At 35.8% G+C, this 72089-nt stretch overlaps 2 protein-coding genes across 2 annotated transcripts; one reads left to right on the top strand and one right to left on the bottom strand.

Annotated features, from left to right (window-relative positions):
• Positions 1-26009: 26009 nt before the first annotated feature.
• Positions 26010-27603, top strand: LOC131607835 (dof zinc finger protein DOF5.3-like). Its single transcript, XM_058879795.1, has one exon. It carries the CDS (start codon positions 26229-26231, stop codon positions 27276-27278), a length of 1050 nt encoding a protein of 349 aa, XP_058735778.1. The 5' UTR covers positions 26010-26228; the 3' UTR covers positions 27279-27603.
• A 21295-nt stretch (positions 27604-48898) lies between these two features.
• LOC131607825 (L-ascorbate oxidase homolog) lies at positions 48899-53113 on the bottom strand. The gene is made up of 9 exons (XM_058879784.1): positions 53015-53113; positions 52718-52883; positions 52531-52640; positions 51004-51274; positions 50688-50787; positions 50176-50521; positions 49717-50085; positions 49527-49605; positions 48899-49425 (listed from the first exon to the last, which is right to left on the bottom strand). The coding sequence occupies exons 2-9, from the start codon at positions 52859-52861 to the stop codon at positions 49219-49221; spliced, it is 1626 nt and encodes a 541-aa protein (XP_058735767.1). The 5' UTR covers positions 52862-52883; positions 53015-53113; the 3' UTR covers positions 48899-49218.
• Between the last annotated feature and the right edge of the window lie 18976 nt (positions 53114-72089).

The raw sequence follows: 72089 nt of genomic DNA, 5'->3' as shown, positions 1-72089 counted from the left end.
CCTAAAATGAAGAAAAATCCATATACCTCTGCTAGGTCGACCTACACAACAACTAGGTCGACCTAATCTGAGAAAATGTCCCCAGAATGCATTTGAAGAAGATTCTGGTCGACCTACTCCTTAAACAGGTCGACCTAACTGGGAGCAAAATTCTGCAAGCTCTGCTAGGTCGACCTAAGCACTACAAGAGGTCGACCTAACTGATCAAGAATGCCAAAAATTCTGTTTCTCTCATCTCCAACTGTTAAGCTATCATATATATTGTCAAAGGTTCAATTATTCAATGCAACACCAACGACTGAAAGATACACAAACGCTTCTCATCTTCGTTCTTCATCATCTCCAACACAATTACACATAATCATTCTTGCGTTGCGGGTTAGTGATGAGTTCGATAACGTCCATGGAACGGAATTGAAGATTCCTAGTGGGTGAAGGTTTGTGGGGTTTGTTGGTGAATAAAATCTGCGGGTTTTGTCCTCCACGACGGGTGGTTCTTGGGGGTTTTTATCAAGAGGCGTTCATTGAGGATTCGGCTGAGTGTAACGATTGAGGAACGGGGAGTTCAAGGAATCAAGACACTGCAGAAGGGAATCAAAGTGAAGCTCTTGGATAACCTTGATCTTGCTCAAGATTAAGGGGGAAGAAGATTCAAAGGATCGACATAATTGGTTTATCGTTTATCGCTTTGTTATCTTCTTTGTATATACTACTTTCAACATTAATGAAAGATTACCCAATTTCAATTTGGAATTGGGGGCAGACGTAGTCGTAGCGAGGACGATCGACGAACTGCCTAAACAAATATCGTGTTCTTGTCGCTTTTACTTTTTCATTTACATTCTGTTCATATTTGGTTATAATAGCAAATTGATCAACGATTCGAGTGTTAATATTGTGAATTAAGAACTTACATAAACATCACAATCCACCACACATTGAATTACCTTCAATTTGATCATTATCACCAAGTGTTTGTATATTTGTTTCTATCACTCTTACTGCATTGCAAACATTGTCCATCATACAAAAAGTTAATCTGATTTTCAATAAGAGCAACGCTTTGATTCTGCAACATATACTCTTATCACTTACCTCAAGTCTTTGACTGGTTTTTAAACACATATACAATCGTTTCGATAGTGGTTCGGAATAGACGCGAGTCGATTCAGAATCACTTCCGCTGAAAAGTCGTTTAACTCCGTAAAACTGTGAACGATCTATTCACCCCCCTCTAGATCCTAAGGCCAGCGTCTAACAAGTGGCATCAAGAGCTCTGGTTTATTCCGTGCTACGTGAAACACTTATTGGAAAGATGGCTTCCGGACCTAAAGGGGCTCACAATAGAGCTCCAGTTTTCAACGGTGAAAACTATGGCTATTGGAAGGATTGTATGTGTGTCCACATCAATGCAATTGATAGGAACATCTGGACAGCTATTGTCAATGGTCCCTTTCAGATCACCATGACAAATGCAGCTGGTGCAGTTGTTCCAAAACCAGAAAATACTTGGGATGCTGAAGATGAAAAGAGATATGCATATGATTGGAAAGCGAGAAACATTCTAATCTCAGCTTTAGGAGTTGATGAATACTATCGCGTTTCCCATTGTAGATCAGCTAAAGCTATGTGGGACACATTGCAAGTTGCCCACGAGGGAACGGATGATGTCAAACTAGCTAGGATCAATACGTTAACTCAAGAGTTCGAACTCTTCCAATTGGAAGATGGTGAATCCATCGAAAACATGCAGAAGAGATTCGTTCATCTGAAAAATCGGTTAAATTCTCTTGATAGACCTGTTTCCAATGCAGTTGCTACTAACAAAATCTTAAGATGTTTGAACAGGGAATGGCAACCCAAAGTTACAGCAATAAAGGAAGCAAATGATCTAAACACTTTAGACATCACAACTCTATTTGGTAAACTAGAGGAACATGAACAACACCTTAAATGCCTTGACATGCATGAGAAAAGGACAAAGAAAGAAAAGAACATGGAGAAAGAGGTAGAGAAGAAGTCAATAGCTCTAAAAGCTTCGAGCTCCAAGACCTCAAAACGAGAGCCAAAGGATAGTGACACAAGTGATGACGAAGACTCCGATGATGAGGAAATGGGACTGTTTGTGCGAAGATACAACAAATATCTAAAGAAAAATGGAGCAAAACATTCGGACAAAGGCTTGATCAACTATAGAAAGCAATCAAACATGTTCAAACAAGATGACGACAACAAGGGAAAAATCAAAGGTCTTTGCTTCAATTGTGGGAAAGCCGGTCACTACAAACCGGATTGTCCATACCTTAAGAAAGAAAAGGAGAAGAACCAAAGCAAAGGTCATAACAAATCTAAAAGAGCCTACATAGCATGGGAAAGTGATTCATCTAGTGAAAGCTCATCAAGCGATGAAGAAGAATCAGCAAACCTATGTTTCATGGTTCATCAACACAAGAAAAAGAAAGCTGTAAGTCATCTTAAACCTGAACTCGTAGATAAGGTATCTCATTCTCAACTAAAACTTGCTTTTGAAGAATTACATAGAGATGCAATTAAAACTTTCAAACTTTTGGCCTCAAATAAGAAAATATTTTCATATCTTGAATCAAAAGTTGAGAAAACCGAAAAGGATATGGAAGCTTTAAAACAATCTATGCTAGACATTCAAAAGGATAAAGTTGAAATTGATCCTACATCATGGTTTGGTTGTGAGACATGTCACATTTGGCAAAAAGAAGTAAGAGATCTAAAAGCCAAGTTAGACAAGGCTCTACAACCAAAAGTGACTTTTGCGGTTGATCCAAATAAGTTCAAAAGATCGTATACTCCTTTATATAGCAAATACACTTTTGTACCAAAAGTATCAACTAGCAAAACTCCATATTCTCATCATATTACCTGTCATTATTGTTGCAAAAAGGGACATACCATTGAAAAATGCAAATTTAGGAGAATTTTAGTTCCTAAAGGAGTATTTCAATGGTTGCCTAAGTGCAACAAATTGTGTACTCACCATCCAGGACCCAATGAAGATTGGGGACCTTCCACTCTAATTTAATTTTGCAGGAAAAGTGTCTTGACATCGCCGAAAGGTGGTGGTTCCTTGACAGCTGGTGCTCAAGACACATAAAGGAAGACATACCACTCTTGGTATGTCATCTATAAAGACAGATTGAAGAACCATACTTGGCAAAGGAAATGTAGGTGACCTGGCCATCACAAATGTATAAGATACATCACAAATACAGTTAACCCGAAAAACACATAGGACGCATTACTTGATGTGCAAATTGGCAAGTTGCATTGCAAAGAGATTTTAAACCTATTCTTAGCAGAATATTGTTTGGGACTATGTCCCGCATCCGGGAGAACATCAAGTAATCAATACTAGATGAGTTTTTCGCAAAAATCAAGCAAATCAAGCTGTGAAACATTCCATCAAAACAATTCATCATCAAATTTAGGAGTATGGCACACTAACAAGAAGACTCCACACAATGATGACAAAACACCTACATATTGAGAAAGCGGTAACATGTTTATTGTTCACTTCCAAAAATTTTATTGATGCTATAATATGCTATCAATTAACATGCTTATAGTGACTTCATGTGTTCTTATCTACTCTTCTCAATTACATATGTATATGTGTTCATCATTTTCATTCATAACATACAATGTTTGGGCATTCAAGCTGTCATACCCCAAAATTTGCCCGCCATATTTTATACTCAAGCTCATTTGAATATCAGAAGCTCAAGACTCGACTGACTGTACACTCTCCTAAACAACAACCCTCAAACTAGGTTTTTTGTTTCTCTTCAAGAAAAATCGAGTTCTGACAATTCAAGTGGACTTCATAACCTCCCATATGCCTCAAAGAAGCCCATGACCTTATGATATCACTTCATTTATTTATGTTATTTTTTTATTCATTATTTTATTGGTGTTATTTGAATACCAAATGAACTAGAAGAAAATAATAAATAAAATAATAATAATAAAAATAAAAAATGAGTGATGAGGAAATAAAAAGAATTAAATTATAAGAAAAAATAAAATTTTTTGGAAGCAAGGGCCCGTGTGAAGATTCATAGAGAATTAACAGAAACCAAAACAGCAAGATTAGATATGATGGCCAAATCAAATCTCAAGGATGCAAATTGCAAAGATATGATTCAAGTTTGAAAACCTAAATAACTCTCATATATATATATGCTAACAATTGGAGGCGGAGAGGAGGATTGGCCGCATCAAACACCATAGGAGAGCTTCGAAAACCGAAAACTCAAGGGCCATGGCAGAAGGCGTTTGAGATCAATTCAAGCACTCTCATACATCCAAAACGATTCCTCGTGGCTTTCTGAGACTAATCGCATCACCTCCATTGATTGAAGCATCTGGAATCACCACGAAAACGGCTCACGGTTTGCGTTTTTTCTTTCAATTTGGTTCCGATCATACACTAATCATAAACATGTTTGGCTCATATATTCATGACTATAAGGATCTGTGTGTTGTTTCGAGATAGTTTAATTGCATTTTAGGTACAGATTGAAGCATATACCATGGCTAGGGTTTCGAGTTTCAATTTGGGGATTCTCGAATTACAGGAAATTAGCCTGAACCATGGCCGCCAATAGATTCAGAGGATAATTTGTAATTGATCTATACCATTAAAATGCGTTAATTCATCGTTTGTCGTTAGGATTAAAATTGCAGGGCAAATACCACACTCAAAAAACGTGGCTTAAAGGTTTGCGTTTCTGGAAAAAGCAGCGAGGAAGAAGGCACCTCTGGGCGCGGGTTTCTGTGTTTTTTTTCAAATTCTAAATGAACTATTTTTATATATTGTTTGAGTTTGATGTTGTTAACAGCGCATGTATCTAGCACGGTTGGCCAAAGGAGAATACAATTCACTAAATGGACGCGGGTTCGATCCCCCGCGTCGTTTATGTTTGTTTTACTAATTTGTTTGTATGCCTTATGATCCAGTGCATCACCATCTACGCGTGATACAACGCACCCTCACATCACACCCCTTAGATCTCATGTTGAAGCTGATCGATGGTCTAAAGAGGGCAAGAACACCATAGTCCCTCAGAAGCCAGCCACACAAGATCATAAGTTGAGTTTCTTCTTTTAAACTTTTTATTCCTTTATTTTATTTATATATTATTTAACTATTTGTTTTCTTTTAAAAAATAAATTATTTAAAATATCTTCCTTAATAAATCTTGTTCTAAATTTCCTTTTTTCATAAAAAAAAAAACATAAAAAATAAAAATATTTTTTAACAATTGTATTTGATTAAAATAATTAAGTGTCTTAAATTAATTTAATTCGTTTAATTGTTTAATTAAATATAAACATTTTATTAATTGATTTAAAATATTTCTTATGATTAGGACATTTAATCGAAACCTTATTTTCACCGATTTAATTAATTAGGTGAAAAAACCAATGATTAATTTGGCTTTTTATTTATTCTATTAACCATGGCTAACTTGTGCCTTAATCAGGGTTTACGAGAATTTGCCCTGCACTAAGAAAAATATTTGTCTATGTCCTTTTCAGGGTTTATCTCCAGATGCCTTCCGACTATGCGCCACGTCAAAAGAACAAAGCTAAGTTCTAAACCCTTCTTTTATTATTATTATTATTATTATTATTATTTATTTTATATGATTAGGGTTTAATTTTCTCGTCAATAGAACTCCTCCTACACTTATATTTTTGTCAATTCTCTGATGATCAGGTTCAATATTCAAGGCTCGAGGCAAACCTTTGCCCATCAACCTTCCAATCAAAGCTAAGTCTTTATCTATTCATTTTAATTTCATTTGTCTCTTTTATTGGTGATTGATTATGGTTAGTCGTATTTGCCTCTGAACCGATAATGCACTCATCCTCTTCTGTTTATTCTTCCTTTTCAATTTTCAGGGTTTGATGACCGCCAAAGCTACGAGTTTGGTAACCCTAAAACCTTAATATTTTTCTTTGTTTATTATTACTTATGTCAAACCCTATTGGGATCCGCTGGTTTCATTTTCCCCTTCCCCTTTATTGCTTTATATACTGCGTGGTTAGTAACTTAGGGAGTGCAACTCTGAATCAATTAGAATCACTAATTATAAGATAAATATTATCTGAATATAATCACGTGAATGTTGCACACACGCACTCTTTTGGGGTAACCTCTTTGTTGCCTTGTTGCCTGTTGCCTTTGTGTTTTTTTGCAGAATAAGCCACGTCCCTCGAATATGAGGGTACCTCAGCCATGTTGCCTCGATAAAAAGGTCACGACCCTAAATGATGCTGCCTTCGATACACAAATGACCTCGACCCTCGGAAGTTGCCTACGAAAAAAGGCTGAGGTATCTTCTGGCTGCCTACGAAATGGCTTATTCTGATCCTTGCCTTAGACTACCTGCCCTTCTATGGCATGGGACAGTCTTATGGCAAAGGATGCTTCGATGACCCTTCAACCTCCAAACGAAAGGCTTCCTGCCCTCTTATGGCAAGGATAGACCCTTTCATTCTGAAAGGCTAAAAAGAGACCTATCATCTGAGTTTAAGGTAATTGCCCCTAATTGCCTTGCAATGCTCAAACTTTCATTATATTCTTTCTCATAATTTTTCAAAAGGGCTACGCTCATTTACAAGCTAAAGTCCCTATCTCTTTCATCTACATTTTCTAAACAAACGAGCAAGCAAAGCAATTAAGAGCCCATGGAAAACCATGGATGCAAAGGGTGCCTTACACCTTCCCTTTGCATAAATTACCCCCCGAACTCAGATTTTCTTTAAAAAGGTTTTTTTTCTGTTTCTTTTTGCCTTTCCGAATTTGTTTGGATAAAATAAAAGTCGGTGGCGACTCTTGCTTAACCGCGACATTTCGATCGATAAAAAGTCAGTTCACCGTATTACAGAACTGGCGACTCTGCTGGGGATTAAATTTCGATAAAAGAGGGGTTACCTTAAAAGTTTAGGAATCATTTAATTGTTTTCTATTGTTTGCTTTGCTTGTTTTATTTTTCAGGGCTGTTTTGGGAAAATTGAAGGACGAATCCTATTCCCGGATTCAAGAACACCTAAGATTAGGAGTGGCATAGTCATGGCGACCTCTTTCACATATGTGGGAGATGAGTCAATATGAAGTTCACGCTTGAGTTAGGACTCCATAGCATATGCACACCTTTCTCAAATGAGGGAGGTCTATGTATGTGTCTGTGGGTGCGCCGGAGCTCAAGGACCTTTAGTTACCCTTAACCCATCCTGGCCTTTAGGAACGTAGTGGGGGGACTACTCTTGACAAATGTTAAGAACTAGTCGCTACCCGATGCTACAATTCAGATAGGTTCTTTCTCAAAGTATCATTGCATGGTGCGAATGCATCATGTCCGAGGGTGCTTTAGAAGGGCTGACAATTCTGGATAACTTGTAGAACCCGTTGCTGAAATCTCCTTATCCATAGAAATGCCTTTGGGAAGGACACCTGATCAAACTCCATGCAAGCCTTAAGCCAAAAATTGTGTGACTTATGTGACTTGCGTGACTTGTTTGTGTTTGCTACTAACCTTCGTTTCCTCGCAGGTTTTGGTGAAAGGACTTGTTTGTCCTTACTATCTCACACTATGCCTAATGAACTGCATTCGCATGACATCATGACAACATGACATCATAAGCATAACATGATTTAACTAAACCTTTCAAGGATCTTAGGGATTTAGGCCGCACAATTTCAGAGACTCCTATCAAGGACTGATTTCCTAATCAAGGGGCAAGAGGATTTATTTTCCTCTGGTCACACACCTTCCAATTCAAAGACTCAGTACCTAGCAAGGGGCAAGAGGATTTATTTTCCTCTGGCCACGTATCTTCAAATTCATAAGTATCCTGAATCAGAGGCGATGACCCACTCGATATGGTGAGCTTGATTCTTAAAGAAGGACGCTTAAAAATGAAAGCCAAGGTTCTTCAGACGAAGCTGTGACTGATTAAATTTCTAAAGTTGCTAACTAAATTCCTTAAAGATCCTTGAAAACATTTCATTTGCATTCATAACATTGCATAACAGGTTTCCTATGATGGGTTTCTCATCCTTCCTCGCTGTTTATTTCAGCATCATGAATCTCGAACAATCAGTTAAGGATCTTCAAGCTCAAAACACCGAGTTCCAAGCCTTGATTCTGAATTTGTCCAAAGGGCAAGAAGAGCTGAAAGCCATGTTGACTAAAAAGAAGAAGAAAAAGGGTAAGAAGACTAAGGTGAAAAAGCTTAGACCAATCTTGCAACTCAGAGATGCTGAAACCTCCGAAGACAGTGACGAAGATGAGCAAGATGATGATGCTAGTATCAAAACTGAGACAAAAAGTAACCATGATTCTGCCAAGCACTCTGACGAAGAAGAGGACTATCACCCTGAGGATGAACATCCTGATGACAAATATAAGTTGCTGGAAGAGCGTCTGAGAAGCGTGGAAATTCAGAAGATACCCGGGATGGATTTTGAGGAGTTGGGACTCATTCCTGGAGTCGTCATTCCCCCAAAGTTCAAAGCTTCTACTTTTGATAAGTATGATGGGGCATCCTGTCCCAAGATGCACTTAAGGTCCTATGTGAGGAAGATTCAGCCTCATACTGCTGACAAGAGGCTATGGATCCACTTCTTCCAAGAGAGCTTATCTGGAACTCAACTCGAATGGTACTATCAACTGGAAAGTACCGATATCCGTACATGGGAAGATTTGATGGGTGCCTTCTACCAACAATATCGATACAATTCCGACCTTGCACCAACTCGCATGCAACTACAAAGCATTTCTATGGGCTCTAATGAAAGTTTCAAAGAGTATGCTCAAAAATGGAGAGATCTAGCTGGAAGAGTCAAACCCTCCTTAACTGACAGAGAATTGGTCGATATGTTCATGAATACACTGACTGGACCTTTCTATAGTCATTTGCTGGGAAGTTCACAATCTGGATTCACTGAACTCATACTGACTGGGGAACGTGTTGAAAGCGGTATTCGAAGCGGTAAAATTCAAGTGGCTACATATTCTAATACCGCAAAGAAAGCGCACAATGAGAGGAATGAATCCAGTACTGTGGGATCAGTCCTAGCCTCTAATCAAGTGTTGGTACGACAAAAGGGCAACCAGCGTAAACAAGGCGCATCTAAAAGACAATTCACAAAAATCAACATAACTTTGGCTGAAGCGTTACAACAGTTGCTGAAAGCAGGGTTGATTACTTTAAAGGATCCTCCTCTGAAGCCTAATACTGCATCTCATCAATATAACCCTAATGCAAGGTGCGCTTATCACTCCGACAGCATTGGACATGACACTAATGATTGTTGGCCGCTGAAGAACAAAATCCAGGATATGATTGACGCCGGAGAAATTGAGTTCGACGCTCCTGCAACCATGCCTAATCACAACAAGAGTGCTAATACTGTGGATGGCTAGAAGGGTGGACTTTAAGATCATTAGTTTTACTTTCAGTTGCAATTCCTTTTTCTGTTTGTTTAAACATTTGACTTATGATAGACATTATTTGTTTTAATAATCATCATCAGTGCATTGCATATGTTTGTCTTGAGTAATTTATCTCGCTATCACTCTTTTTAAATTATGTCTTTACTTTGCATATGTTTTGTGATACTCGACTCCTACTAAAAGTTGTATGCCTTTCGAGGGAGGATGACGAAAACAATACCGTAACCTTATGCAATATGCTTTTGAACGGACTATGTTGACGATGTACAGGCATTGTTTCAATTCCTAAACAGTGGAGATATAAGGATGTTAATCCCTCGTCAACCCCTTTGAGCCTAAGAAGTAGAAGTTTCTTCCTTGTACTAATTAAAACCATTGATTATAACCTGGGGCAGGGTAGTTCTCAGTTAATTTGGCTGTGCATTCTATTTTAAGAGAATCATTCAGTACACCTTTCGATAAAGGCTTCAATCACAAGCGTTCATCCGCACACATCAAAGAAGTGTTGGAGATGACAATCAAAAAACAATGATGGTTCGTCAATCATCAAACAAGACAGTCAATATCTTCAAAAGAAAAAACGAAAAATATATATACAAAGAAAAACCTGCTAAGTCAAAAATCAAAAGACGACTTAGGCAAAATCAAGGCATCCCGCTGACTGTAATCTCAGAAATAAACAGTTCAGGCAAAAGTTAGGGATATCAAAAAGATGAAAAAAGAGAAGTCAATATACAACACAATGTTGTGACTACCAAAGGAAGAAGCGACTGCCATCTCAAAAGCTTTCCTTGCTTGTGAACCATCATCATTATCAAAGGTGCAAATCCAAAAGTCTCTTGGAACCTGAATGCACAAGTTGAATTAACTGAGCTTAGGATCGAAGATCATCACGAAAAGGGGTGGGTACAATCAATTTTTGAGCCTTTATCCTTCGTTTCTTAAACCGTGAACCAAGCCACGTTACAACCCTTAAAAGTCCTAACTGAAGCATGGTTAGTTCGAAAGCATACTGTCACAAAAAAAAGGTATCCTGACTCCTTAAGGTTTACCACAAATGCTGAGTTGACACTTCGTTTTTTTACAAACATCACGTTTTTATAAACATCATGCTTTTACATATCCAATTTTAATGTTTTTCAACAAACTCAAGACAGACATATACATTGCATCTCATGAATTAATTATTAAACATATTCTGCTACATAATTTCAAATGTTAGCATCAGAAAGAACTAGCACAGGGTATGACTAATGACTCAAAGTTATCCCAACCAACAAAGATTACTCCAAAGAAGCAATGTATCCTACATATACAAGGGGCATGACGCAGTTTATCCAATCAATCTGGGGCAATCAAGTCAAGAATCGAAGAATCTCTCAAATTCTAAACAGTCAAGGGCATACACCCAAGTGGGCCCGAAGCTACTTCCCGATCAGTCAGGGGCATCATACGATTACTAGGGGCATGTCGCCCATAGTGCACATCTCATAAAGTCCTCGCAAGGCGAATCTTCCCAAAGTTCCTACTAGCAGGGGCAAATCTATGCAAGTCCAGTTCGACATCTTGATCAATACTCAGTGACGTGTCCTAATCAAATCCAGGGATGGTAGTTGCTATAATACTGGGGGAAATATTCAAGGCATCCATGCCTTCCCGCAATTCCGATTTCACAAAATCATATCCCCACAGAGCAATCCTCAAGAAGATATCTTCAAACATACTCGTCCTGACAAAGACATAGCTCCTCAACAAAGTTTACATTTTCAACACTGCTGGTTCTCCCACACTTTGTTCTTCTCCAACATGGTTTATTAATATTTCTTATCCCCAGTCAGGGTACATCAAGTTACTGATCATCCCCAAGCAGAAACCATAAATCACCAGCTGAGCATCTTCAAGACAAGATCCGACAATAAAATCACAAGGATATAGAGATTTATTTTCTCAAACAGGACAACATAAATCATATTCGCATATCATATGTCATAAACATATTCATACATTGCGTACATCACTTCATGCAAGTTTCTCATTTATTGTGAGAATCCCATCTCATTCATTACATGCATCATGACATTGCATACTTTGTTTTCAGGTTCCGCCTCGACAAGCATTCCTTTCAAATATAATCGAGATGAAGATTCGTTCTGACAAGCCTTTTTTATATTCCAAAACTTCATCAAAATAACTTATCAACTGCAACGTACAAGCATTCTCAGTCAGATATGGTTAAATGTATGACTCGTTCTGGCATTATCCTTCAGATATGGTTTAATAAATAACTCGTTCTGACATCCTTCATCAGATATGGTCTAATGCATGACCCGTTCCGGTATTCTTAATCAGATATGGTCTAATATACGACCCGTTCCGGTATTCTTAATCAGATATGGTCTAATATACGACCCGTTCCGGTATTCTTAATCAGATATGGTCTAATATACGACCCGTTCCGGTATTTTTAGTCAGATATGGTCTAATATACGACCCGTTCCGATATTTTTAGTCAGATATGGTCTAAATGTATGACTCGTTCTGGCATTATCCATCAGATATGGTCTAATGTATGACTCGTTCTGCTATTTCTCTTCAGATATGGTCTAATGCATGACTCGTTCTGCTATTTCTCTTCAGATATGGTCCAATGTATGACTCATTCTGACATTCCTCTACAGATATGGTCTAAATATATGACTCGTTTCTCTCATCACGAACAACGCTAACACGATCAATCTCTAACTAATACTTCTCAAACACTCCAAACCGAATCTAATGCATGATTTGCTGGATGGCATCTTCAAGCCCATCTCCGACAAAAGTCTCTACTTCAGCTAGGGCAAATTTCTTGGTATTCTAGTGTTCAATCATCTTCCACCTTCAGATACCGACTGACATACAAACCACTCTACATCTTCAGGTTAAAGATAATTGAACAGGGGCAGCTGTCATACCCCAAAATTTGCCCGCCATATTTTATACTCAAGCTCATTTGAATATCAGAAGCTCAAGACTCGACTGACTGTACACTCTCCTAAACAACAACCCTCAAACTAGGTTTTTTGTTTCTCTTCAAGAAAAATCGAGTTCTGACAATTCAAGTGGACTTCATAACCTCCCATATGCCTCAAAGAAGCCCATGACCTTATGATATCACTTCATTTATTTATGTTATTTTTTTATTCATTATTTTATTGGTGTTATTTGAATACCAAATGAACTAGAAGAAAATAATAAATAAAATAATAATAATAAAAATAAAAAATGAGTGATGAGGAAATAAAAAGAATTAAATTATAAGAAAAAATAAAATTTTTTGGAAGCAAGGGCCCGTGTGAAGATTCATAGAGAATTAACAGAAACCAAAACAGCAAGATTAGATATGATGGCCAAATCAAATCTCAAGGATGCAAATTGCAAAGATATGATTCAAGTTTGAAAACCTAAATAACTCTCATATATATATATGCTAACAATTGGAGGCGGAGAGGAGGATTGGCCGCATCAAACACCATAGGAGAGCTTCGAAAACCGAAAACTCAAGGGCCATGGCAGAAGGCGTTTGAGATCAATTCAAGCACTCTCATACATCCAAAACGATTCCTCGTGGCTTTCTGAGACTAATCGCATCACCTCCATTGATTGAAGCATCTGGAATCACCACGAAAACGGCTCACGGTTTGCGTTTTTTCTTTCAATTTGGTTCCGATCATACACTAATCATAAACATGTTTGGCTCATATATTCATGACTATAAGGATCTGTGTGTTGTTTCGAGATAGTTTAATTGCATTTTAGGTACAGATTGAAGCATATACCATGGCTAGGGTTTCGAGTTTCAATTTGGGGATTCTCGAATTACAGGAAATTAGCCTGAACCATGGCCGCCAATAGATTCAGAGGATAATTTGTAATTGATCTATACCATTAAAATGCGTTAATTCATCGTTTGTCGTTAGGATTAAAATTGCAGGGCAAATACCACACTCAAAAAACGTGGCTTAAAGGTTTGCGTTTCTGGAAAAAGCAGCGAGGAAGAAGGCACCTCTGGGCGCGGGTTTCTGTGTTTTTTTTCAAATTCTAAATGAACTATTTTTATATATTGTTTGAGTTTGATGTTGTTAACAGCGCATGTATCTAGCACGGTTGGCCAAAGGAGAATACAATTCACTAAATGGACGCGGGTTCGATCCCCCGCGTCGTTTATGTTTGTTTTACTAATTTGTTTGTATGCCTTATGATCCAGTGCATCACCATCTACGCGTGATACAACGCACCCTCACATCACACCCCTTAGATCTCATGTTGAAGCTGATCGATGGTCTAAAGAGGGCAAGAACACCATAGTCCCTCAGAAGCCAGCCACACAAGATCATAAGTTGAGTTTCTTCTTTTAAACTTTTTATTCCTTTATTTTATTTATATATTATTTAACTATTTGTTTTCTTTTAAAAAATAAATTATTTAAAATATCTTCCTTAATAAATCTTGTTCTAAATTTCCTTTTTTCATAAAAAAAAAACATAAAAAATAAAAATATTTTTTAACAATTGTATTTGATTAAAATAATTAAGTGTCTTAAATTAATTTAATTCGTTTAATTGTTTAATTAAATATAAACATTTTATTAATTGATTTAAAATATTTCTTATGATTAGGACATTTAATCGAAACCTTATTTTCACCGATTTAATTAATTAGGTGAAAAAACCAATGATTAATTTGGCTTTTTATTTATTCTATTAACCATGGCTAACTTGTGCCTTAATCAGGGTTTACGAGAATTTGCCCTGCACTAAGAAAAATATTTGTCTATGTCCTTTTCAGGGTTTATCTCCAGATGCCTTCCGACTATGCGCCACGTCAAAAGAACAAAGCTAAGTTCTAAACCCTTCTTTTATTATTATTATTATTATTATTATTTATTTTATATGATTAGGGTTTAATTTTCTCGTCAATAGAACTCCTCCTACACTTATATTTTTGTCAATTCTCTGATGATCAGGTTCAATATTCAAGGCTCGAGGCAAACCTTTGCCCATCAACCTTCCAATCAAAGCTAAGTCTTTATCTATTCATTTTAATTTCATTTGTCTCTTTTATTGGTGATTGATTATGGTTAGTCGTATTTGCCTCTGAACCGATAATGCACTCATCCTCTTCTGTTTATTCTTCCTTTTCAATTTTCAGGGTTTGATGACCGCCAAAGCTACGAGTTTGGTAACCCTAAAACCTTAATATTTTTCTTTGTTTATTATTACTTATGTCAAACCCTATTGGGATCCGCTGGTTTCATTTTCCCCTTCCCCTTTATTGCTTTATATACTGCGTGGTTAGTAACTTAGGGAGTGCAACTCTGAATCAATTAGAATCACTAATTATAAGATAAATATTATCTGAATATAATCACGTGAATGTTGCACACACGCACTCTTTTGGGGTAACCTCTTTGTTGCCTTGTTGCCTGTTGCCTTTGTGTTTTTTTGCAGAATAAGCCACGTCCCTCGAATATGAGGGTACCTCAGCCATGTTGCCTCGATAAAAAGGTCACGACCCTAAATGATGCTGCCTTCGATACACAAATGACCTCGACCCTCGGAAGTTGCCTACGAAAAAAGGCCGAGGTATCTTCTGGCTGCCTACGAAATGGCTTATTCTGATCCTTGCCTTAGACTACCTGCCCTTCTATGGCATGGGACAGTCTTATGGCAAAGGATGCTTCGATGACCCTTCAACCTCCAAACGAAAGGCTTCCTGCCCTCTTATGGCAAGGATAGACCCTTTCATTCTGAAAGGCTAAAAAGAGACCTATCATCTGAGTTTAAGGTAATTGCCCCTAATTGCCTTGCAATGCTCAAACTTTCATTATATTCTTTCTCATAATTTTTCAAAAGGGCTACGCTCATTTACAAGCTAAAGTCCCTATCTCTTTCATCTACATTTTCTAAACAAACGAGCAAGCAAAGCAATTAAGAGCCCATGGAAAACCATGGATGCAAAGGGTGCCTTACACCTTCCCTTTGCATAAATTACCCCCCGAACTCAGATTTTCTTTAAAAAGGTTTTTTTTCTGTTTCTTTTTGCCTTTCCGAATTTGTTTGGATAAAATAAAAGTCGGTGGCGACTCTTGCTTAACCGCGACATTTCGATCGATAAAAAGTCAGTTCACCGTATTACACAAGCAAATGACAAAACAAAAATACATCATATAGAAACATTTCTAAGGCATTTTCATCATTTAAGGAAACTTAGGTCGACCTACTCTGTATTTGAGTCGACCTACAGAAGAAGTTTCTTTACAGAAACTAAAAAGGTCCAGTTGCGTCGACCTACTCACAATTTAGGTCGACCTAAATTGGTCATTTTTTTTTGTTACTTCTGTTAGGTCGACCCAGCCTCACTTTAGGTCGACCTACTGCTGTCATTTTTCCAGATTTGGGTCTGTTAGGTCGACCCGACCCATTCTCATTCATTCAAAACATTCCATTCTTTCATTCCCTCTCATTCTCATCACATTTGGTACGGCTAACCCTAATTCCTCAAACTCAAAATTGTCCAAAATCATCCTTCTCACACAAAATCACTAGCAAGAATGGCTCCAAAATCAAGAAAGGGAAAGGAAATTGCATCAAGTTCATCTTCTCAACCGGTAAGTGCTTTAACTCTTGTTCATCCGGATTGCAAAGATAATTTTGAAAAGTGGCAAATGAAAAGGAAGGTTGTCAAACAATATATCTATAATCAACATGTTGCCAAGCACATGCATATTCCAAATGTTGTCGATTTGGTTCAACATCAAAATATTCATATACTTTTGGAATGTGCTACACCGTATTGTGAGAATACAATTAGGGCATTCTATGCTGGTTTCACAAGAGAGGAGGGCTGTAATTTCAGATTTAAAATGGGGTCAAGATCCCATATTGTCGACAAACGGGCATGGATAAGTATATTCGGGCTTACACTTTTGGGAGATGAAGTTCGCATTGAAGACGGTGACATTCCGGGAAATTATGATCATGTCGCCTATATGAAATCCATTCTCAAAGATCCTGTTGTTCTTGACAAGCAAAATGAATCAATCACAGCTGGACATCTAAGAAGAGATCCTAGGCTTCTCAACTGGATCATCTCAAGGGTAATCCGACCACGAGCAGGGGGATTTTCAAGGATTGAACGTAACGAAGTGGTGTTAATGTATCTGATTCAAAACAGAACTCGTGTGCATTGGCCACACTTTCTAACTGATAAGTTTGAGGAAATAAAGCAGAAGACTACGGCTTTATGTTATGGTTCGATTATTCAAACTATTGTGAACCACTTTGGCATGAATCTTGATGGAGTGCCGTACATTCACTTGAAACAGAATCAAGATTTCTCTCAAACAACCTTAACCCTCATGGGATATCATTGGGATCCAAGTAGGAAAACCTATTATCTCATTCAAAAAGGGTCGGGAAAAGTCATCTACAATTACGATGATCCTACGGAATTTGGTCATATTCTTGAGAATGAAGAAGAAGGCAATGAGCATGAAATTGCCAATGATGAGGATCACAACATGGAAGATGCAGCCAATGACATGGATTCAAATTGGCAATATGTACCTCCTCAAGAGGAAGAAATTCCTTGGGGATACAAGGCTCCACCCCCTCCTGATCAGTCCAACATCATCTCCATGCTTGAAGCTATGAAACTCCAACAACAACAACATTTCGAAACACAGCAGCTTCAGTTCCAAACCATGCAGCAGCTTCAACAAGATAGGTATGATGAACAACAACGTCAATATCAATCGCTATATAGTTTGGTTCAAGACCACAAAAGCGATTTTGAGACTTTTGCCTCCAACTCCACTCTAAGACAGAATCAGTTTGAGGAAACGGCATTGCATCGTCATGCAAACATAAGTCAAAGCTTCAACACTCTTAACATGTCTGTGCTGGATCTGTTGGAACAAGTTGAAGAAGACCGGCCTCACACATTTCAAAGAGGAAGAGGAAGAAGGGGCAGGCGTTAGGATGGATTCTTCATCATATCATCATTTCATTGCATTTCATTTCATTAAGCATTGTGTTAAAATTCTATATGATGTAGTACTTTTTGTGTCATTTTCTATAAATCTCTTGGACTACTATGTATGTTGTGGTGTTTCTTTAAAACATGATTGGCTCTTATTGGTTCGATATCTACATGTTATCTATTACTATGAATGTCGATATCCTCTTTATATTTCTCTTGTTACTCTCCTACTCTGTCTCTTTGTTTCTCTTTTTGATGTTGTCAAAGGGGGAGATAGATGCAATAGATGCTGAGTGTACGGGGGAGCTTTGTGAAGAGATTGCTTGGTTGAGAGATAGATGCTGAATGTACGGGGGAGCTTTGGTGAGTCCTTATCACTTATCACCAAAGCTTCGACGAATGGTTTGCCATCATCAAAAAGGGGGAGTATGTGAAAACAAGATTACACTCAAAGATGTTTTTGATTCATGGCAAACTCAAATAAGCATTCAAACAACAAGGCGGAAGCAGAAAACTCAGAGAAAAGCAAGCATTGATCACTCATGATAGTACAGGATGATCTATTATGCTTATAGGTTGACTCAACACAAGCAAAACAAGAAGAATGCAGAAAAGCAGCAGTTAGGTCGACCTACTGTCAACCTAGGTCGACCTAAAATGAAGAAAAACTGCTAGGTCGACCTACACAACAACTAGGTCGACCTAATCTGAGAAAATGTCCCCAGAATGCATTTGAAGAAGATTCTGGTCGACCTACTCCTTAAACAGGTCGACCTAACTGGGAGCAAAATTCTGCAAGCTCTACTAGGTCGACCTAAGCACTACAAGAGGTCGACCTAACTGATCAAGAATGCCAAAAATTCTGTTTCTCTCATCTCCAACTGTTAAGCTATCATATATATTGTCAAAGGTTCAATTATTCAATGCAACACCAACGACTGAAAGATACACAAACGCTTCTCATCTTCGTTCTTCATCATCTCCAACACAATTACACATAATCATTCTTGCGTTGCGGGTTAGTGATGAGTTCGATAACGTCCATGGAACGGAATTGAAGATTCCTAGTGGGTGAAGGTTTGTGGGGTTTGTTTGTGAATAAAATCTGCGGGTTTTGTCCTCCACGACGGGTGGTTCTTGGGGGTTTTTATCAAGAGGCGTTCATTGAGGATTCGGATGAGTGTAACGATTGAGGAACGGGGAGTTCAAGGAATCAAGACACTGTAGAAGGGAATCAAAGTGAAGCTCTTGGATAACCTTGATCTTGCTCAAGATTAAGGGGGAAGAAGATTCAAAGGATCGACATAATTGGTTTATCGTTTATCGCTTTGTTATCTTCTTTGTATATACTACTTTCAACATTAATGAAAGATTACCCAATTTCAATTTGGAATTGGGGGCAGACGTAGTCGTAGCGAGGACGATCGACGAACTGCCTAAACAAATATCGTGTTCTTGTCGCTTTTACTTTTTCATTTACATTCTGTTCATATTTGGTTATAATAGCAAATTGATCAACGATTCGAGTGTTAAGATTGTGAATTAAGAACTTACATAAACATCACAATCCACCACACATTGAATTACCTTCAATTTGATCATTATCACCAAGTGTTTGTATATTTGTTTCTATCACTCTTACTGCATTGCAAACATTGTCCATCATACAAAAAGTTAATCTGATTTTCAATAAGAGCAACGCTTTGATTCTGCAACATATACTCTTATCACTTACCTCAAGTCTTTGACTGGTTTTTAAACACATATACAATCGTTTCGATAGTGGTTCGGAATAGACGCGAGTCGATTCAGAATCACTTCCGCTGAAAAGTCATTTAACTCCGTAAAACTGTGAACGATCTATTCACCCCACCTCTAGATCCTAAGGCCAGCGTCTAACAGTTTTTAATTATTTTTTTTAGTTTTGTGGTGAGTATTATAAAGTTAATTTTCTCAATCTATTTTGAGAGAAATATGAGAGAAAATTATGAATATTACAAAGTATAAATTTATATTCCTAAGATAATCCGTCTATTTTATTGTTTTAAGTGAATAATGATATAAGTTTATTATTTAACGTTGAAACACCTCTTTTGTTTTATTTTATTTTGATATTTAGAAAGAAAATTTTTTTACCCACCTCCCTACTTTTTTGGTCACCTCTGGTGAAAAATCAAATATACCCCTTACTTTGGAAATACTTTCCGAAATGCAAGTAAATATTGTTTTCGAAGATGCATCTCCGAAAGCGTCTTTTTTTTTTCTTCAAAATTTGTCTTATTTCGAAAATGCATTTCCGAAATACTGCGCGTTTTGCAGATTAAGCAAAACAGCCTCACTCCCCCATTCATTTTACCCTAAATCTTCTTCAAACTTCCTCTCTGCAAAATTTCTGCAAAAGCAAGTGTGTAGTTCACAGCAGGCAACCCAGCACGCATCAGACAGGGTAGAGAGACCCAGACTGCGTCGGCTAGACGCGAGCGGGCGGCACAGCTGGCGTCGACGCAGGGACGTGGGCAGGGACGGGGACGCGTGCGAGTTCCCGTGCAGATGGACGAGGGTACTTCTGCATTTGGATCGAGGAGTCGTCTGGCTCGGGTATCTTCTTCCCGCCAGCGAGAGGAGGAGGAGGAGGAGGCAGTTCCATACCACGAGGCGGAGGAGGTACCAGATGTTGACCCTCCACACGGGGAGGAGGAGGAGCAGGAGGAGGGCTACCCGGGAGGGCCCAGTGACACGACCTTGCTGATTACCTACCACGAGCACGTCGCTCGGCGTATCTGGGGGGGGAGAGGTATTTTTATATTTTGCCCGACTTTATTATTTAACCGTTTTTAATTTAGCTGTTTATTCAACATTTTCTTAACGGTCTAATTAACAGTGTTTTTTATTTGTTTTTGTTATAACAGGAGAGACAGACTTTGAAATAAGTGAACCACGCCCGGAAGGTTTTCAGTCTCTTTAAACCAGAGACACAATGATTTAACGACGCGGTGAGAGCTTTAGGGCTTAGTGGGTTGTACATGACGGGGTATACCACCATCAGCCACGGCATGCAGGGGGCCTTTGTGGAGAGGTGGCACAGGGAGACGTCTTCTTTCCACTTACCGGTTGGGGAGATGACGATCACCTTGCACAATGTGCAGTGTCTTCTCCACTTGCCGATTAGGGGGATGCTGCTGGACCATTCCCAGATCCAGAGGATCGAAGCCAGTGAGTGGATGACGCTCTATTTGGGTATGGAGCCAGATATGGCTAACTATGAGTGTGAGACGACAAATGGGCCTCATATCCGGTTCACCACTCTGAAAGCTTATTTCGAGCACCACCTGGCGGCGGCGGCCGAATCCGAGGAGGCGGATGATGGCCTATTTGTGGAGTATCACTGTGGCTGTGCTCTCCGGTGCTGGTTCATGTTTGTGGTAGGCGCTGCTATCTTTGTGGACAAGAGTACAAGATATGTCGACGTGACCTACCTCCGCTACTTCATGGACGTGACTACCGTTCACCAGTGGAACTGAGGGTAAGCTATTCTGGTATACCTATACCAGAAGCTGAATGAGGCCTCCAACTGGAGGACCAGGCAGTTGACCAGATCCTGCACACTACTTACGGTACGTTTCATTTTAATTGTTTCACATTTATTTATGTTTCGTATTTATTTTTTATACTTTATCGTGTTTGTGTTTCAGAGCTGGATCATCTCCTACTTCCCCCATATCCACGGCTTTCGCGTTGATACTGAGTACGAGGACGAGATGCCCAGGGCCGCCCGATACGTTCTCCAGAGGGGAAAAATACAGTGGGACCATACCATGAGTACCTCGACCGCACGATGCACGATGACATCCGTTGGAGGCCATTCAGCGAATACACTGATGTTGTCCCCTTTGACAGCATCTCGTTATATTCTGGTTGGTTGGCATGCGGGACCAACACCATGGTGCGGTATCTCCCTGAGCGGTGTATGCGACAGTTTGGATTTGTGCAGCTGATACCCATGTCACCTTTTGAGGCTGCTCCCGACACAGTGACCCGAGTGCAGCTCACTGACATATTTGCAGATTGGGAGCGTCATGTGGTCCTGAAGGAGTATTGTCGCATTAGGGTCACCCAAGACTGGCACAGTGTGGAGGGGTATGTCACATGGTTCTATCGGGTGTCACATCCTCTGATGAGACCCGACGCTCTCGGAGCTCCTAGGCCAGCACACGAGGAGATCCTGGAGAACCAGCAGGCCGAGGATGACCACGTCATTGATCTCCTGCCGATCTGTCAGCGGATAGAGATGCTTGGACGGGACGCGTTGGATCGAGGTATCGTTGATTAGGGCGGTCCAGAGGCAGTCGCCGTGATGGGGAGGATCGTCACTGATGCGGGCCGTGCGGCGGCATACAGGCGGCAGAGGAGGTCCCAGGGAGAGAGGGTTAAGCATACCCAGTAGGGGTTCGGGTTTATTTTTTTTGTATTCGGATTATATATTTCGCACAATATGACTCGGTCTGTATATATTATTTGAATTTTATTTATTATATTCGTATTTTACGTTGATATATCGTTTGTTTTGTTCGGCTTTTTCGTTTTGTATCTATTATACGTGCAATATATCTTTCGTACGGGACTATTAGAAAAACCATAAAAAAAAAGAGACTTCTGCATAATTCGGAAATGCACTTTCGAATTACACTAAAATCTGAAAAAAGGTGTTTTCGGAAGTGCATCTCCGAAAACACCCCCTATTTGGTGTTTTCGGAAGTGCACTTCCGAAGTCTGGGAAAATTTAGAAAAAAAATACTTCGAAAATGCATTTCCGAAGCAGGGGTAAAGTGGGGTTTTCGCTGGGGGTGACCCCCATAGAGAGGTGGGTAAAGAAAAAACCATTTAGAAATTATTCTTAAGGTATTCTTCAAATATATCAAAAGAATTTTATCAAGAATGATTACAATTTTTATGTCACTATCCATACGATATATGTCATAAAGTATATTGATGGGGTGGTGGTCGAGATTCTGTCACGTTATACGGACGACAATCATAGTGATCCTATTATTGATGTATATGATGTACCAAATTATAAAGTTAAAATGCAAAGATAAACAACATTCAGATGCACGGGATGTGTTGATGTGCATAAGGTATATCCTTATGCACGGTGCATAAATACTTAAATATTGTTTATATTACTCAGAGTATTATATTTATTACTCAAAATAATATACAGATTACTCAAAATAGTATAAATATTACTCAGAACAATGAATATATTACTCAAAATAGTTAAAATTCGATATTACTCAGAATGGGTAAATATTACTCAAAATAGTGTACTCATTACTCACAATTAATATTTACTCATAATTAATAGATGTGTACAAATAATGCATATATTATCCATGGATTATGATATTATTACTCGTTTCTAACTAAAATGTTACTCGGAACAATTTAAATATTATTTGTACGAGACTTATGCACCGTGCATAAGGATACACCTTATGCAGATCAACCTGACCCCAGATGCACATCTAAAGAACTATGATATTATCAGTAAAATATATTTGCTAAGTGAGAGTTTTTAAAATATTTTATATTTAAATATTATTTAATTAATATATTATAATAATTATTATATATATATATATAAAATATTTATTAAATTAAAAATATCTTAATCAATTAAGTCATATAAAGTTATAATTAACAAAAATAATTAATTTTTTTTAAAATTAATTAATTAAATATTAACTCGAATCATTTTCAAAATAATAGAAATAGTGTAATCATCTTTTATATATATATATATATATATATATATATATATATATATATATATATATATATATATATATATATATATGTATAAAAGTTATAGTTTTCAATATACAATATACAAACAAATAGTTTTTTTTTCTAATAAGCAATTGAATTAAGAAATCGCACTAGGGGTGCAACCCTTACAACGAACTACAAAGACATAAAACATCTTAGCGGTAATTTGTACCACTCATAGAAGGTAGAAAAAGAAGAAGACATATTGTTACTTGTTACTAGCTAACCAACTCCAAGAGAAGTACATGACATTATAAAACACCACATCAAAACTATACGGTACTTGCTTGAATATGATAGAATTACGCATGATCCAAATACTCCATATGGTAGCAATCCATATAGTGTTAATCTTCACACTTGCATTAGCAATCTTTACCTTCTCCTGCGAAACACCAAAATCCTTGAACTACTCAGTTGTAAAAGATAACTTTCCCTAACCACAAGAAAATCCACTCCCACAACTTCTTAGATACTTGACATAGAAAGAAAATATGAAGCAAGGTCTTTATTCTTCACATCTATAAAGAATTTAAGAAGACATTATAAAGACTTTTGAGTGAGATGCATAAGCTAACTAATTTTTGTGTTTCACATTAGTAGAAAAGACTTATCTTAGTAGGTAATCATAAAGTTTTATCTCATTGACTAGTATGTTATAAATTAGGGTTAATTATGTTTTTAATCCCTATAAATATGCGACCCTGCAATTTTAGTCCCTCTAAATTTTTTTTCAAAGAATGGTTCTCACAAACTTTTCCGTCTCCAACATTGGTCCCTCCCGTTAGTTTCCACTAACGGAGGCTGACGTGGCATGCCACGTGGAAGACAGATTGGCAAAAATCTGAAAACATATAAAATTGCGGGGGTTTTAAACCTCCTCTAAACTAACCCAAAAAAAAAAAACAAAAATCTTAGTTTAGGACTTTTCTCCAACACCTTGCAAGCAAGATTTTGCATTGAGTGTGTGTTTGAAAAAACTTACATCAGTGAACAACACACCTTCATCCAATATCCACTTCTCACGGCTTTTCAAACTCTTTTACTTTCTATTCCACACTTCTGTTTCAAATTTCAATTTGTCCCTAATCTCTTCTTTGCTTTAACCGAAAATCCACCTACTTCTCCTAAATTCTCGTGCAAAACCAAGAAACTCCCTCTGTTCATACATACATCTAAAAAACATCCTCCCCTCAACTCTCAACATTACTTCTTGAACAAAAATGACATCCATCATTATACACAATCAACAAATTCAAAACTCAATCAACCAAAGATTCAAAATATTGTTCTGAATGTTAAACATGAGCAACACACACTATTGAAACATACAACAAATATTATCATGTTATTAAGCACAAACTGAAGAAATATAACCTTGAAGCGCACATAATGAAACTCTGGTAAGGCTCCATCAACGATGACCTTGAAGGAATCTCAGGCAATTTGTCTCTCTCTATTTTTTGCTTGCTTTACTTGCATCAAAATTATAGATCGGTTGAGTTGAATGAATGTTGTGTGTTGCTAGCAATTGTTGAGTTGAAGTAGATGTGTTGCATTTGTTGTGAATCCGTCGTGGTTTGTGGTGCGGTGTTGACGTTGTTGCGTAAAAGATGATGATGATGTGATTTGCTGAAGGTGTAGCTTCTTGGACGATGTAGCTCGTGACGGTGCTTTGTGAATCAGATCTACAGGTTAATCGGTGTTGAGTTATTGCTTAAGTTTTAAAATTTTGTGTTGATGTTGTTGCGTGATGCGTAGAACTTGAAGGATCTTTTGAAGGAGTAATCAGTGATGTATGAACCTGTTGTGATTACGGATCTGTGATGGATTGAAGATGAACATAAGGTACATGATCCATTTGTTGCGATACGAATTATTCTGCGTCAGAGTGAACTTGTGTGGATTGGTGATGTCATTGCAAGTTGTGTGGTTGTATTTGCAAATGTGTTTATATTTTGTGAGTTATGTCGAAGGTGTGAAGCTGAGTCAGAGAATATGTGTTGTTCACTGATGTGCTTTGCAGGTCGGTTCAATAGAGTTTTGCAGGTTTGGTTAATGTAAGATGTTGGTGGGTGATGCAGTTTCACATAATTGAGTGTGTTTCCCAAAAATCTTAGTTCTGAACATGCTTCCAAGGTGTTTGAGAAAAGTTCAGAACCAAAATTTTTGTTTTTTTTTGTTTGTTTAGAGGAGGTTTAAAACCCCCGCAATTTCATATGTTTTCAGATTTTTGCCAATCTGTCTTCCACGTGGCGTGCCACGTCAGCCTCCGTTAGTGGAAACTAACGGGAGGGATCAATGTTGGGGACGGAAAAGTTTGTGAGGATCATTTATTAAAAAAAATTTTTAGAGGGACTAAAATTGCAGGGTCACATATTTATAGGGACCTCCGGCATATTTAACCCTATAAATTATTCATTTGTTTATTATATTTCACATTTAAAATATGATTGGTATCATATATGCAGAGAATGTCTTATGTAATTCATTTTAATAAAAATTCCATTCAAAATAAATATAAAAGATAAAAAAATGTGACTTCAATTAATAATAAAGTATATGATTGTACACAAGAAGAGAGTATGAAGATTCATTATTGGTTTTCTTATATATACATTCTTGTAAGACCCTAATTCTATATATATTCTTTTGAAAGAAACCAGTACCAAAGTGCCAACAAAGCCAGCAAATTGAATTCTCAAAGGCAAGTGTCATAGTAATTCTATACTCTCTCTCTTTTCTCTCAAACAAACAACAAACCGACTTGCTTTATCTTTTTTCTCCACTAACACAAAAAGACTCACCACCCTTTTGCTTTTCTGTTTTTCTTTTTTGGATTGTTGTAGCTAGATCCACAACAAAAACTAAACAAAGATGATCCCAGAACTCTTTGGTAATGGTGCTAGTGAAAGAAACTACTCTTCCATTAATGGAGGAGGACTTGGAGGAGGACTTTTACTTCAACCAACAACAACAACACAGTCTCCTTCTTCTCTTCCTTCTTCTTCTCCTTGTCCATCTTCCACAACCACCATCCCCACCACCACCACCACTTCCACACCAGCAACCACCCCCTCATCTGAAAACCAACAAAGTCTGAGGTGTCCACGATGTGATTCATCCAACACCAAGTTCTGCTACTACAACAACTACAACCTCACTCAGCCTCGCCATTTCTGCAAAACATGCCGTCGTTACTGGACAAAAGGCGGCGCTTTACGTAACGTCCCCATCGGAGGAGGCTGCCGGAAAAACAGAAACATTGGCGCGTCGAACAACTCGGCAAAAACATCAGTAAACAAGATGAAGACAGTTGCATCTGAGTTTATAGGAAGGTCAGGTGGTCAAGGGTTTGATCTTGAACATGTTGTTCCACCACCAAGCCAAATCCTCTGGGGCTCTCCACAAAATTCTCATCTACTTTCCTTGCTAAGATCTAACCAAAACCCTAACCCTAACCTTGTTAAGGAAGAAGGGAATAACTTATTAGGGTCCCATGTTTCTCACATGATGAGTTCTCAGCCGTTGGTTTCATCAAATGGCTATGATGGTATTGGACATGTTCTATGCAACCCATTTTGGAGAAACAATCATGATCAAACTCAACATTTACAAAACGGTGGCTTTGTACTTGGGGAACAACATCCACAACATCAGCATCAAAGCAGTGGAATCCAAGAACTTTACCAGAAGCTAAGGTCTTCAACATCATCATCATCAGGTAATAATTATTGTAGTGAGATTTCATCTTCACCAACAGTGTTACTAGGGAACGTGGCTTCTAATACCTCTACTATATCAAACATTTTGGAGACAACTTCAGTTCCTGCTGCTGAATTAGGGTACTGGAATCCAATTCCAACCCTTACTTGGTCTGATCTTCCAACCACCAATGGTGCATATATCCATAACAGTAATAATTAATCTTCTTTTCTTTTTTAGATAGTAGCATAGGTTTTGCATCTTAGTGTATGCTTGTTTAGCCATGAGTTAAACAAAATTACAGTACTACTACTGTAATTTTGCTAAAACTCTAAATTGTAGTTTTTGTCGAAATCTTTGATTTCGACAATCCTACCATTAAACTCAAGCATGCATTAATTTGTATCTTAGAGTTTGTTTCTATGGTGTGGTTGATTTTGGTTTGGTTTGGGTGGTATATGAATGTGGATCATCATGCAATAATTTGTATCTTTCTTACTGTTTTTTATTTAAGTTTAGTTGAATGTGTGATTGGTTAAGTTATTAATTTGAATTCTTAATATTAGTTGCTAAGTTTCATCATTTTATGTTTTGTTTACTCAGAATTGATATTCTCCAACAAGAAAATTAGAGAAAATAATTAAGAAAAAAAAATTAAAAGGTGACTAGAAGAGAGAAAATAATTAAGAAAAATATAAATAAAAATTATAAAGCTGCTGTAAGATACACATTCTTGGTCTACTCAAAACTATAAGGTTTAATTTGATTTAACATATGAATATAAATTAATCTAACAAGCATGATTTTACGTTGTATCTTATGATCTCTATTCACTTTCATTTTCCAATGATGTCTCATTTTTTTTTCTACACTTTATATACTATATATCTGACATGAATCTGGTGGTCCTATATAGTGGATGGCATATGGAAATGTAAGACTTTGTTTTGTTACGAGAAATTGACGAACCTAATGTAAAACCAGCCTTTGGAAAGAGTTTCCTGAAATGGCATTAGAGATTCTTTCTTCTACTCTTATGTGAGAGAAAGAATCCACTTACACTGAACTTATATACGCCTGCTGCAGATACTTGTGTTTCTTCCATGTGTTGTCTTATTATATTCAATTCTTTCAAGTACATATACACTGATTACGATTTCTATCTATCTATAATATAACAAACAAAAGCATCATCTAGCAATAAGAGTAATGTGCAGGCCAGACTCAAGTTGAGATTGAAAGAAACTTATTATTTATATTAAGTGTAATAAAGGTATATGTAGGATTAGTTATGCACGTGATGGACTATATTTATGAACTAAAGCATTTTTAATTAACAATTCAACTAGCAAGCTAATGAACTGTCTAACTATCAGTCTAGTAACTTAATTTGGTTAAGTAAAAAAATCATGAGAGAACCTCCAACCTCTCTCTAACTTTCCATAATCCTAAGAACACCAAGAACCCTAAAAAACTCATCAACCATAAACTTAAACATCTTAACCATATTGAATGTTGAATTTACATCTCAAATAAGACAAACCAACAACTATGTCAAATTACTTAAACATAGAGTGATGTACACAAAAATTCTACACTAACCCTTATAATGCATTAGCGTAGAATACAAGAAATACTTGTTTTCAAGCTTATAGACTTAATATTTTGGAACAAGGTTTTACAACGTAACTATCAAACCAAACCCTATACCTTAAGATATGAATTGAGGTGTTAGAGTGGTGAACAAAGATTACTCAAACAAAGACTCAAAAGATAAATCTTAACACTAAGATTCTTAAAATAAAATGCACACCTCAAACGTGAGGTTTGAGTCTCCTTAAATAGCAATGTCTTTTGGCCTTTTTTCATTGGATATCGAAATTAAATTCGTCCAAAATAATAGCTGATTTAGTTGGATATGATATGCTCCATAAAAATCTCCAACAAAAAATATGATCTGTTATATTTCAAATTCAAATTTAAATTTGATTTGAACATCTCCAGCTGTCAAAGAAATCAAACAAACATTGCTAAAATAACTTCAACAAATCTAATTAAATTCCATCAAGAAATTTTGCACTGAACAATGTTTATCTTGTCCTGCTGACAATTGTATTGCAGAAATGTTGAAGCATCATGTCCAACATGTTGCACCAGTACATCTAAATTAACTCTTCCCCGAGAATTATAGATCTTACAATGGAGAGAGTCTTGGATGGAATAAATTAGAACCAATATCTTCCTTCAAGGTACATCCAGTAAAATGTTCTTTAATTGAGTCAAATCCAAATATTTTCAAATTGAATTTGGATTACAAACTTCTAGAAGGAAATCACATGTTGAACCACTTATCTCTTGTTTAAATGATTCTGTCAAGCAATTTGGTTAAACAACTCTTGCTTAATTGGTTCTTTCAAGCTTTTTAGCTACACATATCTTGCTTAACTGGTTATATCTAACACGTTTGCTAAATAGCTCTTACTCAACAACAAACACCAACACACTAAGATGATGTAACACATGCTGGAACTTGTTCCACATGTAATCAAAATACATCTTGTACATATGTTGTTTTACCTAATGTACCCAAACACACTATATTAGGAAACACGCTAAACCAACATCATTAACACAAAAGATCAAACGTGTGGAAAGAAAGGAACCAAGGGAACCTATACCATCATTTGCACATTTAGATTTCAACACGGAAGAGGGAGATTTGGTTGGTTTCAAAAAAGCATTCATTGGTGTGATGGAAAACCCTGGAATCTCCTATAATATACAAGAAGCTCTTAACATGGAGGGATATTTCTTAATAAAAGTAACCCCACTTGGAGAAAATTTGTATCTGTTAGAAGAGAGGGAAGAAAGAGAACTTAAAACATTAGTGGAAGAGGCTAGAGATTAGATATGGTGGTGGTTGAATCAAGTCAGATAATGGAAACCAAATGATGTGGATAATGAAAGGGTAACATGGATCATATGCTACTGAATCCCTTGTCAAACTCGGAACCCTAAACTATTTAAGTTCGTAACTGCACCATTAGAAGTATATTTAAGCTCAGATAATGAAATAGAAAAATAATCCAAAATGGATGTGCCAAGAGTCATGGTTAGAACAAAACTAGACATTAGTTTTGAATGAAACACTTGATGTGCAGATAAACAATGAAATATTCAGGATCAACGTGATAGAAGATTCTCAGGGTCTAGTGAGAATAGTAATGCCAAAACAAGAAATGAAAAATGAAGGTATGGGAATTTAGAGGAGATCTCAAATATAACTTGGACAAGGAACATGGTGGAATAGTGGATTACGACAAGAACGAGACATCTCATGAAGGAGACGAGTACGATAAAGACATCAATGAAACAAATAGAGACAAGAAGGAAAAGGCTATAATAGTCTTTAACATACAAAATGAGTTTAATCTAGGGTTGGAAAAAAGGAAGCAATAGAAGGAAAAGCAACAACGCTAAATGTGTCAGAAAAGTAATGAAGATGAAAAAAAGATAGGACAAATGGATAGAGGCATTAGAAATGGTAAAAAATAAATGGGAAAATCAATGGAGGAAAGAGGAATTAGGAAGAAGGGATAATAAAAAGTGAAAAAACAAAGTCATGCCTACTGGGGAAATTGGGCTCAAAGGAAGAACATGGGCTTTAAGGGGACGTGATTCAATGAACAAGGGGAGTGAAGAGTAAGTATTTCAAAAGAGAGGGGACAAGAAAAAAAGATTAGGCCTTAATCAATTCGGGTCTTTTCCAATGGAAAAAACTTCTGAAAAGGGGGAATGGCTCAAGGGTAGCATCAAAACATCATACTTTTTCACGCCTTTTACCATAAAAACATAAAGCTTTAGCAAATAACATTAACGCATACGAAATCACAAAGACTTCAATTCATTCAATGTAAACCTCAAAGAAATCATTTGAGAGATACTCTAGAGGGTCGATTATATATTGTAAATCGATAATAGGTTCAGATGTAGGGTAGGAGATTTTTGGCGGAGGATGATCAAGATGTGGAAGGAAAATTTTGGAATGCAATATCGGTTATGGGAATTTTTGAGAAAAAAGGAAACGAGGTATACGAAGAAGCAGTTAGAGGGGTGAAGGAAAGGGAAAAAGACGAAAAGAGAAGAAGGGAGACAAAATTAAAAAAGATTCAATGATATTACTATCTTACAACGTAAGAAGGTGTGGGAATCCATTGAAAAGAAAGAGGATTCAACAAACAATTACAAAAGGTCCAATAGATATATATACTTCATCTAAGAAACAAAGATTCAAGTTATGAGTGATGTAGTGGTGAAGAGCTTATGGGGGAATTCAGATGTTGATTGGACAACAAAAGGAGCTAGAAGACAATTTAGATGTATGCTCATGATGTGGAAGCAAGGGAGAAATTATCTCTATTCATAGCTTTACAAGGAAAGGTTATGTAGGAAGAGAAATATTGAATAACAAGGTATGTTTCTTTGTGAATATATACTCTCCTTGTAATTTAGAATTAAATAGAAAATTATGGCTAGAATTAGTAGAAGTAAAACTAAGATTAGGCTAGGGGAGTTGATGTTGTGGGGGTGACTTTAACTCCATTAGGAACTCTAGGGAAAGGAAAGGAAGTGATGATAACTTGAAAATGGGAGAGTATGAAGAGTTCTCTTACTTTATGAATATGATGGAATTATTAGATCTTCCTACAATAGGAAGTATGTATACCTAGAGTAATAAGGATAGTAGTGCCTTTAGTAGATTAGATAGTTTTTTTATTGATTATCAAGAAAAGATAGAGTTTTATTGTCTGATATTCTATTGGAGGAGTGGAAAGTATAAGAACAAAAAGTAGAATTGAGGGATATATCAGACCACTGTCTTGTGTGGATAAAAGGTAGAGATATCAATTGAGATTCTAAACCATTCTAAAACAACAATTGTTGTTTTGAACATATATAGTGACTTCATATTTTTTTTATAGAGTGGAAGTATATGGAGTTCCTAGGGAAAAACATATAGAACGAAAGAGAAGTAAAAAAAATTGAAATAAAACTTAAGATGGTGGAACGCATATATATTTGGTTTGATAGACTTAAGGGTGGAGGAGGCAGTGAAGGAAATAAATTAAATATATTTGTTGTTGACCGAGAGTAATGATAAGTTTAAGTATTCCAAGGCAAAAGTTAAGACAAAAGTAGGCGAGAAAGGGGGATGCCAACACAAGATATTTTCATTCTATGTTGTAGTCAAGAAGAAGAAGAAAAACTTTAATGGCAATTGAAACAAACAGAGGTAGATCAGAAGAAGTGGCAAAGATCAAAGAAGAAGTGAAAAGATATTTTGAGGAGAGATTTAAAGAGGAAATTTTAGACAAGCCTATTCTAGACAGTATAGAATTTGCGATCCTTTCATTAGAGAAGAAGCAAAGATTAGTTGAGAGATTTTCATGTGAGGAAATTAAAAATACAATTTGGGGAAGTGATGGGGAAAAGATTCCATGACCTGATGGATAAGACTTTAGTTTTTTGAAGAAGTGTTGGGAGATTTTGAAGGAAGGTTTAGTGGAGTTTTTCAATGAATTTCATTATAGTACACAATTTCCTAGAGAAATAATTCATCAATGATAGCTTTCGCATCTAAGATGGATAACCATCAAGCTTTAGGTGATTACAAACATGTTTGCACGATATTGAGGTTGGTTAAAATCCTAGCCAAAATTCTAGCTTCAAAGTGAAAATTACACTCAATAGCTAATTGATTACAAACTAAAATAATCAATTAGGAGTAAAAATTACACCGACTAATCGATTATCAAATTGGCCTAGTTGATCATCTCAATTGTAATGCCTCATAACTGATTATTAGGGGTAGATAATCGATTATTAATGGCGCGACTTAAAAACTTTCCATTTTTTAATTACATAATCGATTATTGGATCCATATAATTGATTACAAGCATTAAAAAGCCCATGAATCATTTTCTTTTTTGAGCTACATTTTTTCCTATATAAGGAGGGCACCTCTACACTATTTCATCCAGAATTTGATTTTAAATCATTATTTTCTATTTTAACCTCTCTATCACTCTCATATTCCTTATTTCACTAAAACTTGCCTTAGTGCATTTGTGAGTGAAATACTTTTGTGAGGTGCACCAGTGTTCAACTATTTTATAAGAGTGAAATTCTCTTGAAGTATATCTTGATTGATTGTAGCGGTTTTCCTACAAAACCTCTATTTGTTTTTCGAGATTAGCTAGTCAAAATCTTGTTCTTGGTTTGTGAGTTATACATGTTTTTTTAATAAGAAATGGGATTGATAAAGGAGTATAAGGGATACTCCGTCTGAAATACAACGCGGAAAGCTGCTACTCCTCAAAACAAGTGAGAGGTAGAAAGCTCCAGTTTTGGTTTGAGGGATCAGCCTTGTGTTAGTTACCAATTTGTGTAAATATCTTAGGTAATTTTTGGTAACTCTCAAGTCTTTTTGTGGTTAATAGTAGTATTTTATTGTCATTTGGTATATATTTATTCTTATATTTATATTATTGTTGAATAGTTCTTATCTTTGCAATCTATGTTGGATTTTGTAGTTTTTATAGATAATTGGAAGCTTGGACCATGGAAAAAGCACTTTGATGATGTTCCAAGACCAAAGCCAAGGATTGCTGAAAAGAGGTAGCGCGCTAAGCGGGGTTGAGCCCGCTAAGCGCGCTTTTGAAGAAAAGAAAGAAGTTCTGGCAGAGAGTTCCGCGCTAAGCGAGGTCTGGAGCCCGCTTAGCGCGGTTGGGCGGTTTAAGCAATTATTGATAGCGCGCTTAGCGGGCTGCACCGCGCTAAGCGCGGTCTGCGAAACTTTGTTTATTTGTTTATGGGCCAGATCACTTTTAAAAAGAGTTGGAGATATTTTAGAGAGAAACAAGAGCAATATACACTGTAGCAAATATAGAGTTGAAGATTGGAAGCCTTGATCGTCGATTAATCGCCTTTGATGCTTGTTGATCTTCATCCTTACCTTCTTGTGCAAGCTACCATTCTCATGGATAGCTAAATCCCTTTTGTATCAAGATAAGATGTAATCTTCCTAGCCTTTTGTATGTTTTTCTTGTGAATATATGTGTATGAACAAGTGATGATCAATATAGATGGTTTAGTTTGTTTATTAAAGCTTTTCCTTTGGTATAAATGTTTGAGACATCAATGTTTGTATCTAGACCTAACTAATCATCTTTCAAACTATAAGTTGCAGACATGGATTTAGAGTTTGATGTTTACTAAGTATCGGTTCTTAAAACGTTATTTGTATTGTTTAAACGGTGGAGAAATCGTCGGTTAAACAATACGGTAAATCTAACTATATCGTTGCGGACACGGACGATATAGGTGTCGATACGTAATTATATTGATCGTTAGCAAGTTCATAAGCATCTATTTATAAGGAAACATACAAATTTAGGTCGATGAAATCGAATCTTGATACATTTTCTTTAACTTAGAACTTTCATTAATTTACTCTTTGCTACTAAAAGAATTGAATGATCTTTTGCAAACCTAAAACTAAAGTAACATTAACTCAAGACAAAATAGGCTATAGAACGGCGGTGATATCGCAATAATCCCTGTGGATACGATATAAACGAAAAGTACACCACAATACTCTACCAACACCTTGTAAAATCTCTTAGTTTATTAAAATAAGGTTTGTGGGCATAACCTTTTAAAAGCTTATCAAATATTATTAGTGGAGCTATAGAGAATTTTTTTTACTAGGGAAAGGATTAGGCCTAGAGATCGGTCAAACCTCTATAAATCATGGTGCAATCTCTCTCTCTCTCTCTCTCTCTCTCTCTCTCTCTCTCATTTCAGTCTTTTAATTTCCTTTACATTTATTTGAATCCATTTTTCGTTGTTATCTCTATTTTTAACTATACTAACACAAATTATTGTTTTTAGTAATCAATTTAAAGTAATCGCGAATTTTGAATACTAAAATTCACCCTCACCCCCCTTGTGCTTGGAGTCATTTATTCAAAAAGTGCCATTATAACCCAATTCCTTGATGGGAATAAAGTATTCTAGGGCAAAAATCAAGATAAAAGTGGGTGAGAGAAGAGGACGCCAACACAAGATATTTTCATTCTATATTATAGTCAAGAAGAAGAATAAAAATACTTTATTGGCAATTGAAACAAACAGAGGTAGATCAGAAGAAGTGGTAAGATCAAAGAAGAAGTGAAAAGATATTTTGACGAGAGATTTAAGAAGGAAATTTTGGACAAGCCTATTATGGACAGTATAGACTTTGCGATCCTTTAATTAGAGGAGAAGAAAAGATTAGTTGAGAGATTTTCATATGAGGAAATTACAAATGCATTTTGGGGAAGTGATGGGGAAAAGAGTCCAAGACTTGATGGATAAAACTTTAGTTTTTTTGAAGAAGTGTTGGGAGATTTTGAAGGAAGGTTTAGTGGAATTTGTCAATGAATTTCATTATAGTGCAAAGGGAGAGGTTCAAGTCCATGGTTAGAAAGTGCAAAGGTCATGGGTTTGATGAATTGTCTCAAATCCTTATCTTTAGAAATGGACTCCAACCTCAACCAAAAACTCTTTTAGATGCTACCGCGGGTGGTTCGTTGATGTCAAAAACTGCTGCAGAAGCGATTGCTATCATTGATAGAATGGCTTTGAACGATCATCAAGGGCAACACAACCGTAGTGCATTGCAAAGAAAACCGGGAGTTCTTGAATTGAATACTAGTGATGCAATACTTGCTCAAAACAAGTTATTGACACAACAAGTAGAATTGCTCACTCAACAAATGTCAAAACTCCCTTAACAAATCAAAGAGATAAATGGGAGCCCTTCTAAAAATCAACATGTGATGTGTTGTGAATTGTGTAGGGGTGACCATCAAACTGGTTTTTGTCCTCCACCGGATGAAGAGGTGAATTATGTGTCTAATCCTAATCAAGGATATGGTGGGAGACCACAACAACAACCTTACAACTATAACCAAGGTTACCAACAAAGAGGTAATCAAGGTTATCAACAAGGATGGAGGCCGGAAGCGGGCCCATCGAATCGTCAAAATCCTTATCAAGGCGGTTACAATCAACAACCTCAACAAACAAAGCTTTCTATCGAGGACACTCTTAGCCAATTCATGCAATTGCAAATTGCAAGCCAAAAGAGTACGGATGCCGCAATAAAGAACCTTGAAACTCAAGTCGGGCAATTGTCAAAGCAACTTGCCGATCAAAACAAAGGTCCTTTTCCGGCTACTACACAAGAAAATCCTCGTGAGCATTGTAAGTCAATTCTAACTCGTAGCGGTAGAAATATTGATATGGGTGTAGGAGAAATAGTTGAGGAGGAAATTGTTGAGAGTGAAAAAGATAGGGTGATTGAAGTAGAAAAAAATGTTGAGGGTGATTTAGTTGAAAATGAGAAAGAGAAAGAATTAGTGGAAAAAGAAACTCTTGAGAAAGTTGTAGAAAAAGAGAGAAAAAAATTGAGTGTGAGTGAAAAGGGAAAGAAGAAGGTGGATGATTCTATACAAGTGAAGAAATTACCTTACCCTCCCGGTCCGTCAAAGAAAGAAGATGCAAAGCACTATGCTCGGTTCTTGGACATTTTTAGCAAGTTGCAAATCAATGTTCCTTTTTCCGAAGCATTAGAGCAAATGCCGATGTATGCAAAATTCATCAAAGACATTATCACTAAGAAGAGAAGATTCTTGGATCCGGAGGTAGTAACGGTGAGCTCTTGTTGTAATGCGTTAATTCAACGCACTACTCCGATAAAATCAAATGATCCTGGGCGGGTAACCTTACCGGTGTCTATTGGAAATGTCCACATAGGCAAAGGTTTGGTAGATACCGGTTCTAGCATTAATTTGATCCCTTTGTCAATGGTGAGAAGATTAGGAATCAATGATTTGAAACCGACAAGAATGACGTTATCATTAGCAGATAAATCCACAGCTCATCCTCATGGAGTTGCGGAAGACTTGCTTGTCAAGGTTGACAAATTTTGGTATCCTGTTGATTTTATCGTCATAGACATGGAAGAAGATCCTGAGATTCCATTGATCTTAGGAAGGCCTTTTATGAAGACGGCCCGAATGATGATAGATATTGATGATGGCTTAATGAAATTAAGGTACCAAGATGAAGAATTATGTCTTGATCTCTTTGAAGCCATCAAGCATCCGAGTGATGATGATGATTGTTTTAGAATCGATGCTACCGAAAGGGCTATTATGAAAGTGGAGAATCAAATGCACTTGTCGAATCCTCTTGAGAAGACTTTAATGGAAGCTCTTGAAGTTCTCACCAAAGATCAAGAGAAAGAAATTGAAGATTGCTTGAGAAATTTAGAGGCTTGTGATGAGATGAATCCATTTGAGACTCAAATTGAAGAGTTGAAGGATGAACCTAAAGTTGAAGAGCAAAAGGTGGAGTTGAATGTGTTACCATCTCACTTGAAATACGTGTTTCTCGGTGACAATTCTACTAAGCCGGTTATCATTAATAATGGTTTGTCTAGCAAGGAAGAGCATCGATTGAAGTAAGTATTGATAAAGAATCAAGAAGCAATAGGATGGGTTTTATCCGACTTGAAGGGTATTAGTCCGGCCTATTGTATGCATAAGATTATGTTAGAAGATGATTTTCGGCCCGTGGCACAACCTCAAAGGCGATTGAATCCAACCATGAAAGAAGTTGTTAGAAAAGAGGTTGTGAAGTTATTAGAGGCGGGTATGATTTATCCCATCTCCGATAGCGAATGGGTGAGCCCGGTGCATGTGGTTCCTAAGAAGGGTGGATTGACAGTTGTGAGAAATGAGAAGAACGAGTTGATTCCTTCGAGAGCGGTGACCGGGTGGCGTATGTGTATTGATTATAGGAGGTTGAACCAAGCAACAAGAAAAGATCACTTTCCATTACCTTTTATGGATCAAATGTTAGAGAGGTTAGCCGGAAGAAATTTCTATTGTTTCTTGGATGGTTATTCGGGATACAATCAAATATCAGTGAATCCGGCGGACCACGAGAAAACTGCTTTTACATGTCCTTTTGGCGTTTTTGCATACCGAAGAATGCCATTTGGACTATGTAATGCTCCTGCAACATTTCAAAGGTGCATGCAAGCTATCTTCTCAGATTTGATCGAAAAAAGCATTGAGGTGTTCATGGATGATTTTTCTGTGTACGGGTCATCATTTGACTTGTGCTTGAAGAACCTTGATGTGGTGATGGAGAGATGCATTGAAACAAATTTGATTCTCAACTGGGAGAAATGCACTTTCATGGTGACGGATGGGATTGTTCTTGGCCACAAGGTTTCTTCAAAGGGGCTTGAGGTTGATCCGGCAAAAATCGAGGTTATTGAAAAGCTTCCCTCTCCGGTGAATGTTAAAGGCATAAGGAGCTTTTTGGGACATGCTGGGTTCTATAGAAGATTCATCAAGGATTTCTCCAAGGTTGCAAAGCCTTTGAGTAATTTGCTCAACAAAGGTATGGAATTTAATTTTGATGACTCATGTCTAAAAGCTTTCCTAGAACTTAAAGAAAATTTGACCACCACACCCATAATTGTCGCTCCTAATTGGTCGCTTGAGTTTGAACTCATGTGCGATGCTAGTGACTATGCGGTTGGTGCGGTCTTAGGCCAAAGGAAGAACAAACAATTTCATGCTATACATTATGCGAGCAAAGTTTTAAATGAGGCACAGGTTAACTATGCCACCACAGAAAAAGAATTGCTCGCAATTGTATTTGCATTGGAAAAGTTTCGTCCTTACCTCATTGGTTCTAAAGTTGTGTGTTATACTGATCATGCCGCAATCAAATATCTTCTCACCAAGCCTGATTCAAAACAGAGGCTTATTCGGTGGATTCTTTTGCTTCAAGAATTTGATCTTGAAGTGAAAGATAAGAAAGGTACAGAAAATTTGATTGCGGATCATTTGTCTCGGTTAGTGAATACCGAGGTGACAAACAATGAAAAAGAGGTGAGGGAAGAATTCCCCGATGAAAAACTGTACATGGTACAAGAAGTTAGACCCTGGTTCGCAGATATGGCTAATCACAAAGCATCTGGCTGGATACCGGAGGATCTAACTTGGAATCAAAGAAAAAAGTTTTTAAACGATGCTAATTTTTATGTTTGGGATGATCCTCACTTGTTTAAGTTGAGTAGTGACAATCTTTTGAGAAGATGTGTCGCAGATGAGGAGACAAAAAGCATTTTGTGGCATTGCCACAATTCGCCTTATGGTGGTCATTTTAATGGTTTGCGTACGGCCACAAAAGTCCTTCAATCGGGATTTTGGTGGCCTACTTTGTTCAAAGATGCTTACCACCATGTTGCCTCATGCGACAGTTGTCAAAGAACTGGTGGAATAGGGAAAAGAGAGGAAATGCCCCTCCAAAGTATTGTAGAAGTTGAGGTATTTGATTGTTGGGGTATTGACTTTGTTGGACCATTCCCTTCCTCAATGTCAAATGAATACATCTTGGTAGCTGTGGATTACGTGTCTAAGTGGGTGGAAGCGATTGCTTCACCCAAAGCGGATGGTAAGACCGTGATAAAGTTTTTGAAGAAAAATATATTTTCGCGGTTTGGCTCGCCAAGAGTATTAATTAGTGATGGTGGATCTCATTTTTGTAATGCCCCGCTTGAGAAAGTGTTGGAGCAATATGGAGTAAAGCACAAGGTGGCTACTCCATATCATCCACAAACTAATGGGCAAGTTGAGAGGACCAATAGAGAAATTAAGAGAATTCTTGAGAAAACTGTGTCTAGCTCTAGGAAGGATTGGTCGATGAAGCTTGATGAAACCTTGTGGGCGTATCGGACCGCTTTCAAAGCACCGATCGGTCTTACACCATTCCAAATGGTGTATGGTAAAAGCTGTCACCTTCCCGTAGAACTAGAACATAAGGCATATTGGGCCTTGAAGCTTTTGAATTTTGACCACAAGTTGTGTGGAGAGAGAAGAAAAATCCAACTTAATGAGTTGGAAGAGATGAGATTGCATGCCTATAAGTCTAATTCGATTTACAAGGAAAAGACCAAATTCTATCATGATAGTAAGGTTAGAATGAAGGACTTTAAGGTAGGGCAATTAGTTTTACTTTTCAATTCCCGGTTAAGACTTTTTCCGGGAAAGTTGAAGTCTAAATGGTCCGGACCGTTTTTGGTCAAAGAGGTTAGAAGCCATGGGGCTATTGTGATAGAGGACCAAAAATCAAAGCAAGAATGGGTAGTTAATGGTCAGAGGTTGAAGGTTTATCGAGGATGCGATTTTAATCGTGAAACTTGTGTTTTATCGTTTGGTGATCCTTGATTGCCTTTGACCGTCGAGCTGACCGACGTTAAACAAAGCGCTTATTGGGAGGCACCCCAATTTGTAAATATTCAGCTTGTTTTATGTGTTTTTTACCGTTTATGTTTTATGCGTTCTGGTCGAGCCACAATCAGTCTACCGGTAAAGTTACACTTGCTGGTGGAAGAAAAAATTTTCTGTGTTCTGTCAAGGGCGCTTAGCGCGCCACTAGCCCGCTTAGCGCGCTTTTGCAATTTTGGAACCCCAAGTTCCAGAGACTTGCGCGCTTAGCGCGCTTCATAGCCCGCTTAGCGCGGGTTGGTTTTTCAGAAAAAAAAAAATATTGCAATTTTGGGCCTTTATGTTTTTGACCCGGCCCAGCACGTTTCTGAGTGGAGAAAATAGGGTTTTGAGGTCTTGTTGCCTCATTTCCCTCATTTTGCTCTCCTAAAGAAATTTCTCTCTTTGTTTCTCCATTTTTGTGTTGCTTAGCATTCAAATTCCTTGCTTTTCTTCTCCTTCATCTTCACCAAGGTAATTTCTCCATTTCCTTTGCTATTTCTTTATGCTTGTTTTATATATTAGGGTTTAATTTTAGTTTAGGAATAGAAATTTTGTGGTTAGGGTTGTTGTTTTGAAAACTTAGTGATTCAATCTGGTTTCCAGTGCTTTGTGCTTGTTTAGAATCATATTTGGGTGCTGGAAATGCATGGATGAAACCCTGGTTCGCAGGGGATTTTTTCTGCAAATCGCAGAGCCCGCTTAGCGCGGTAGGCGCGCTTAGCGCGGTCTGGGGATTTCAGAAAAATCCCCTCTTCTGCCTGTTTTTGTTTGATGCAGGGGGAGTGATCTTGTTCTTTGATTCATACTAGGGCTGTTTAATTTTTGATTATATAATGTGTTAACATATTGGTTTTTGTGTGCTATTTCTTTAATCATTTCAGATGGGACCGAAATTCCTGGGCTCTAAGAAAAGAAAGACCGGAACCGAAGGTGGCAGTTCTTCTCAAGCACCTAGGGCTATTCCGTTTAATCAAAACCGTTTTAAGAGTCATGTCCAGGAGGCAAGGTACAAGAAGTTAGAGGTTAGGACATGGTGGCCAGAGCGAATTGTGAGGGTCAATCCTGAGGGAACCTATGGGTGGTGTCATAACACCATTGAGGAGTATGGTTGGCTTAAGCTTTGTGAGTCGGCACCTAAGTTTCATTTGGAGATTGTAAGAGAGTTCTATGCTAATGCCGTTCAAAATGAAGAATTTCCGGTTGAAGGTGTTCCCTTTGAGTTCAAAACTTGGGTGCGTGGTAAGGAAATTGATTTTTCTCGTCAGGCTATCCGTGAGTTTCTTGGAACTCAATTACCCTTTGAGGATGGTGAGCTGTGTGGGTATCATGTGCAATTAGCAAGGGGTAATTTCGATTGGGAGCATCTGAGGGAGGTCTTGTGTTCAGTTGGGCAGTCTTATGATCTTAATCCTTCACAACAGCCCCAGAAATTCTCTAGGAAGTCGTTGTCTACTAATGCTCAGATTCTCATGTCTGTGGTCCTTCATAATTTGAGGCCTAGGAGTCACACTTCTTCTTTACCTGCTGAGTCTGCTGCTTTGGTTGCTCGTATGATTGAGCATGAGCCGATTGATATTACTCGCATTATTGCGAATGAGCTGAAGAGGGTTGCTTTGAGTGGAACTCGCCATGGTGATCGTGCTCCCTGCAAGTTGATATTCCCGGGTTTGATCATGAATCTGTGCAGGAAAGCTAGAGTGCAGATTCCTTCTGAGGGGCTTATGTCCATTGACACTTTTATTGATGATACTTTTATTGAGCGTTATTGTTTATCCAGGTTAACTGCTGTTCCTGTTGCTGCTGCTCGCCCTGCTCGCCGCCGTAGTGATCCTGATAGAGAGGAGAACTTGGCATTTCATATGGCACATCAGAGAGCATTCATGTTTATGCATGACGCTATGTCTCAGCTGAGGTTGCAGATGATGGAGCCCCATGTGGCTCATCCGTGGAGTTCTCGCCAAGATTTGGTGGATTATGCTAATTGGCCTGAGGTCAGTCCATTTCCTGAGGAGGAGGGAGATGGTGGCGAGAATGAGAATGTGGAAGATGATGAGGATGAGTAGTTCTTTTTAGTTGATACTTAGTATGTTTAGTTAGTATGTTTAGTACTAGTTTTTTTTTATTTTTGACTTAAGCTTTGTAGTTTTTGTTCCGTCCTTTTATAGGATGAGGTATTTTGAACCTTAGGCATTGCTATGCCTTTTTGGATATTTTGACACCTGTTGGTGTTTGTTTTTAATTTATTAAGTTTTTAGTTTAATTGCTTTTATTTCTATATACATATGCAATTGTGTTTTTAAATTTTTGTTGTTGTTCTTGTGAAAGTGCTTCCTTTGATGAAGCAAGCTTTTACAACCAATTGGGGCGGTGATGATATAGTGTGAAATTAGCACGTGCAAGGTACATTTCTACCGTTCCTTTAATATACCATGAATGAGATGCTTGTAATTGTACAAATGAGATGTCATATTTTCTTTAACAAATATAGTTCAATAATGAATCATTTTAGTTCTAAAACTAGTGTGAGGAGCCTTTCCATTGTACATATATATATTATTTTGTGGTTACCAACAACGTGCGTTTAACTCGTGTTTATTATGTTTAATCTTGCGTTTTTTATTTTAATTGTGTAAAGCATGAAAGTGATCAAAGCATTTTGTTTCGCATTACGAGTATAACTTCTCTTCCAAATATAACCTACCCGGTGAGTGTGTGAGTATTTGCTAACCACTTTGAGCCATTTTGCCAAGATTCAATCGGTATCATGTCATGCCTTATAATTGCCGATTTTTGATTTGAATCTTGATGACTTTCTTTGAACCTTGAAAAGTACCATGAAATGTGGTTAGGATTGATTCCTTTTCGCCTTAGAATAGGGAGCATTCGTGATTATGTGGTGGTAATATTCAAGTTGGGGAGAATAAAATTTTGATCTTGGTTGTATTGGTGTGTAGAAGAAAATAAATAATTGCTCAAGAGAGAAAAAGAAAAAGAGAAAAGAAAAAGAGAAAAGAAAAAGAAAAAGGAAAAGAGAAGAGCTTTGTATATAGCTAGTTCCAACAAAATAAAAAGATGAACTCTTGAGCAATAAAATTGTGTGATCGGTTGATAAGGATGTGTGGATATAATCATGATTTGAATGCTCTCTTAGGAATTGACCCCTTTTGTTTCAATGGCCTTGAGAAATGACACTTCCTTGTTAACCAACCCAAGTTTCGACCCTAAAGTCTTTGTGATTCTTGCTTTTACGCTTTTTATATAAATGTTGTGTAGATGATTGCATAATTAATTCTGGATGTTGGCGACATTGTTGTGTGAGTGTTAGGTCCTCAATTTTGTCTCTTACTAGAGAAGTGTGTAGGTTGTGATTCAATTTTGAACTTATTTTGTTTTAGGAGCTGTTTACATCAATTGTGTATTTTGTATTAGTATCTCAAGCATGGTATTATTTGAGCAAGGGTGAGATGTTGCTTGTGTGCTTACGGAATTTGAACCACCCATTTGTTCTTGTCTTAGCTTGTGCTCTCTTGGTTTTGCTTGTTGATTGTTTTTGTGTTTGTTTTCGTTTGAGGACAAACAAAGGTTTAGTTGGGGAGAGTTGTTAGTTACCAATTTGTGTAAATATCTTAGGTAATTTTTGGTAACTCTCAAGTCTTTTTGTGGTTAATAGTAGTATTTTATTGTCATTTGGTATATATTTATTCTTATATTTATATTATTGTTGAATAGTTCTTATCTTTGCAATCTATGTTGGATTTTGTAGTTTTTATAGATAATTGGAAGCTTGGACCATGGAAAAAGCACTTTGATGATGTTCCAAGACCAAAGCCAAGGATTGCTGAAAAGAGGTAGCGCGCTAAGCGGGGTTGAGCCCGCTAAGCGCGCTTTTGAAGAAAAGAAAGAAGTTCTGGCAGAGAGTTCCGCGCTAAGCGAGGTCTGGAGCCCGCTTAGCGCGGTTGGGCGGTTTAAGCAATTATTGATAGCGTGCTTAGCGGGCTGCACCGCGCTAAGCGCGGTCTGCGAAACTTTGTTTATTTGTTTATGGGCCAGATCACTTTTAAAAAGAGTTGGAGATATTTTAGAGAGAAACAAGAGCAATATACACTGTAGCAAATATAGAGTTGAAGATTGGAAGCCTTGATCGTCGATTAATCGCCTTTGATGCTTGTTGATCTTCATCCTTACCTTCTTGTGCAAGCTACCATTCTCATGGATAGCTAAATCCCTTTTGTATCAAGATAAGATGTAATCTTCCTAGCCTTTTGTATGTTTTTCTTGTGAATATATGTGTATGAACAAGTGATGATCAATATAGATGGTTTAGTTTGTTTATTAAAGCTTTTCCTTTGGTATAAATGTTTGAGACATCAATGTTTGTATCTAGACCTAACTAATCATCTTTCAAACTATAAGTTGCAGACATGGATTTAGAGTTTGATGTTTACTAAGTATCGGTTCTTAAAACGTTATTTGTATTGTTTAAACGGTGGAGAAATCGTCGGTTAAACAATACGGTAAATCTAACTATATCGTTGCGGACACGGACGATATAGGTGTCGATACGTAATTATATTGATCGTTAGCAAGTTCATAAGCATCTATTTATAAGGAAACATACAAATTTAGGTCGATGAAATCGAATCTTGATACATTTTCTTTAACTTAGAACTTTCATTAATTTACTCTTTGCTACTAAAAGAATTGAATGATCTTTTGCAAACCTAAAACTAAAGTAACATTAACTCAAGACAAAATAGGCTATAGAACGGCGGTGATATCGCAATAATCCCTGTGGATACGATATAAACGAAAAGTACACCACAATACTCTACCAACACCTTGTAAAATCTCTTAGTTTATTAAAATAAGGTTTGTGGGCATAACCTTTTAAAAGCTTATCAAATATTATTAGTGGAGCTATAGAGAATTTTTTTTACTAGGGAAAGGATTAGGCCTAGAGATCGGTCAAACCTCTATAAATCATGGTGCAATCTCTCTCTCTCTCTCTCTCTCTCTCTCTCTCTCTCATTTCAGTCTTTTAATTTCCTTTACATTTATTTGAATCCATTTTTCGTTGTTATCTCTATTTTTAACTATACTAACACAAATTATTGTTTTTAGTAATCAATTTAAAGTAATCGCGAATTTTGAATACTAAAATTCACCCTCACCCCCCTTGTGCTTGGAGTCATTTATTCAAAAAGTGCCATTATAACCCAATTCCTTGATGGGAATAAAGTATTCTAGGGCAAAAATCAAGATAAAAGTGGGTGAGAGAAGAGGACGCCAACACAAGATATTTTCATTCTATATTATAGTCAAGAAGAAGAATAAAAATACTTTATTGGCAATTGAAACAAACAGAGGTAGATCAGAAGAAGTGGTAAGATCAAAGAAGAAGTGAAAAGATATTTTGACGAGAGATTTAAGAAGGAAATTTTGGACAAGCCTATTATGGACAGTATAGACTTTGCGATCCTTTAATTAGAGGAGAAGAAAAGATTAGTTGAGAGATTTTCATATGAGGAAATTACAAATGCATTTTGGGGAAGTGATGGGGAAAAGAGTCCAAGACTTGATGGATAAAACTTTAGTTTTTTTGAAGAAGTGTTGGGAGATTTTGAAGGAAGGTTTAGTGGAATTTGTCAATGAATTTCATTATAGTGCATAATTTCCTAGAGAAATAATTCATCATTTATAGCTTTCGCACCTAAGATGGATAACCCTCAAGCTTTAGGTGATTACGGACCTTTTTGCTTGATATGGAGGTTGGTTAAAATTCTAGCTTCAAAGTGAAAATTACCCTCAATAGCTAATTTATTACAAACTAAAATAATCAATTAGGAGTGAAAATTGCACTGAATAATTGATTATCAAATTGGCCTAGTTGATCATCTCAATTGTAATGCCTCATAACCGATGATTAGGGGGTAGATAATCGATTAGAAACAGCGCGATTTGAAAACTTTCCATTTTTTAGCTACATAATCGATTATTGGATCCATATAATTGATTACAAGAATTAAAAAACCCACAAATCATTTTATTTTTGAGCTACATTATCTCCTGCATAAGGAGGACACTTCCTCACTGTTTTAAACACCAGAATTTGATTTTAAATCATTCTTTTCTCTTTTAACCTGTTTATCTCTCTCATATGCCTTCTTTCACTAAAACTTGTTTTAGTGCATTTGTGAGTGAAATACTTTTGTGAGGTGCACTAGTGTTCAACTATTTTATAAAAGTGAAATTCTCTTGAAGTATATCTTGGTTGGTTGTGGCGGTTTTCTTATAAAACCTCTATTTGTTTTTAGAGATTAGCTAGTCAAAATCTTGTTCTTGGTTCTTGAGTTTTGCATGTGAAAAGCTCCACTTTTGGTTTGAGGGATCAAACTTGTAAAATCTATTAGTTTATTATAATAAGGTTCGTGGGCATAACCTTTTAAAAGCTCTTCAAATATTATTAGTGTAACAATAACGAATTTTGTTTACTAGGGAGGGGATTAGGCCTAGAGATCGTTCAAACCTCTATAAATCATGGTGCAATCTCTCTCTCTCTCTCTCTCTCTCTCTCTCTCTCTCTCTCTCTCTCTATCTCTTTCTCCTCCTCTCTCTTTCTCTAATTTCAGTCATTTACTTTCCTTTACATTTATTTGAATCCATTTTCCGTTGTTATCTCTATTTTTAACTATACTAGCACAACATACTGTTTTTAGTAATCAGTTTAAAGTAATCGCAGATTTTGAATACTAAAATTCACCCCCTATTCCCCTTGTGCTTGGAGTCATTTGTTCAAAAAGTGCCATTATAACCTAACTCCTTTATTAGACTAAGTATCCCAGGAGGAAGGAAATGACTTTATGCTATTCAATAAACAAACTCACATCCTTTAATGGAAAAGAATATGCTTTGCAAAAAGAATATATTTTAATATTTTATTTTGGGGATGGATCGGGGTATTTGGAAGCCTGTAAAAAAGATACATTTTTGCCCTCACATGAAATTAATGGTGTTGTGGTGAACAAAGACAATGAAGATGATTAGGCCAAAGATGAGAAAGAAAAAGTGCAATGCGGTTTGAAAGGAAAAACAATGATCCATACCGCTCTCGGTCTTGATGGATTCTTGTGTGTTTCTCACTACGAAGCAACTAAAGAAATGTGGGATGCCCTTCTAGTTACCCATTAAGATACTACTGAGATAAAGATGTCAAGTTTAACACATTATTCCATGAGTATGGGTTTTCATAATGATACCTGACGTGAACATCTATGACATGCAAAAGCAATTCATTCATATCGTTAGTCACATGCAAACTCTTTGGTGTACTTTTCAAAATGAGGACTTGGTTGTAAAAATCCTTAGATCCCAAAATGGCAACTATGAACCAAAAGTCAATACGATTTTTGAATCTAGGGGTTTGTTAACTCTGGACATGTCAACTTTGTTTGATAAATTTCAGGAACACAAGATGGAACCGAAAAGACTCACTAATGATGAAGAGTCTAGCTCTCGAGGTTGAATAAGAAGATTCTGACTCTTCCAATGAAGAAATGCCACTAATCGTAAAGAACTTCAAGAGATTCATGAAGCGTATAAGATAACAAGAAGGACAAAGTAAAAGAAGAGGAAAATTAACATTCACTCTTGTATGTTTTCAAAATAGGAAGAAATGACATATAAGACGAAAATGCCCCTGAAATCCGAAAGAAGAGCAAAATCATAAAAGGGAAAAAAAATCTCAGAAGGAAGAAAAGAAATCTTATATCCCCTGGGAAGAACATGATATGGACTCCTTCGACAAAGAAGTCAACATATGTCTCATGGAAAAACCATGACGATAACGAGGTAACTTCTCACTTTTCTTATCATAATTTATTTTGAATTAGGAAGAAGTTAAAAAAAAAATGAATGATTTGAAAATTTTTTGCCACAAACTCAAGTTAGTCGACACCTTTCATAATGTAATACTTTATAGAAGCTTTTAACACTACTTTTAAAATTCTTTTCTAAACTAAAGTAGGATATTATTGGAACATTTAATGTCACTATTTAATGTTGGAACGATTTGTGAATGCAAATGTCAAAGTTCCACTACAGGGATGAATTTGAAAAAAAATCCTTAAGTTCCACATTTTTAAAAAACATGTATTTTTGTGTTATAAAAAATACTATATGTCTCACATTGCTTAACTTATACAGTTTAGTTTAGTTAGTTTCTAATATTATATAAGAAAAAGAAATTCTAAGTCTCGGATTGTTTAATTTACATACTTTAGTTAGTTTACAATATTATATAAGAAATGTTCATACTTTCATTTCAAGGCACATCAAAATTTAATTTTGAATTTTTCACTCTCTTTTCTTTAAGTTTGCACTACTACGGAAAGCCCGTTTTACAACGGTTGGAAAAGGGATATCATCATGTGGGTCATACCGTTGTTAAGTAGGGTGTGGTTGTAAGTTTGCTATTTCTATCACAGTCTGGAAACTGTTATTGAAAGGCAGGACGTGCACCACTTATTACAATAGAAAAGAGAACAAGAAAGTACTTTTATTATGATTACAATAAATAATAATCTAATAAAACATCAAATCAATTAGGACTTTCATTACTGAAATAAATACACCCCTTTTCCTTTTCATTTTGCACTACAGTCACACCCTTGTAACTGAAATTTCTAAACAAAATAATCTTAAGAAAAGAATTAAGTTACACACTTAATCATATCATTAATCAAATTGTATATCTCTTAAGTAGTTCTTAAAATTTAGGCAAATGTTTAGCCTTGCCACAAAACAATGCATTCAAAGGGATATTAGTCTCAGTGTATAGGCTTTGTTCATTGTTCCAAACCCTCATATACAACTCTTGTCCCAAATATCTATTTTCCCATATTGCAGACCTCAAATTCCACATGCCCTTATTGTCCAAAGACACCAATATTGTAGTCCATGATTTTGGATACACCTATTTTTTTGTTCATGCAAGAGAGTTTCTAATCAATCAAATGTAACAAAATTTTGAAATAAAACTAGAAAAAAAAAATGATCAAAAATAAATTGACTCACCTGAACAGTGTATCTTGTAATTCCATCAACCAAATTGTATGTGTTTCTCACATCAGGTGTCCATATACCATTTCCAAATCTAAATATATTTTGGTTCAATCAAAACCAGATTATTAAATAATTCTATGGTATACAGAAATTTAATTAAGTTTAACTTAATTGAAAAAAAAAAATTGGTGTCTTGGCTTACCCAACAACATAGAAGCTAGATCCATCCAAGTGCCATGACTGAATAGTGTTTTCATTGTTCTGGAAGATTATTTCTGCAAAGTCATGAAGAGCGAAACCTATTACAGATGTTCCAAGCTTGACAAGGGAACCTGAAGAAGGAACATCCTTGATTGTGTTGAGATCGAAGACTCCAGGAAGGTTAAAATAGTCGGCAAGCTTCAATGGTGTGCTTGGATTGATGTGCGAAATTCCGTTTACTGCATAGCGTAGCTTTCCATTTACGATGGATTTTGTGTTTGCCAATAGCAATGTCCTCATCACAGGGATGGTTCCGTAGTGGAACGATCCCTGGGGATTTGGCCGAGCAGCGTTTGCTGTCAAGTTCAGTCTTTGAAAACAACAAACGAAAATAGAGTTAGAATTCAAAACGTCCGAAGTTGTTTAAGGTATTTACACATAGATTAAGAAAAGACTATACCTGAAGGTTCTAGCTTGCTTCATGGACCAATCTAGATCGATAGTCGGGTCAATGGGTAATTGACCCGAGGCCTTACGGTTGGATCCAGAATATCTAAGTGTTGCAATGGTAGTAAGATTAGTCTCGATGAAACGGCTCGATGCAACAATGTAATAGTCACCCGCTGACTTATCTAGTGTGACTAAAAATGTCATCGATTGTCCAACATGAATATCGAGTGACTTATATGTTTCTTGCAACGTGTGAGCACCTTCAACTTCAATGAGCTTCAATGAATGATCTTGAATTTGAAAGTTAATTGAGGTTGCTAGCCCAACATTAGACACCCTGAACTTGTATGTTTTCCCTAAAACAAATCAATTTTCAAACAAATTTTATTCATGATGATATCAATTTTCTCCGTTGTTTGTTCTTAAAATAAAAGAACAAACAACTGAGAAAAATAATTAAAAAGCCGGAAATTGTATAAATATTCGGAAAAACATTTCTCATTAATGGTATGGTAGGTTTACCTGCTTCTCCTGTAAATACAGCAAAATCTTTTTGACCATTTATAAGAAGAGCATCAGGTAAAGGAAGGCTTTTGCCAACATCTAATAGTCTCCTTAGTACCTACAAATGAATTTTACAGATTTAAGTGATCAATTATTTGAAATAGATGGTAAATATATGGTGGGTGAAGTAACTCAACTAGTACGTGTTAGTTGACTTAAATAGGAGTACACTGCTAATCATGGTTCAATCTTTGACAACAGAATTTATTTATATTTATATATTAATATATATTAATGTAAATCAATTATTTAAAGGATTTTTTTTTTTACAAACCTTGTGGTTGGGCTTGTACCAATCACCTATAAGCAGGGTGAATTCACCATCTGGGGCAGGATATGGAATGGATATAACAGATCTTTGAGCAATGTTGAGTGCTCCAAAACCACCAGCAGCTTTATGGATTTTGGTTGATGGGAAATATGTGTAGGTTCCAATTTGATCTTTCAATTGAAATTTGTATGTCCAGTTTGAGTTTGGAGGGATTGGACAATTAGTTCCTATTACTCCATCTTGCCATGATGTCCTTCTTTGTTTTACACCACTCCTGTTTTATATTACACAACACATAATGGATTAATTAAATGCTCGAATCTCTATGTCTAAGTAGCATTAACATCTTTAAAAAAAGACGTGTTCGTATCAGACACCGATAGTGACATAATATTAACACTTGTGATTAGAGGTGTCAATTTAAGGGGCCAATTAATTTGGGCCCCAACTCCAATATTAAGAGGGCCTAAAAAAGTTTAACAATAGTAAGCCCTCAAATACATAGGGCCTAGAGATAGAAGGTCCTAAAATTTAAAAGGGGGCCATAAGGCCCAAATAAAATTAAAAAAACATAATTTTGAAAAATAAAAATAAAAAATTACATTGTGTGTCCATCTAAAATTGAAAAACTAAAAAACACATAGAACTCAGTAACAGAAATCAACAACCACAAAAAGTTATTCCATCGAAGGCAAAGTTTACATGTTGCACATCTCTCTTTCTCATTTCTAGATCACGTTATTTTTTTCACTTTTTCTTTTACTTAAACAAAACAAACCTCTCTCTCCCCATTTATCTTTTTATTCTCAGTACTTTTATTCAAAACAAAATTAGTACTAAATTGCAGTAGTGTTGACAGTGCAGTTAGCAACACTATCACATTTTCAGATTAACTTATATTAGTTTATCTACTACTTTAAACACTTGTTGAAAGAGCCAAAAAAAACACATATCTCCATTATCTGTTTTCAAAAGCTATCAATCATAGAGAGTTTATTATTGAAATAAAGTTGAAAACAACATATAAACATATGATCCAAACATACACTTATTGAAATAGCTTAAACAATAAGCACTTTATTAAGCTATAACAGATAACAACGAATCAAGAGAACTGGATCTTATAGTTATTTTATCGATTCAGGCTATATATAGTTTTATGTGTATAACGATTTTATCGACATAGAAATATAATCTTGGTGCAAGTTTTTGGAATAAAATAGGGTCTTTTAATGGGGCCAAAAAAAATTGTATTATGGAAAGGGCCTAATATTTTAGAGCCTAAAATAAATTTCCAATAATAAGGGTTTAATATATTAGGGTTTTGATGGGGCTAAATAAGTAGGGTTTTCAAATATAGGGCTTATTTGACAGCTCTACTTGTGATTATTTTCAATTTATTCATTTTTTTCAAATTATCACTGATGTCGAAATGTCAGTATTGATGTCATGTAAATGTCAGTGTCCACGTGTCCGTGCATACTCTTCAATTATGATTCAATTAACGACTAATAAGGGAGAACCACTAACCATGTAATGAGAAATTTATCATCCAACTTGTTAATGACATTAACAACAATATTGTCATTTGTGATGGCTTCAATTGTAGGGCCTGGAAATTGGCCATTGATAAGAATACCCTGGTAAAACAGTAAATTAATATCATTCATTTTTCCAATAACATTTTAAAGAGTTGAAAGAAAAAAAAAACACCAACCTCTTGAGGAACACCAAGAGGAAAAATTGTTCCACTAGTAATTTCCCATGTGAAAAACAAAGATCGATCTTCAGCAATAACCGAAATCGCACTCCAACACGCCAAAACTCCAAGAAAAATTGGAGCTAAAATGGCCTTGTTCATGTTGCCTTATAAATTAAATAACCTGTAAAGTTTACACTAAAGTTATTGTCAAATGTTCCAACACCACTACTAACCAAAAATCTTGCATGCAAGAAACTAGAAAAGAAAACAATGCTTTAAGAGTTGAGATTCAATGAAGAATTTTAAACATACCAAATTAGAATAATCTAAGTTCCTCTTGAAGAGAGGAATTGAGAATGTGAATAGATGTTTGAATGAAGTATACAGTGATAAACTCAAACCTATATATTACTCATTATTTGTTTGTTTAATATGTACGAAATTAAATGCCCATGTTACGAAGTTGACTAAAAAATTTCTTGAAGTAAGCAAGTTCCTAGCGCGTAAATTATATAAACAAACTTGTTGATAATATTGATTTATATTTATCATTGATAGCTTTAGATTTAGAAGAAGATTGAAAAATGTGAAGTAAGATGAGTTGGATTTTGTAGTGGGTGGTGGCGGGGAAAGAAGAGAAAAAGTGGAGATCTGATGTACAAAGCGGTTGCGGCGCAGGCGATAACGGATCCTCATTTATTAGTTTTGGTTTTTATATTATTGTTTGAGTAAATTCTACGACCTTATATCAAAAATATAATCTATAATAGTACTATTAAATTCTATTCATTTTATTGTTATTATTTATTTCTATTGAATTTCACAAACAGCTGCAAGAGAGAACGCGGAGAGAGAGAGTGTGCATGCATGATGATGAGTATGAAGTTTCCTTGAACTTTTTGCTTTTCTATGCAAGTTGAGTATTGTTGGTATATCCTTCGTTTCTAATTATATATTGGGATTTTAAATGTGAGTAAGAGTATTACATTACATGGAAATGGAAATATTGAGAAATGTATAAATGTGATTATTCATATTATTGATATTTTAAGTTCAATTTCATGTTTAATTTTGAATTTGATGATCTTTAATTTGAACTCTTTTGTCATTAATAGAGGTATAAGGAGTCAAGTTATACAAATGGACTGGATTAGTCATTCACAAGGTTTGATATTAAGATTTTAAAATAAAAAAAGACATAAATGGAGTACCACCTCACAATAATCCACTCATTTCCGGGTTGACAAAACTCAATTTTTATTACCTCACATATTTCTCCGGTTATACTAGTACTCCTTCTATTTTGGATGTTACATCTATTTGGTGGTTGTAGATGAATCAACGAATTAATGATAGAAGGAATATAATCAACACGTTTACCTCGCACATAAGAAGTAATTAAACTCATTTTGAGGATGAAAAGCAACATTGGCAAAAATTTCCAACCTGATGGACTTGTTGGTTTCTATAATCAAGCTATTAAAGCTCATTCACCCTCTCTCTTCCAAACCACTAATTCTTCACAGCCCTCAATGTTTTAAAAATTGAATACTCTTTCGCTCACCACTTTGTAATCTTTGACCTTCAAGTACTTTTCGGCGTGAGCTCGTGAGAGAAATTGGTAGTTTGGGAAGTGTGACATCTTGAGTAGGTGGTGTTGATGATGTTCTAGCATGGGAAATTCGACTTTTTTTAGTGGGAATTTTTCTGCAGCAAAACAAATCACAAGAGAAATGCAAATAAAAATTGATATGAAAGTGAGTATAGAGAGTTATTGGATAATAGAAGGAGAGCTGCTAAAAGTGTTATACGGAAAATATGCCGAAAATTTCAATTTATAGGAACTATTATAGAGCTATCACGCCTACGATGATAGGTATCGTGGTCGCGATGCATAACGTTCATGTCAAATGATCAAAAACTCAATGCCTTTTTGCAACGTCTCTATCGCGGAAGCAATGAGATCCATCACAATCGCGATGTAGTGGTAACGCGCCCACGATGAGATCATTGCGGTCGCTAGAATTTAAGTAGATAACTCTTCTTTTTTACCAATTTTTGCTTGCTCTATCTTTTTCCTTTTATTCTTGTTCTCTTTTTCTAATAACTCTTCAGCAAACAACATACTACAAAAAAAAACACAATCAAACGAAATAACTTGAAATTGAAATTGGGAATAAAGTTTTTCTGATGGGTTGCCTCCCATTAAACACTTATTTAAAGTCGTTAGCTTGACATTCTTGTCTAAGACTCTGCAAGTATATGAAACACCTTCTCAATTGGTATCTCGGCTTGTGTGTAAATCTTTAATCTTTGGTTGTTCACAGTAGAAGTGTGAGAGACTCTTGGATCACATATTTCTACAACACCATTTGCAAACACTTTATTAACAATAAAAGGACCCGACAATCTAGACTTCAACTTTCCTAGGTACAACCTCATTTGAGAGTTGTACAACAAAACCTTCTGCCCTATTTGAAATTCTCTTCGTACTAGGTTCTTATCATGATACCTTTTGTTTCTCTCTTTGTAGATCACAACATTCTCGTAAGCTCTCAGTTTCTTATCTTCTAGCTCATCTAACTTTAACAATCTCTTTCTTCCAATTGCTTTTTCATCGAAGTTTAAAACATAATTGCCCACATATGCCTTATGTCCCAACTCGATCGGTAAGTGAAAAGCCTTCCCATAGACCAATTGATGTGGTAACAATCCTAGATATGTCTTAAAGGATGTCCTATATGCCTAGAGAGCGTCGTCTAGCTTATTGAACCAATCTTTTCTAGATGCCACAACTTCCTTCTCTAAGATATGTTTCAATTTCCTGTTCGACAAATTAAATTGTCCACAAGTTTAAGGGTGATAAGGTGTGGATACTTTATGTTTCACGTTGTATTTTTCCAATACACCTTCCAAATATTTATTTCAAAAGTCTTCCTCCATCAATGATTAAGGCTCTAGGAACTCTGAGCCTAGCAAAAACATTCATTTTAAAAAATATTAGACACAGTTTGTGCATCATTAACAACACAGGCTATGGCTTCAACCAATTTGGTTACATAATCCACATAAATAAAAATGTATATATGAGACTTAGATTGAGAAAAGAACCCATAAAGTCAATTACCCAACAATTAAAAGGTTATACCTCTATTATATCAATAAGAGGCATCTCGTCTCGTTTTGAAATGTTATCTATTTTTTGGAATTCGAGATATTCCTAATCATACAACTAATAGTCTTTGAATATAGTTGGTCACCAAAATCCACTTTTTAGTGATTTTGCTGCTATTCTTTCCCCACTATGGTGGCCCGATAAGCAGACCTATGATAGTGCCACATAATGTTCCGAGCATTTTCCGTGCAACACAACTATCTATTAAACTATCAACACTAATGATAAACGTATAAGGCTCTTCCTATAAATTTTGATAGGATTTTTGTAGAATTATTTCTTGTGCTTCCATGTATAATCATTCTATACACTTATTATAGATTTATAATTGGCCGTGTCAGCAAAACCAAGGTTGTTTGCTCACTGCAATTAAGTGTTTATCTAGAAACTCTTCATTGATGATCTTTTCTTCCTTAGTTACTTCAATATTCTCCTACCTGGATAAATGATCAACCATAACATTTTCAACACCTTTCTTGTCCTTGATTTCTAAGTTGAATTCTTGTACAAAAAGATCCACCCTAGTAACCTCGTCTTAGAATATCCTTTGTTGAAAAGGTATTTCAATGCTACATGATCATAAAAAATAACAACCTTTAAACCAATTAGATATCCCCAAAAAATTTCCAAAGCAAATACTACGACTAGTAACCCTAGTAATTCACTTGATTTTCATTAAAAACCTTAATAGCGCAGTAAATCACATGGAAAATTTTCTCATGGTGTTGACCAAGGACTGCTTCTACAGCGTAATCACTTATATCACACATCAGCTCGAAGAGAACTTCCTAATTAGGAGCGACGATTACATGTGCAATCACTAACTTTTCTTTAATAACAGAAAAAGACCTAAAACACTCATCATCAAAAGAAAATTCATTTTTCTTGTTTAGCATATTGCAGAGAGGTTTGTAATTTTAGAGAAATCATTTATAAATCTTTAATAGAAACCGACATTTCCTAGGATATAAGTATTGAGTGCGCCTAAGGGGGGTGAATTAGGTACTTTAAAAAAAATTGGTTTTATGGAAGGATGATTCTTTATTTTTTGGTTTATGTAAGGATGATAAAGAACACCGAAATTTTTTATCAAAACGCATTGAGGTTTAGAAATATATGATTTGAAAATTATGCAGAGAGTTTGAATAATTTGATTTAAAGAGGTAATAGTAAATTAAAGTTTGAATTCGATTTATAGAGTGAAAACACCTCTTGATAAATTATGGCAATGGTTAGAAAAATTTGAATGAAAACGAACCCATTTAAATTGAAAGGTTACCACGGAGTGGAGTGTGTGAATTGGTGTTCATGTTTCAGAAATTTTAAAAAATTACACAGTGTTATCTAATTGCACAGGACCTGCAATCGATCGCAATGACAAGCAATTTGAGAATTTGAACAGCTGCATATGATTTCATATCCCATTCATCTGATTGCACTAGTTCAAATTTCATTTTCTAAAAGACTATTAAATCAATGGAACCATGGTTTCATCCGATTACATGCTGGAACATTTTGGAAAAAAAAACATCTAAGTACCAAACATGTTTTTGGAGGCTAGTCGTATGACTGGTAAATTGTCAAATTGAGTAATAGACTTTTCATAACTCTCTAATCGATTAGATATTTGTCCAACTCAATTAGATAAGGGATAAACGAGTTTATTATTTTTTGTGAGAGTGTCTTAATGAATGGTAATGACTATATATCAAAACCTCCCAATTTATGTAGTAGTAACCGATTAGTGCAAGTACCTAATCGATTAGCTAAGAAATTAGGTCATTTATTTGGCATATAGATTATTTCAAAAAATACACCATTTCTTGACCTATAAATAAAGGACTTCCCTAATATTTCAAATTGTTCAGAAAACGTGAAAAGTCTCTTTAAAGGATTAGTATAAGTCTATGTATGGCTCGTGAGCTCCACCACTCAAAGAAAAGCGCTCCTTTTTTATTCATGAAGAATGAACAATGAAGAATATTCACATCGGTTCTTGAGCTTAGGCCTATACAAAAGTTCATCAGTCGGTTCGAGATCAGCCCGACAAAAAGACCGGTTCAGTTTGTGGTCAGCCCGTATAAAATCGTAGCTTGTTTCGGAGGATAGCCATCTCAAAATTCCAACTTGGTTCAAAATTATCTCATACTAAATCCCAGTTTCTCTTAGAGACTAACCACTCGAAGTTATGTTTGTTGTTTTGCATAAAGACTGGCCATTTCACTCCCAATTCATTTGTTTGGTTTGAAGTTAACCTGAAACCTCATTTTTCTTGTGTAAGGGGGATTGTAGACTTAACATTCTAAAAACTCTTAAGCATTATTGGATACTCTCAATATAAGTTCTTGGGAGATGAGTATGTCACTTATTTAATACCGAACCTCTATTAATCTCTAGTGTTATCTCTCTTTGCTAAACTTTTTACTTTATGCTTATATTCGTTATCCTTACTTTCCGCTACATATCCAAACATTTTTTAGCAAATATTTCCAAACTCTGATTTATAAAATAATGTTGTCTTAAACTATCATTTTACAAACCTCCACAATTCACCCCCTCTTGTGTATCGAGTCATATGTTTATATTGAAAAATATTTCAAAAACTAATTACATTAAATAATCAATTAAAACAGTTACATTATTGATAATTAATGGTTAAGATTTGGAGTAAGTCTTCTACACTTATTTTTGGAGTAAATATATCCCTCATCATATATATATATATATATATATATATATATATATATATATATATATATATATATATATATATATATACTTATTAAACTAGGAAATGGGAAACTTATTAACTTTTAGAAGAATAACTTATTAGATCCTTATCCTTTGAGCATTATGTTTCCATATTTGTCTATGTGTGCGGCCGAAGGTAAATCCAAGGTGAAATATATGGGGTGGTGGCTTTATAACACTTAGATGTGGTATTTGGGATTTTATGGTATTTAATTCTCAAATGTAAAAGACAAAGAGTTTGAGTAGTTGTTTAATATCATGCAGATGGTCCAGCCTATTCAGGGAGTTGAAGATTATTTTGTATGGTGGAGGAATAATTATGGTTTTTATATAAAAGCTAGTGGAATGCAAAAGTCCCAAGTAAAACTCACTTGTTTGGTTGGGGGATTAATCCTAATTAGGTCTCCAACCAGAGTAACATCAGTTAGAAGATGGATCATAATTGGAAGTCATAATATTATTTTCTCTCTTGTATCTTGTATTTTGAATTGACTAGTCTCTTGTACTTAGGAGTGTGTATGGTTGGTTATTTTTAGAAATCAAATCATAATTATTTTCAAATCATTTAAATGGTTTAAATTTATAACCATAACTACATTTCAGTCATAATTAATTATAAAATCTATTATAAATTTGGTTATGATTATATATTTGGTTTTTTTAATCCAATTTTAAAAGTAATCTTTATTTTGAAAATTAAAAAAATTATAATTTAATTAAAATATTTAGATTAATTTTGGATTTGGATAATAATCTAATTATAATCAAATTCAAAAATAACTTAACCGATTAATAATCATTTAATTATATTCGGATTATATGGATGGATAATCAATCATTAATAACTAAACCGGTTAATAACCATTTAATTATATTCGAATATTTAAAATAAATTTAAATTTAATTATGAATTTGGACCTTACCACCTGATATTTTTGCACACCCCTACTTATCCTCTTCTTCTAATACACATTTGCTTATAAAAAATTATAGACAATGTGATCGAATAATATAGTTCTATGTTGCATGCACTAGGCTCCCAAATTGCTGCTAATTGCCTTCCATAATGTCACATATTTGTTAGAAAAGTTTTCATTAGGGAGCATTGATGCATAGTGTAGGATTAGACATCTTTGTGAGAGACACACGACTTATCCACCTAAAACCTTAAGGTAATAGGTGAGTGGGTTTTCTCACTTATAAATTTTCGAGTCACCACATTCATATTCATCCAATGTGAGACTATTTCTCCACTTACTCACACACTCCCCCTCAAGTGTGAGTCCACAATGCTCCCCCTCACATTGTACCGCCATTGAGACCTTGCAACGAGACACCACTTTCGGGACTTTTTGATACAAGTAAGTCGGTCCCTTTCTCGAACCAAATGCTTGTGATACCATTGTTAGTTCATGAGGAGGAGCATTTAACATTGGGCCAAGAACAATACACAAGTGAGAGAGACACCACATATTCATTCAAAATCTGAAGGCTTTATTTGCAAGTTCGGGGGGAAGGGAAAGGCTTCCCAAAATGAATTTTAAAATATATATATATATATATATATATATATATATATATATATATATATATATATATATATATATTTGATATATTTTAAAAAAATGATATTGTATAGAATGATAAAATAGTGTTTATCATTACTATATTTTTAATTTTCATAATACTATAACAAAATAAATTATATTTGAAAAATTTACATGAGCCTTCAAAAATCCTCCTTTAATATAAATTTTGAGTTCCCCTAAATTAGGGGTTTTTTGTTGTTATGAATAAAACCAAACCCTCCTAACCAAAATCCTTCAAATATTTCCACTCAATTCTTCCTTTTTTTTTCAAAGTCCTGTCCTCCCTCCCCTCCAAACTCCGAAACACACCCTAAGGTGATAGGTGAGTGAATTCTCTCACCTATAAATGTTCAATTCAACATATTCCTATTCAGGCTCGGCCCCAACCAGGTGCAGACAGTGCTACAACACTGGGCCTCACAATCCTGGGGGTCCAATTTTCAATATTACTATTAACAAATTATATAAAAAAGAAAATGAAATATTAAAAGAAATAGTAAATGAAACGGTACAACTTTACAACACAACACAACACAACACACCACAACTTTACAAGTCTCTCATCTTTTTCTATTATTTCTCTTCTTCCCACTTATCTGTAAAACAACACAACACAGTAGCAACTATAAAAAAACGAAACGCTGTTAACACCACCAATCCACCACCGTGGCACCGTCGTTTGTTGAAACACGACACCATACTGAAACTATGCACTGTAGTGAGTGAAACACCACACTGTAATAAAACGTTGCACCGAAACGCTTCACCGTGACGAAACGCGAAAGCACCACCACCGTTGGGGTAGTTTTTTTCTTTTCTTTATTTCTTTTAAGTTCTTGTATGGTATTATTGTAAAACTAAATGAATATATGCCAACAAGGATAGGATTTTGGTTGTTTTGTTTCAGTAGGGTTTTAGACAAAATTAAATATAGGGTTGTTGTTATACTAAGAGAGGGGGATTATTTCTTAATTGATTTTGTGCCGTGTTTTTAGGTGTTGTTATACTTATATTGTGTTGAGTGTTGTTAATTGTTATTTCTTAATTGGTTTTCATGATTATTGTACAACTTAATTGATTTTGTTGTTATATTATGCAGTATTTCTGAATTGGATGTTTTTGGTTGGATTGTTGTGATTCAAGTTTTGTTCTAATTTCCTAAAAAATTCCTAAAAGCATTATAGTTAAGATTAAGCTATTAATTCTTAATTTCCTCTATAATCTTTCTTATTAATGTAATTGATTTTGTTTTGCTTTGATAATTTAATTTATTTTAGGAACTCAATTTCACAACGGGACTGCAATAGACGTTTGCCGATAAATACTACGGTTTACGGAATTGATCTTCAGCGGACACATTAAACATAGTGAGATATTCCAGGTTTTTTTACTATGCCTCCTAAGAATAGAAATTATGAATGTAGAAATGATAAGCGTAGGAAAAAGAAAAAAATTGAAGAGTTAGTTAAATCTCAAGCGGGAGCTCTTGATAAATTTTTAACTAAAGAATCACAAGTTTCAAATGAAAATGTTGATAATATTGAAGTTGTGCCTATTGAAAATGATAATGTTGATAGCCTATTGAAAATGATAATGTTGATAGTGTGCCCATTGCTGAGAAAATTAATAATGATAATTATAATCTTGAGGAAGTTAATAATGATCATAATGTTGATTGTGATATATTTGATCCAAGAAATTGGGACCGTCTTCAACCTAAACTAATTGATTTATTAGTTGTGAAAGGTCCTAAAAGAGATAATTCTATTTCAAAGGGTCCTAGAGATAGTTTGAATAGACGTTTTACGGCTAATTTGTATACGAGGGCTTTAGCAAATGGAGATATGTGTGATAGAGATTGGCTTGTTTATTCGAAAGAGCTTGATAGATTATTTTGTTTTTGTTGTAAAGTTTTTAAAAATGGTATTGGTAAGGGACAATTATAAAATGAGGGTTATAGTGATAGTTAGGCATGGAACATGTTAAAAATATGACTACTTGGTATGAGTATCGTCAAAGGCTGCAAACATTTCAAACTATTGATAAAACGACTCAAAGATTAATTGAGAAAGAAAAGGTTCATTGAAAAAATGTTTTAAAAAGAGTTATTTCAATAGTGAAATTTCTAGCTAAACATAATTTGGCCTTTCGTGGTTCTCAAGAAAAATTGTACGAAGATAACAACGGAAACTTTTTGGGTTTGATTGAAATGTTAGCTGAATTTGACCCAATCATTCAAGAACATGTTAGACATGTTACAACTCAAAAAGTCCATGTTCATTATCTTGGGCATAAAATACAAAATTAGCTAATTTCATTACTTGGTTCTGTAATTAAAATTGAAATCATTAGAAAAATCAAACAAGCAAAGTATTTCTCTGTGATACTTGATTGTACTCCTGATGTTAGTCACCAAGAGCAAATGTCTTTGATAATAAGATATGTGGATATTTCTTCAGCTTCTGTTAGCATTGAGGAATCCTTTTTAAGATTTTTGAATGTGAATGATACAAGTGGTCAAGGGCTTGTTGATGTTTTACAAAAATGAATTGAAAGAGGTTGGTCTCGACCTATTTGATGTGAGAGGGCAAGGTTATGATAATGGGTCAAATATGAAAGGAAAACATCAAGGTATACAAAAGAGATTTTTAGACATAAATCTGAGAGTCTTTTATACTCCTTGTGGTTGTCATAGTCTTAATTTGGCATTGTGTGATATGGCTAACTCTTTTATTAAAGCTAGGAATTTTCTTGGAGTTATTCAACGCATTTATACAATTTTTGCCAATTCTACTAAGAGTTGGAAAATTTTAAAAGATAATGTAAAAGGGTTGACTCCAAAATCATTGTCTTCTACTCGTTGGGAGAGTCGTGTAGAAAGTGTCAAAGCTATAAGAACTCAAACGTTAGATTTTAGAGAAGCTTTACTTGAAGTGTCTGATAATGATCTTGATCCTAAAATACAAAATGAAGCTAAATCATTAGCAACAAATGAGCTTGGTGATTTTGAGTTTTTGATAGCTATAATTATTTGGTTTGAAATATTATCTGCAATTAATTCTGTTAGCAAGATTTTACAGTAAAAGGATATGCTTATTGATGTTGCTATAGAAAAAATAAAGGAGTTGATTTCATATTTTGAGGATTATAGAGAAACTGGTTTTTATAAGGCATTGGTTAATGCTAAGGAAATTGTGGTTGAATTGAATATCACTCATACATTTCCTCAAAGGCGTATAATTAAAAGAAAAAGACAATTTGATGAGAATTTGAATACCCCAATAATTGAGCTATCTGAAGAGGAATCTTTCAGGATTAATTATTTTTTTTACCTTGTAGATCAAGCTGTTGTTTCTCTTAATAAGATATTTGAGCAATACCAAGAGTATGAAAGTATTTTTGGTTTCTTGTTTACTTCTCACAAGTTACAATCATTGAATGATGCAACTTTGAAGTCTTGTTTTAGTAACTTTGAACGGGTATTGAAACATAATGAACAATCTGATATTGATGGGAATGAATTTTTTGCAGAGTTAAAGTTACTCAGATAAATGTTGCCTGAAGAAATCATAACACCTATTGATATATTATTATTTTCGAAAGGCTTGGATTGTTTTCCTAATACAATTATTGCATATAGAATTTTATTGACTATTCCTGTGACTGTTGCTTCTGCAGAAAGAAATTTTTCAAAATTGAAGTTGTTAAAGACTTACTTGCGGTCTACCATGTCACAAGAAAGACTTAATGGATTGGCAGCAATAGCAGTTGAAAATGATATTTTGGAAACAATAAAATATTAAGACTTGGTTGATTGCTTCAAAAAGTGTTCGTAGGATGACACTTTTTAAGTAGCTACATAATTTAAGTTATATGAAATGATGTTTATAGTTTAAACAATATTTTGAACCTTTTGATACTTCCATTGATTAATATATAATTTTATTTTTTGTGCATCATTTTTAATTATTGAAATTGTATTTTTCTATTATTTAGGCCCATTTTTAGAATTAGAACAGAGTCTCCGACTTGATTGGATCGGTCCTATTCCTATTTAATGTGAGATTATTTTTCCATTTACACACACTTATTACTTGCTTTGTTATTCTAAAAATATTTACTTCCCCTAGGATGGCAACAATTTTTTTTTAGCATCGGATCTGACTATGTTTAATCTCTGAATTATGCACCCGTTAATTAACTTTTCATTTACAATAACGATATCAACTTGTTAGCCTGCAAGGGTTCTTTGGCTCTGGGCCTTAAAATCAATTCTGGCCCAATCACTAAAAAGAAGAAGAAGGCTAATACGAAACAAAAAAGAGATAAACAAAAAGTGCACGTGGAGGATTCTGGGAATGTTGGGGAGTCCTTATCATCTTTCTCTTCAGTAAAATCCCCAATAGTTGAGTGCGTGAGAATTATTGATAATAAGAATCACAAAGCTTCGATTGTTCTCGAACCAGGGGGGCCTTCAACGATAGCCAAGAGCTTACCTCCTAAGGATGCAAATCAACAAAAGAGTGGTTCCGACCGAGTAAGTAATTGTTCAAGTTTGAGGGCGAAATCGAAACAAGCGGCGGCAGAAAAGTTGTGGAAAGCTATCGAGGAGTTAGGGGTTGTGGGTGATGGAGTGGATACAGTGTATACAGAATCGGTCAGAGCTATGGAGAGGAGAGATGCGTTGGGCAGAAACTCTCAGAAGGCGGATGATTCAAAGAGGTTTTCTCGATGAATATTGTCTCGTACAATATTAGAGGGGGCAGCAATCCTTTGAAACGTAGAAGACTTAAGGAGTTTTTTGCAAAAGGCAAAGCTGATTTGTGTTTCATCCAAGAGACAAAGTGTAAAACAATGACGCAGGATATTGTGGAAGGTTTGTGGGGGACGTCCCCTGTGGAATGGTCATCAAAAGATTCTCAAGGGCTTTCAGGGGGCATGTTGATTATGTGGCGCAAAGACATCATTAAACCTACCTTCAGCTTCTGTGGTTCAGGTTATTTGGGGGTTTGTGCAGAATTTAAGGGAAGCTTGTGTTACTTCATTAACGTTTATTCACCGTGTGATCCATCCCTGAAGAAGAGTTTGTGGGATTGCCTGGTGAATCTAAGGGGTGTTTATAGCGATGGGGAATGGTGTGTCGGCGGCGATTTTAATGCGGTTAAATCAGTAGAGGAAAGGGTGGGGCGAAATGGCGCTCGGAGGTCTCAGGAAAGTAATTGCTTCGAGGACTTCATTGACATTATTGAGCTGGTGGATTTACCTACAGGTGCAAGAAAATTTTCTTGGTGTAAGGGGAATGGAGGATCTTTAAGAAGATTAGATAGATTCTTGTTATCAGAAGGCTTCATTGAGTTGGTTTCAGCGGTTAGTCAGGAGATTGGCCCAAAAGACGTATCAGATCATAGCCCTGTGTGGTTGAATTGTAATAATCTCGATTGGGGGCCGAGACCGTTTAGAACTATGAACGGTTGGCTACAACATAAAGGTTCTGTAGATTTCGTAAATAAGGAATGGAGTGCTCTGAAAGTGTCGGGGACACCGGCTTACATTGTGAAGGAGAAATTGAGGTTGCTAAAGGAGAGGTTGCGATGGTGGAACCGCGAGGTCTTTGGATGGATAGATATGAGGATCGAAGATGCGGTAGTAGATATAAACGACTGTGATGATGCTTTCGCTTCAGAATACTTAAGGGGAGGGAACCAATCGTTGTCAGATGGTGAGGCAGTGGATGAGGAGACTTCAAAGAAGAGAGTTGAGGCATTGAGCCAGTTTTGGATTAATCTTCAAAGGAGGGAGAGCGCGTTGAAACAAATGTCGAGAATTAAATGGTGCAAAGAAGGAGATCAAAACACAAGGTTCTTCCACAATTCAATCAAGGTCAGATCAAGGAAAAATTATTTGTGTGGTCTTATGGCGGAATCAGGTTGGGTGGAAGATGTGATCGGGGTTAAAGAAGAAGTGCGTAGATTTTTCGAAGCCAAATATAAATCTCATAATGTGCAGAGACCAAGGTTTGATGGTTTAGGTTTCAATCGTCTATCCGGTGAGGAGGCCTCAAAATTGGAGGTGAGTTTTACGGTTGAGGAAGTACGTAATGTCGTTTGGGAGTTCGACGGAAATAAATGCCCTGGCCCAGACGGTTACAACTTCAATTTCATTCGCAAATGTTGGAATACGCTATCGGGCGATATCCTAAGATTCTTGCAGGATTTTCAATCCAAGGCATCCTTACCCAAAGCAGTAACAGCATCCTTCATAGCTCTAATACCAAAAGTGGAGAACCCTCAAGAGTTGAAAGATTTCAGACCAATTACGCTTGTCGGTAGCCTGTATAAAATTCTTGCCAAGTTACTTGCAAATAGGTTAAAGACAGTTGTGGGAAAATTAGTTTCAAAGTCGCAGACTGCTTTCATCCCAGGCAGACAAATTCAAGATGGGATTGTCGTTCTCAACGAATTAATTGATTTTGCAAAGAGAAAGAAGAAGAAGTGTGTGGTTCTGAAGATTGATTTTGAAAAGGCCTACGACAATGTCGATTGGGGCTTTCTGAAATATATGTTATCTTGTTTCGGTTTTGGAGAAACTTGGTTGAAGTGGATGTCAGCATGTGTTTGCAATGGTACTGCGTCTGTCTTAGTAAACGGGAGCCCAACGGCTGATTTCAAATTGGAGAAAGGACTAAAACAGGGGGATCCACTATCCCCTTTTCTATTCATTCTTGTAGCTGAAGGGTTGTCTATGATGTTTTCGAGAGCGGCGTCTATTAGCGTGTTTCAGGGGTTCAGATTGAATGACAGTTTGGTTTTTGAGCTTCTCTAATTCGCCGACGACACCGTCATCTTATGCGAACCATCCTGGAGCAACATTCGATCTATTAAAGCAATTCTCAGAGGCTTCGAACTCGTATCTGGCCTAAACATTAATTTATGTAAAAGTAGCTTATCGGGCATAAACATCGACGATTCGTTTATGGTGGCGGCTGCTGATTACCTTTGCTGTATGATTGGCAATTTCCCAACGACTTTTCTTGGTATTCCGGTGGGTTGCAATCACAGAACCCAATCTGTTTGGAAACCGATTATTGACAAAATGAAGAGCAGATTATCAGCTTGGGCTGGTCGTCACTTATCATGGGGAGCCAGGGTGACTTTGATTAACGCCGTCCTAAATTCTATTCCGATCTATCTTCTGTCGTTCTATAAGGTACCGCAAGCTATTCTGAAGGTGATGGCAAGAATCCAGAGGGAGTTTTTTTGGAGTGGGGGCATGGATAAAAGGAGCATTTCGTGGGTGAAATGGAAGGACGTTTGTCGTCGTAAGGAAGACGGCGGGGTAGGCATCAAAAGTGTGAAGTTCACAAACCAGACTTTGTTAGCAAAATGGAGGTGGAGGTTTATGGAGGATAGTGATGCGCTTTGGAGGCCTCTGCTAGAATACCGTTACGGTTCTTTAGAAAAATGTGTTTTAGCTGGTTCGCCGTCTAGAAGCGTGGGTCGGTCTTCCCTATGGTGGAGAGACATAATTCCTCAAGTTGATAACAAATTCAAGGAAGACTGGTTTCTGTCTAGTGTGACTGCAAGGCTGGGAAATGGCTACAGAATTATGTTCTGGAAATCGAAATGGCTTGGGGGTGTTTCCTTCGCTGAAGCTTTTCCGGATTTGTTTAAGGAAGTTGCAGATCAGAATGCTTCAGTTGCAGAAATGGGATTCTATCGGAATGGTTCGTGGCATTGGGACTTAAGTAGGGAAATCTTGGTCGTAACGGGAGTGGCGTTAACTCAACTGATCGAGCTGGATAACATTATTTTTGGGGTGGAAGTTTCTGCTGGAACGGAGGACACGTTTAAGTGGTTTAAAGATCCGTCAGGTACCTTTACGGTTCGTTCTGGTTATGAGATCTTAAGTAATAGTTGCAATCATATCTTGTATGCGGATAGTAAACTGTTGGCAATATCTCGTGTATGGGATTCGCTTGTTCCATCCAAGATTCTTGTTTTCGGTTGGCGATGTATTATAGATAGGATAGCAACTAGAGATCATTTGAGTAGAAGGAAAATCATAACGGACGATAATAATAAGGTGTGTATGTTCTGCTTCGGCTGTCCGGAAACGGTGGATCATTTATTGTTGTCCTGTCCATTCACTAGGATGGTCTGGTGTCGTATTTCTGCGTGGCTTGGAATAGATTTTGCAGCTGATCAAAATTTGGTGGATCATTTGATGAGCTTTTGGAATCGGTTAGCGGGTAAAGTTCGTCCCAAGAAGATTCTCCTGATTTGGTTGGCAGTTTGCTGGACAATTTGGTGCAAAAGGAATGCAATTATTTTCAAAGATGAATCGGTTAGTGTCGCCGACATCGTTGACAAGGTTAAGTTGATTTCTTGGCAGTGGAACATGATGGACCAAAAACATATTGTACCTTGTTGTTTTTTCTTTTGGAACCAACATCCTCTGGATTTTTTATGAGGTTCGGTATCGAACTTTTTTTGTAACTTGGGCGAGTATCCCTTATACTCTGTGTGAATGAGAATTTCATTGCCTATCAAAAAAAAAAAAAAACTTGTTAGCCTAAGTTTATGAAAAATGATGCATAGTTTATCTTAAAGTAGAATCCATCCAATTTTTTTATTTGTATACCCACGTGAACCCACGACGACTATATAAAAATAAATAAAGTTTACAGACTAACAATTACTTTCAACTACTATTTCCTCTGGTTATTAATTTTTTTTTTCAAAATTATTGAATAATCAATATATTAAGTATATTATATAATTATTCAACAAATTCAAAAAATTACTCATTTTATAATAGAAATCAAAAGAAGTATAATATTTAAGAAAGTTTCCAATAAAAATAAGATTAAAAAATATTCCATCTTTTCTAAAATAAATGTTACATTTTAAAATAATTATCAAAATTTAAATATATTAATATTTAATAAAAATAATTAGTCAAATTATTATATTTTTACTTTTTTTTTTAATTTGTGTAATAGTCAAATATAACACAATACATAGAGAGTAGATAGTATGATACCTCAGGTAATTATTGATATAGGTGCTTATAAAAGTCAAGTCAATACGACTCTTTAGAAGTCAAACAAGTCCAGCATAGTTTTTTTTTTTTTCAAATGGTAAGATGAGACCGTGATTATAGAAACGCAACATTTCATTTCAGATCAATAGAATACTTAAGTTAATCTTTTTTTTAACTCTCAAAATAAAATAGAGAGCTCTATTATCAAAGTTTTTAAGCTTATAAATAAATTAATTTTAAGAATTTGTGATATATGTTTAAAACATTAATAATGAGTTTTTTTTTTAGGAATAAAAAAGTTTTCTATTCGTCCATAGAAAATATTGAATGAAGCACAAAAATATTTACTCTATTCTATATTAAACATTTCAAGTCTCTAATCAATAATATAGCTATCACTCATAAGTTATTATTTTTTCCTTGATAAATATTTTAGTAGTTGAAGTGTTGTAAGTTGTAACCAGTTATCACTATTTGTTAAGTTATGAGTAATAGTAACCGATTATAAATTTTTTGTAAGCGGTTACAGGTCTGATATTTTATTTTTTTTTGGCTTGATGCTTTTGTATCCTAATATATATATATATATATATATATATATATATATATATATATATATATATATATATATATATATATATATATATATATATATATATATATATATATATATATATATATATGCCCTAGTGGTATCTTTGTAATGTACAATGAATGAAAGTGGAAAATTTTCACCCTTAATACTCTCTCTAATTCTCTTCTCTCCAACTCTTTCTTTCCCCACTTACTCAAACCTTTCACTATTTACCATTTTGTGATTGCATGTCTAACAAATACATCAATGGATCTTAAGAATAATTTCATAAAAACATGACTATATTACTTTCTTACTCGTATTTCTTTATCTACGTGTAATAGTCATGACGCCCCTCGTTACATTGATGCCCTTGTCGAGGTAAAATGCATTTCGCGTCTGAGGTTAAAGGCGTTATTTGTTGTAGTGATTAGATTAACTTCGTTAACAGTGAACCAGGATAAAAAATAATTGTGTCATTTATTTTGTTCCTATGTTCTTCATTTTTTACTTGGGAAGAATTTATTTTAAACGTTGAAACCCAATTCCAACCCCCTTTTCTTGTGTTTCTCACACCTTCAATTGGAATCAGAGCTTCGATTCTGGTATTGATTGTTTATCAAACACTTAACCGTGTCAGATAAAGATCCAGAATTTTCTGCGAAACACAATGGCCATTCCACCACCGCGCTCCACCAGTTATCAATTAAAGAGATCATTACAATGCCAAACCTTCAGTATTTGACGGAGAAAGATTTGAGTACTGGAAGGACTTAATAGAAATTTTCTTTCTTGGTCACAATGTAGATTTATGGGATATGATAGTAGATGACTACGAACATCCTGTGGATGCGAGTGGAAACAAGATCGAAAGAAGTATGAACGATCAACGAAAGAAAGATTATAAGAATCATCATAAAGCTAGAACCATTCTATTGAATGCAATTTCTTATACTGAGTATGTAAAGATAACAAAAATAAAGACTCTGCTAAGTCTATATTTGATTGTTTGAGAATGAATCATGAGGGTAAGAGACCAAGGATCCTGCCTTGAGTCAAAAGTATAAAGCCTTCAAGATGGAAGACGATGAAACTATTGAGAACATGTTCTTAAGGTTTCAAACTTTTGTTACAGGACTAAAGGTTATGAACAAAGGGTACTCAACTTCATATCACGTGAAGAAGATTATCAAAAGTTTGCGAACAAGATGAAGGACGATGGTAACTGAACTCAAACTTCCCAAAGATCTGGAAAACACTTCTATTGAAGAACTTGTTAGTTCTTTAAGAAGTCATGAAATAGAACTGGAACAAGATGAACCTCATAAGATAGGAAAAGCAGTTGCTCTAAAATGTGTCAGAAAGTATGAGAAGACTAAAGCTCTTCAGGCTAAAGAGGAGGAAGAATCAGTGGAAGATTCTGATGAAGATGAAGATGAGTGGTCGCTTCTTTCCAGAAGGTTTAACCAACTCTGGAAGAGGAAGCAAGGCAACAAGTTAAGAGAAGCAAGAAGGACATATGGTCGCTTCTAGTCTACTTCTAGACTAAAGAAGTTATGTAGCAACAGAGATGTCACTTGCTACGAATAAAAAGAGTCGGTCCATTACAAGAATGAGTTTCCCAAGCTCCATAGGGATAAGCCCAAGAAGAGAGCTTTAAAAGGCAATAAGAAAAGGCTTATGGCAACATGGGACGATTCTGACTCTTCATAAAATGACTCCAAAGGTGAGAAAAATAATATGGCACTGATGACCAGCATTAGAGGATCTGATGAGAAGATCCAATCAGAAGCAAAATAAGAATATGACTCAGACGTAGAAGAGGTATTTTTTGACATATCTTGTTCGGATTTAACTTATTCTTTATTAGAGATTCTGTAAAAACATCGAGAACTTCATATCAAATTCAAGGAACTGAAAAAAGGTCCATGAATCTGTTTCTAAGGAACACAGTAAGCTTAAGGAAGAATTCTCCATCATGAATGAATATAACTTTTTTCTTAAGCATGAAAACTCTGCTCTCAAAAGTATGAGTTTTAAACCTGAGAAGAAAATTCCTCTAGAAACTTCTGAGAGTACTGATGATGTCATAAAGAAGTATGACAAGTATTTCCAGAAATTTGTAGATAGAATCCTAGGAAAAACATTATGGACTCGATGGTCTATGGCGTTAACAGAAACGATACTAGAGGCATTGGTTATGATTCAGATGAAGAATCTGATTATAAAAAAAAAAGATAAACCATATGTGTTCCA

The sequence above is a fragment of the Vicia villosa genome, linkage group LG1 (assembly GCF_029867415.1).
Source record: "Vicia villosa cultivar HV-30 ecotype Madison, WI linkage group LG1, Vvil1.0, whole genome shotgun sequence".
In the NCBI taxonomy this organism is placed as follows: Eukaryota; Viridiplantae; Streptophyta; class Magnoliopsida; order Fabales; family Fabaceae; genus Vicia; species Vicia villosa.
The sequence above is the reverse complement of the archived record's forward strand: the minus strand, read 5'-3'. Positions and strand labels throughout refer to the sequence as shown.

Bases quoted from the DNA above. Each gene is read 5' to 3' on its own strand.
- LOC131607835 (XM_058879795.1), top strand. From the start codon at position 26,229: ATGATCCCAGAACTCTTTGGTAATGGTGCTAGTGAAAGAAACTACTCT.
- LOC131607825 (XM_058879784.1), bottom strand. From the start codon at position 52,861: ATGAACAAGGCCATTTTAGCTCCAATTTTTCTTGGAGTTTTGGCGTGT. The intron at 52,641-52,717 runs GTTGGTGTTTTT...CTGTTTTACCAG, and splicing joins CTCTTGGTGTTCCTCAAGAG to GGTATTCTTATCAATGGCCA. The intron at 50,086-50,175 runs GTATAGTCTTTT...TTGTTTTCAAAG, and splicing joins AAGCAAGCTAGAACCTTCAG to ACTGAACTTGACAGCAAACG.